At 47.2% G+C, this 55,375-nt stretch overlaps 2 protein-coding genes across 4 annotated transcripts; both read left to right on the top strand.

Annotated features, from left to right (window-relative positions):
• Positions 1 to 28,003: 28,003 nt before the first annotated feature.
• Positions 28,004 to 28,994, top strand: LOC306783826 (exosomal polycystin-1-interacting protein-like; the record flags this gene model as incomplete). Of its 2 annotated transcripts, none has more annotated exons than XM_079277640.1 (2): positions 28,004 to 28,054; positions 28,172 to 28,994. In XM_079277640.1, exon 2 carries the CDS (start codon positions 28,233 to 28,235, stop codon positions 28,992 to 28,994), a length of 762 nt encoding a protein of 253 aa, XP_079133766.1. In that variant the 5' UTR covers positions 28,004 to 28,054; positions 28,172 to 28,232. The 2 variants fall into 2 exon arrangements, with proteins under 2 accessions (XP_079133766.1, XP_079133765.1); XM_079277639.1 differs by lacking the exon at positions 28,004 to 28,054 and adding an exon at positions 28,081 to 28,084.
• Positions 28,995 to 39,549: 10,555 nt separating this feature from the next.
• LOC306783168 (uncharacterized protein) lies at positions 39,550 to 54,665 on the top strand. 2 transcript variants are annotated; one of them, XM_079276707.1, is made up of 8 exons: positions 39,550 to 39,647; positions 40,309 to 40,413; positions 40,559 to 40,679; positions 50,100 to 50,269; positions 50,857 to 51,014; positions 51,942 to 52,095; positions 52,869 to 53,005; positions 53,493 to 54,665. In XM_079276707.1, exons 2-8 carry the CDS (start codon positions 40,365 to 40,367, stop codon positions 54,270 to 54,272), a joined length of 1,569 nt encoding a protein of 522 aa, XP_079132833.1. In that variant the 5' UTR covers positions 39,550 to 39,647; positions 40,309 to 40,364; the 3' UTR covers positions 54,273 to 54,665. The 2 variants fall into 2 exon arrangements, with proteins under 2 accessions (XP_079132833.1, XP_079132832.1); XM_079276706.1 differs by having other exon boundaries at positions 51,939 to 52,095.
• Positions 54,666 to 55,375: the final 710 nt, after the last annotated feature.

Here is a 55,375-nt window from a genome sequence, read left to right as displayed (position 1 = left end):
TTGGTAACAGATCTGAGAACTGCAGTAAGAAGAATACATCGTCTTCACTCTGGTGAAGTTACCGCTTTATGCAGATAGAGTTGAAATGGTTTCCTCTGCATCAACGAGCAGACATGGAGCAGCAGCAGTCTGGCTGCTGAGCCCGACAGCACTTTTGGGTTCAGATGTTTCTCTAAAGGATGTTTTATTGACGGAGCAGGTTGCTGCGCTGCAGCAGAATCGCTTCAGTTGAGTTTCACAGAACAGAACATCGTACATTTCTCTTCTCTTCACACGCAGCACGGTCTGAAGCGATGACAGAACGGGGGATTTGCGTGTCATTCATTTGTTTGACGACTTCAAGTCTTCTCTTTACTCATTCTAGGAATTATCAGTTCTCTCTGGAAATGTTTCTTGTTGTCCTGCTCAAACATGTCAAGTTGATTTGCACCGCTTCCTCTCATTAAAGCTGCCAATCAGTGAACAGCATGGCTGAGAGAGCTGACACACGTCCAGTGCTCACAGTTCCACGTAGAAACAAAGAGCTCCATTTCTCTCCACGTTGGCTCTTTTCTGATGGGACGTCCTGCTCCACGGGGCCATGCATCTCATATCTCACCTGGGCACACAGCCCACACACAAGCTCACAGCTCTGTTTGTACGGCACTGAGACTATAAACACTCACTGAAGAAGACGTGTTTTCATTCTCTCTCGCTTTGTTTGGCTGGGGGTGAAAGTTCATCCACAAAAGAAAGGGGGTCAGATGCATCGATTTGGCCTCATGCCCTGGGACGGGGGAGACGGGGGCTGGAAGGGGGGGAGGTGCAGCCTTTAGTGGAGGATGACCTCTTACTCACTGTTGCAGTTTGGTGCTGGGACTCTGGCGATGTTTACTCGGGCAGTGAGGAGACGCGGGGGTATCAGCTTACTGGGAGCTAACCTTCCTATTCAGCCAGCAGTGTCAGTCAATATCTTCCCCTATTCATGAAGAGGTCACTGGGCAGAGAGGCTGCTGCTGCTGGCTACCGGGGTAGTTTGTGTGGTAACCCCATTGTCCTGGGATATCGTGTAGAAGAGGTAAAGTCCTCTTCCATCATTTAAAAGAGTGGATCAGGTGCCTGCTGCCCGCTGCTAGGAGACGAGCGTCGGGAGGAGAGAGGACGACAGAGGTGCTACGTACATCCGCGACGGTCAATCTCAGAGGAAACACTGAATCCGTCAGATCCAGTTCCCCGTGCAACGACGCTACTGTCCAAACTTCTGAAGCTGTCGTGACTGTCAACACTGCGTCAAGGCGTCCGTCACATGAAAGAGTTCATCTTTGTGTCCCTCAATGGTACGCTGGGTAGTCTGAGTCTCCAGCCTGAAGGATCATTCTGCTTTATTACAACCTGGGTCTTATTTTTGTACTTTTGGCCATAATTCCCCATAATTATATTGACACTATACTCACCATAGTCATTGCTGAGGACTAAGAGGGTGGTGACGAAGCAGAAGTCAGACATGGGAGACGTGTCAGCAGAAACAATGCTCGAACAGGAGAATAGGCCCAATGTGTGATAAACAAGGAACTGTGAGGAAATGCTTCTGGGGTGACGACCAAAGATCCTCCAGAGAGGAACAGTCCGTCCAGGCCTGCATGAAGAAATGGATTTATCTTTTTGTGAAGTATTCAGTGTAAGTAGCGCAGTCATCAGAGTAGCACGGCCAAAAGAGTTCATGATTATATAGAATATAGTAATAATGATAACAGTATAGCTATCAGTAGAATTCATCTTTAACGTTATTGTGTGTTTTGTGGAGAGAGTTTGTCTGTATTATACACAATAATTTAAGATTTATTTACAGATTCATTCAAAGTTATCTGAGACTCGTCATCACGAACACAAACCATATGAACCCTGATACAGTTCAAAACAGTCACAAACCGGTTGTGTACTAACAAACGCTTTTCATCAGAACGTCACATCCTCCTCCACGCGTGATTGCCTGAAACTTGATCTTTGGAACGAATAAAGAAGAAATGTAAGTTTGTGTGCGAGAGGAGGGCAGCAGCACTATAAAGCCTGTCTGGTGTATCAGTGTGTGTTTGCAGCTTGTGTGATTGTTGTTTCACAGACACACAGCTGGCTGTGCTCTGATGTGGAACACATACATTTTGCATTTAATCTGATTGTGTTGTGTGTTAGTGTGCGTATGAATCAAAGGGAGAGGCTTAGACTCTGACCCTGCGTGTCAAACGTAACCTGACAGGACAGCTGGGAGGCTGTATCACCACAGAGTCACGCGTGTGTGTGTGTGTGTGTGTGTGTGTGTGTGTGTGTGTGTGTGTGTGTGTGTGTGTGTGTGTGTGTGTGTGTGTGTGTGTGTGTGTGTGTGTGTGTGCGTGTGTGTGTGTGTGTGTGTGAAAGCTGCTCTCACGGGGCGGTTTCAGTGCAGCAGCCTTATCTGAGCAGTAGCCTCATAAAAACAACGTTCACTGACACATCAGCTCATAACAGCACCTCAGAGCTGCTTCATGCAGAGTGGGAAAGTACGAGCACAGGACTTCTCATCCACACACACACACACACACACACACACACACCAGCAGTCTTATTAAATGGTGAGAATGAGGTGGCGAGTGTGTTCGGGGGTTATCTAGTAGAGGCTGCCCTCCAGTGGACACATGGACACGTGTTTCTCTTTCTCCTTTAACTGCTGACCAGACATACTTCATGTTACCTTATTCACTTTACTGATTCTGGACAATGTGCATCAACTGGCATCTTCATGATGTACAATTCAGAATTTTGGTTAATTTCAACTGCAGTTGCGAGCTTGAAAAGGAAGCGTAACTTTAGACCAAAGGTTCCCAATTTTAAACTTTAAAAGATGCAAACACATGTCAAAGGATATTTTATCTGTTTGTTTTTTTGCATTTAAAGAATATAATCAGAAACAAAGTAAAACATGGCAGCAGCAATTTTTGAATTGATATTTATTTTTGTCATTTATTTTATGCCTGACGAGGTGAAACTACTCGGTCTTGTTGTAGATCACGAACTTCTTAAAGATCCTGTAACCTCACACCATGTGACCCTGTATGGGGATCTTAGACGAGTGGGCAGAAGTACTTCATGCTGACAGTAGTATGCATATATGTGTATATATACATGCTTTCGGACATTTCATGTATTGGTCTTTAGACTGCTTGCTGGTAAACTTAAAGGTTTTCAGTAAATATCACATGACTAGATGTGTACGAGTGGACAATAAACTCTCACCCAATGTGTCGAATACTTTGTCGATGGCGCCCTGCTGCTGATACACTGCGCACCCTTCTAGCATCAGTCTGTGGCGTGTCAGGCGTGTCAGTAGATGTTGTTACGTACGTGGTGTCTTTTCTCAACAGTCTTCTGTCTTCACAGGAAGCGGTGCTGCATCCGCTCTGGGACGCGATCATAGTGGATCGATGTCCCTCGTCACTGGCTTTACTGGAGAACTGTTCCCTGTCGTCTTCTCTTTGATGATCTTTACAGGAGCGCCGCATCAGAATATTAATTCCTGTGGAACGAACATGAAACAGAAATGCTTCATTATTATGCTTTGACTCTGGTCTGATATCCTGATTCTGGTCCCTCAGTCACATGTTACACACTGGAGGATGTTAAGAATATGCCCGGGGAGCAAAATATACAGAAACGCTCGCAGTCTGAAGCAGAATCAGAATCAGAACCATTTATTGCCAAAGTATGTTTCACATGCAAGGAATATGTCATGGTGGGTTGTGCATAACATTAAAGAATAATATTAAACAATCAACAACAATCAACACAATGCAAGAAATGGAAACATATTCAAATTTACAATGGAATATAAAAGAATATTCACTAGCTTAGGCCCCCACCTCGGCCGGAGCGAGCCTTCGTCGGTTGTTTGGAGTGTGAGGAATGGTTGATGGAGATTTGGTCTGGTGCGGTTTGGGGGAGGCTTAGCTGAGGATCCACTGCGGCTCCCGGGCCTTGCAGAACCCCCAAAATAAACCTGTGCGCTGGTCGGTAAGATCAAGTGAGGATTTGTGGGTCTACAGACGGCGTTGGATATGGCCGAACCGATGTTGGACGGGTGTCTGCAGGAGGGCTGAACTCCTGGAATGGGAACGAGAAAGCCATGGCATTGCGGTGGCCCAGACGTGAGCTGCATCGAGGACGCGCCCTTGGTGGACGGTGTCGCAGCGTCATTTGATGATTGGGTACTATTGGCTGTGGCTACTATTGGTCAGATTTCATAGCATGAGGGGAAACGACTTGGCATCTGCTTGCCAGATCCGAGGCTGGTCTACGGCAAAACGTCGTCCGTCGTGAAAAAAACCCCAAAAGACGGCAGAGGGAGCGGCATCGTTGTTGGCCAATTGTGTGGGTCCATCGCTGGAAGTGGGCGGGGTGGTAGCACTGGCATCCCGGTGCCAGGTGTCCCGGTTATGGTCACTTGCTGTGTTTTCTGAAAGTAGGCGGCAGGGGGCACTGGCATCTCGGTGCCGGGTGCCTCGGCTTTAAGGTGGCATGCTGCTTTAAGGTGGCATGCTGTGGTTACTGGAAGTAGGTAGCCGGGGGGCGCTGGCATCCTGTGTTCCGTTGTTGCTTTGCGTTCCATGCTTGCTGCGTCCCGTTGCCTGCTGCGTTGCGTTGCTGCGATACATTGCGTTGCGTGGCTGCGTCATTGCGTCATTCCGTTGCTGCGTTCCGTTGTTGCTTGATGTGATCCGTTGCTGTGATCCGTTGTTGCTTGCTGCATTGCTGCGTCGTTGCTTGCTGCGTCGTTACGTTGCTGCGGTCCGTTGCACTGCGTTACGTGATGGCGGTCTTGGTCCTGATGGAGGTCTTGGTCCTGATGGAGGTCTTGGTCCTGATGGAGGTCTTGGTCCTGATGGCGGTCTTGGTCCTGATGGAGGTCTTGGTCCTGATGGCGGTCTTGGTCCTGATGGAGGTCTTGGTCCTGATGGAGGTCTTGGTCCAGATGGACCGCAGCCTCCTGCCAGATGGAGGGACCAGAACAGTTTGTGTGCAGGGGGAGAGGGGTCGGCTACAATCCTTCTTGCTCGCTTCAGGGTCCTTGAAGCGAACAAGTCCTGGAGGGATGGCAGATTGCAGCCGATCACGCTCTCTGCTTCCTGTAATGGATATAAAGCAAATGTGGATATGTTGACTAGAGCTGATTCAATTGCTGTTCATGAGATTGAATGAGGATGTAGCAATTGATGGCTTCAATACCGCCGTTCCAACCGCCCCAGGAGAGGTGATGGCGATTTATGTTAATTGCAGTCAATGTATTTGGCTTGACACAAGTCATTAAAAGCCCCAAACGTCAACTCCAGAACTCGAGACAAATCATCGCTTATCGATCTCTTAATCACCGATATGCCGCATAAATACTCTGCTACAGGGCTCTTTGCTGATGACCCAAGCAATCACTGTGTGGTTGGTGCCATTAGAGACTTCAATACCAAGCCTTGCATTGTTCAGAAAATATATCAAAAGCACTTTAATCAGCAAGCCTTCCAATCGCATTTTGGTGATTTGGATCTTGCTTGGATATATTCTTCTACTATTCGCCGGTTCAGGATGAAGGAGAGTCCCTGGTTCACTGCTGAGCAGGCAGCCACTCAAACAAAAAGAACCAGCTTTGTGCCAACATGGTCAACTGCATAGTTGCTGCACTGCTTCCATTAAAAGAGACAGAAGCGTTTATGTTGTATCACCACAGACAGTGTAAATGACCATAAAGTCTCTCTCTGCCGACTGTTGCTCTTCAGAGCTGCATCCTAATGTTGTTGTTCACTCCATGTGTAAAAAATCTGAGATTCTCAATTGTTTGAATAAACATTTATGTTTGACACTTTATCTGCTTGCTAATCACTGACCTCCTCCTCTGCTGCCATCATGCCTCCAGCAGCCAAACCTTGTCCTTCACCAACGTCTCTGTTTGGGACATTTGTGAGGTTAGAGCAATGCAATTATGAGTGGCCATGCCTGAGGAGGGAATGGCAGATGTTTGGTTTAATTACAGCTACTTTGAAGGACTGCGGTCCACACGACACATTCTAGTCTGTCTACCAAACAGCATCGTCAGCCTCTGTAGAACAAATGTGCTTTGTTTTCTCCTTGGAGGAAGGTCCTCTACTCATAGCTGTTGGCCCCCTGATCAAAGTCGACTGGGCCTGAGCACGGTCGGTCCCAGTGTTCAGTGGCGCCATTCTGTTTGGGATTATCACACCTGTGGTTCAGGGATTAATCCCAGCAGAGACATAGGAACCAGGGACCAGGGGGCTCTGAAGGTCCAGTGTAGAGAGGGAGGAGGGGCGTTGTGTAGTGCATCCCAGCACTTTGGCCACATGAACACAATAGGTGCCTTTTTTTCCACATTATCTTTATTGATTTTACAACACACACACAAATGCAACAATTTACCAAAAAATGTAATCACATAGATGCCAGATCTATCAGAGCTAACTTTGAGTTTGTCTGTGCTGACTTTTCTCACACATGTACAGCCCAGTGAGATCTTGGTTCTGTGACCACGGTTATTCCTGTGATGTCATTAAGCACATTGAGTACAGAGAACCAATGAGAATTTAGATATGAGCAGGACCAGAACATGTGCATCAGCGTACCGTTACATCCAGCGCAGAACTGGGAATACTGAGCATCTACTCTGCGCGGCCTATCAAGGGTATAATATATTCTATGAATGAGATTATATTGTGCAATGTTATGTTTCGTGTTCAAAGAGAAATACTGACCACCAATACACAGTCCCATTCAAAATGACACTCAAGGTCTTCCTCTCATTTGCGTTTCACACCTTACTCTTCCTCCGCATCATATGAAAGATAACGGAGTAAAGATCAGACAGAAACCATTCTACCCCGTTTTGCCGTGCACCAGTTTATTCTAGAAGCAATTCTTCTAATAATTGTAGATCCATCTTGTTTTAAGATGACGAAGGGCCGATAACCTGGAGGTGATTTAAACAGTGAGTATTGGTTCGCCCACACTGAGAGGAGAGCTCTTCACAGGTTCTAAGGGATCCACACATTCCCAACAATTATGATATCTGTTGTAAACCATATTTGGGACACTGGTTGGACCTCACCACCAGGTCGCAGGAGAGTAATTAGCATCAACACTTCAAACCTGTGGTTTGCAAGCTGTGGATCCACATTAACTGGTAACCAACCGTTTTCTTGATCACAACAAGCAATTAGAGCCACTGGGTGTTGCTGTTTATTAGAAAGTAAAATGAGCAGACAAGAACCCCGTTCTGAAGCTCCTTAATAACCTTCATAGCTACACCACTAACTCCTGCCATGCAAAACTAGAAGAGTGAGTGACCGATAGCAATCCCCTGACCGGGAAGCCACAGCGCACTGTCCCCGATGTGCTCGGTGAAATAATTCTCCTTTACCATCGCAAAACCCATTTACAAGCTGCAGAGAGTCAGGAGCAGTTCAGCTGCAGAAGAGCCATCAAGCTATGCAGCAGAACAGCACCGAGGCAGGTAAGTACGGCGGTGCCCAGTCTGACCTCAAAACACCTAATGTGCAGACCAAATGAATAACTGCTTTCTTCCCACTGGCCGTCCGCTGATGTTTTCCTGCTGATGGTGTGGTTTTCTTCATGGGAAACGATATAGCGGGAGGTAAAGTGTTCCCTGCCCCTGACGTTCTGGATGTCCCCATATCTGATCCTACGCCTGATCTGGCTCAGAGCTGTGTTGGAAGTAGTGTCTGAGGACAGGTCAGTCGGTGAACGGCACCTTAAAGTTATGTATGATATATGATGTCAGCGGGTTGTGGCCAAACGGGTGTTTGGTCTCATGGGAGGGGGTGTTACGTGTCCTGTGCTCTCCCTCTGCCCACCCTCACTGCCCTCTCAGTGAGGGTGGGCAGAGGGAGAGCACAGGACTTCCCCTGGATGCCAGCTGCAGCGGGAGATTGAACGCCGCTGCGCTCCATCACAAATCAGTGCCACGAGGTTGAAACTCCATACGGACCGCCTCGTGGGCCGACAAGCAGCGGTGGAGCCGTGAGTGTGTGTGTGTGTGTGTGTGTGTGTGTGTGTGTGTGTGTGTGTGTGTGTGTGTGTGAGTGTGTGTGTGTGTGTGTGTGTGTGTGTGTGTGTGTGTGTGAGTGTGTGTGAGTGTGTGGGTGTGTGTGTGTGTGTGTGTGTGTGTGTGTTGTCTGCTGTTAACAAGTGTCGCTTTTGTTTTTGTAAGAAAGTAGTTTTCAGTTGTTTCCTTGCGAGCATTTAATCTTTTGTAAAGAAAGATCTTTTGTTAACTCATGCGTTGCTCATGATTCTTTCATATTGTTACTCCCCTCATCCTTAGACACTAGAAAGGGGAACGTAACACTTGCAGTAAAGGATTACATTCTCATAGTCGGGATGAAATGGACCAGGTGTTTTACCCTTCTTCTAGAAATCAATATGTTTAAATGGAGGAATTACATAAAACCTTTGTGAAAGACTACGTTATATTTGTCTAATGCCACAAGATACGTAATTGTAAATTGAAAAATTACGAAAATCCTCCTTAAAAATAAAGCACTTTATTCATCGACTGACATTGAAATATACATTGGTACACAATGCAGACATTGGCGGAGCCATAACTATAAACTGTACAGACCATGAGCTCCATCAGTAGACTGAAGTTGTGTCAGATGCTGACGGAGCTCTCAGGTCAGAGGTCATGCTGACTCGTCTCCTCTGATAGTTTCTCACACTGTGAGGAGAGTCTGCTGCATTCAGGAACATCAGGTCACTCAGACCACCTGTGAAACATGGCGGATTCAGTTAACAGTAAACTGTCATGTTAGAACATCGAGATGTGTGACAGGAGGAAAGTTATACTTTACTACAACATCACCATCCATGTGGAGTTATGGCAACAGCTACAAACAGTGCAAAAATCGTGCAAAAATAGTATCAATGAGGTTATCTTAGCCGGAGTCTCTTTCGAAGGAGCAGAGCGTTCCCGTACCACTGCCCCGAGCAAGTTACTGGTGCTGACCAATCAAACCCAACTTTACACAACCAAGCAAAGGAATAACTGTTGACTATTTATTTTAAGTATCCGATATAGATGTATATTTCATTGGTTGTATGAATATCAATTCATCAAAATCTAGGCTGAACACTGTTGTACACTCTTTGTTTTCTTCAGTGTTCTTGACTAATGTTATACTGTGATGTGTGTTATATCTAAAACGGCCAGCAGATGTCACCATCTCACCACTAGGAGGTTTGTCTGTGCATTGTTTTCACGCTTCCTTATCACGTTTCTCAGAAGAAGAACTACAGATCTCTACCTCTCCTCTTCTCCTCCGACCCACACGGCTGGATAGGCTGGATCTTATCTACACCAGACACTGTTCTACTGCTAACCTCTCCGTCACTCCCCTCCAGCTCTCTGACCACTATGTCATGTCTTACTCCCTCTCCTCTCCCCCCGTACTTCCTCCACCTACCCACATGGTTTCTACCTGTAGTCATCTCCGCTGATCTTTCCTCTTCTGTTACCTCTGCTCTCCCTGACCCTGAATCCTTCTCTCTCCTATCCCCTGATATTGCTACTGATCTCCACCTCTCCACCCTTTCCTCTTCTTTGGACAACCTCTGTCCCGTCACCTCCAGGCCTGCACGGCCAACCCCACCTGCCCCATGGCTGTCGGACTCAGTGCGTACTAACAGACGGAGCCTAAGAGAGGCCGAGTGTAAATGGAGAAAGGGCAAACTCCCAGAGGACCTTCTTAACTTCCTCTCTCTTCTTTCCACTTGTTCCTCCTCTACTGCTAAAGCTGCTTTCTTCCTCTCTAAAATCCTAAACTCTGCTTCCAATCCTAAACAACTCTTCGAAACTTTCTCTTCACTCCTCCAACCACCCCCCCCCCCCCTACTTCTTCCCTTCTCCCTAATGATTTCCCCAACTGCTTTGACAAGAAGGTAAACGATATCAGATCCTCCTTCTCTCAGCCCCCCGGTCCCTGTCCACCCTCTCCAGCTCTTCCCCCACAGCTCTCCCCCCCTCTCCATGCCCCATCTTACCCAATCTCCCTCCCCTCTACATGCCCCATCTTACCCAATCTCCCTCTCCTCTCCATGCAGCCCCATCTTACCCGATCTCCCTCTCCTCTCCATGCAGCCCCATCTTACCCGATCTCCCTCCCCTCTACATGCCCCATCTTACCCGATCTCCCTCCCCTCTCCATGTCCCATCTTACCCGATCTCCCTCCCCTCTCCATGCCCCATCTTACCCGATCTCCCTCCCCTCTCCATGCCCCATCTTACCCGATCTCCCTCCCCTCTCCATGCCCCATCTTACCCGATCTCCCTCCCCTCTCCATGCCCCATCTTACCCATCTCCCTCCCCTCTCCATGTCCCATCTTACCCAATCTCCCTCCCCTCTCCATGCCCCATCTTACCCGATCTCCCCCCCTCTCCATGTCCCATCTTACCCGATCTCCCTCCCCTCTCCATGCCCCATCTTACCCGATCTCCCTCCCCTCTCCATGCCCCATCTTACCCAATCTCCCTCCCCTCTCCATGCCCCATCTTACCCAATCTCCCTCCCCTCTACATGCCCCATTTTACCCAATCTCCCTCTCCTCTCCATGCAGCCCCATCTTACCCGATCTCCCTCCCCTCTCCATGCCCCATCTTACCCATCTCCCTCCCCTCTCCATGTCCCATCTTACCCAATCTCCCTCCCCTCTCCATGCCCCATCTTATCCGATCTCCCTCCCCTCTCCATGCCCCATCTTACCCAATCTCCCTCCCCTCTACATGCCCCATCTTACCCAATCTCCCTCTCCTCTCCATGCAGCCCCATCTTACCCGATCTCCCTCCCCTCTCCATGCCCCATCTTACCCGATCTCCCTCCCCTCTCCATGTCCCATCTTACCCGATCTCCCTCCCCTCTCCATGCCCCATCTTACCCAATCTCCCTCCCCTCTCCATGCCCCATCTTACCCGATCTCCCTCCCCTCTACATGCCCCATCTTACCCAATCTCCCTCCCCTCTCCATGTCCCATCTTACCCGATCTCCCTCCCCTCTCCATGCCCCATCTTACCCGATCTCCCTCCCCTCTCCATGTCCCATCTTACCCAATCTCCCTCCCCTCTCCATGCCCCATCTTACCCAATCTCCCTCTCCTCTCCATGCAGCCCCATCTTACCCGATCTCCCTCCCCTCTCCATGCCCCATCTTACCCGATCTCCCTCCCCTCTCCATGCCCCATCTTACCCGATCTCCCTCCCCTCTCCATGCCCCATCTTACCCATCTCCCTCCCCTCTCCATGTCCCATCTTACCCAATCTCCCTCCCCTCTCCATGCCCCATCTTACCCGATCTCCCCCCCTCTCCATGTCCCATCTTACCCGATCTCCCTCCCCTCTCCATGCCCCATCTTACCCGATCTCCCTCCCCTCTCCATGCCCCATCTTACCCAATCTCCCTCCCCTCTCCATGCCCCATCTTACCCAATCTCCCTCCCCTCTACATGCCCCATCTTACCCGATCTCCCTCTCCTCTCCATGCAGCCCCATCTTACCCGATCTCCCTCCCCTCTCCATGCCCCATCTTACCCAATCTCCCTCCCCTCTCCATGCCCGATCTTACCCGATCTCCCTCCCCTCTCCACGCCCCATCTTACCCGATCTCCCTCCCCTCTCCATGCCTGATCTTACCCGATCTCCCTCCCCTCTCCATGCCCCATCTTACCCGATCTCCCCCCCTCTCCATGCCCCATCTTACCCAATCTCCCTCCCCTCTCCATGCCCCATCTTACCCGATCTCCCTCCCCTCTCCATGCCCCATCTTACCCAATCTCCCTCCCCTCTCCATGCCCCATCTTACCCGATCTCCCTCCCCTCTCCATGCCCCATCTTACCCAATCTCCCTCCCCTCTCCATGTCCCATCTTACCCAATCTCCGCCCCTCTCCATGTCCCATCTTACCCAATCTCCCTCCCCTCTCCATGCCCCATCTTACCCAATCTCCGTCCCCTCTCCATGTCCCATCTTACCCAATCTCCCTCCCCTCTCCATGCCCCATCTTACCCGATCTCCCTCCCCTCTCCATGCCCCATCTTACCCAATCTCCCTCCCCTCTCCATGCCCCATCTTACCCGATCTCCCTCCCCTCTCCACGCCCCATCTTACCCGATCTCCCTCCCCTCTCCATGCCTGATCTTACCCGATCTCCCTCCCCTCTCCATGCCCCATCTTACCCGATCTCCCCCCCTCTCCATGCCCCATCTTACCCAATCTCCCTCCCCTCTCCATGCCCCATCTTACCCGATCTCCCTCCCCTCTCCATGCCCCATCTTACCCAATCTCCCTCCCCTCTCCATGCCCCATCTTACCCGATCTCCCTCCCCTCTCCACGCCCCATCTTACCCGATCTCCCTCCCCTCTCCATGCCTGATCTTACCCGATCTCCCTCCCCTCTCCATGCCCCATCTTACCCGATCTCCCCCCCTCTCCATGCCCCATCTTACCCAATCTCCCTCCCCTCTCCATGCCCCATCTTACCCGATCTCCCTCCCCTCTCCATGCCCCATCTTACCCAATCTCCCTCCCCTCTCCATGCCCCATCTTACCCGATCTCCCTCCCCTCTCCATGCCCCATCTTACCCAATCTCCCTCCCCTCTCCATGCCCCATCTTACCCAATCTCTCCCCCCCCCCCTCTCCCCTAACGAGGTCCTCAACCTTGTTACATCTAACTGCCACCACGTGCTTATCAACTAAATGTAGTTAGATTAATTTAAGGTTTTATCAAGGTGGAGATTATTTCAGCTACTCTGTGTACTGTGGAATATAAAATCTATATGCATCACATTTCAGTTGTTGATCATATATTCCTTGCGTAACCTGTAAGTAACCTGTCACAGGCTGTCTGATAAATATATAGAACAAGAAGAACAATGTTTCCTCTGACATAGAAAGGAGTGGATCTGCATAAAATGACCAGTAAATTGCAATTAAGCATACCTTTCTGATTGCCACCACTAGTTACTGTAGTACAAGTGAGTTACTCGTACTGAAGTTATATGTATACAGTATATTGAATGCTACTTTATATTTCTTTACTACATTTCCAAGATCTTTGGCACATTCACAAAGATGAAAGGAGCCTTTGAGGACATTCAGTTGGTTGTCCCAGGATATTTATGAGGGGGGAAAGTAACAGAATTATATATGTTTGATATTCAAACACTATAACTAAACTATAGCCTACTTTTCCGAATGGTAAAATCCGGCCCCGTGTCTCTACATTTTGTTTTGGGCACATTGGTGTTGTTGGCCGTTTATTAGTCTGTATGTTTGTCTGTCTATATTAAATCTCTCTACTTGTTTTCATAACCCTGTTTTCCCTTCAGGTTATTATACTGCTGCAGTAAGCTGGTCATTGATGAGGTCGTTGGACAACGACGATGTTGGTAATGGTTCGATTAGACAGTCAGACATCAAACTTTATTGGAAGAGAAACAGAAGTAAAGAATACAACTATTACCCAAACTGCCTGTTGTCTGCAGATGACTTCCTGGTTCAACCGCACACACAGTGTTTCTCACTCAACTCTACATTTTCCGTTTCACAGTTTGTGGTCGACAAAATAAATTCTGAGAAGTAGGAGAAGCACAAAACTATTTCCAAGAACTACAGAAGAATACTTACACTTCCAAATAACTTTGTATGACTGGAGCCACTGTGTGTGTGTGTGTGTGTGTGTGTGTGTGTGTGTGTGTGTGTGTGTGTGTGTGTGTGTGTGTGTGTGTGTGTGTGTGTGTGTGTGTGTGTGTGTGTGTGTGTGTGTGTGTGTGTGTGTGTGTGTGTGTGTGTGTGTGTGTGGCAACCTTCAGTGCTAACATATGCTGTCTGTGACGGCAACAGAAACCCCCTCAATCGTCTTAACATGACGACTGATTATGATAGTTAAGAAATTCCCTCCCCTCTCCATGCCCCAAAAAGAAAGTTAAGAAACATCTGCACTACATATCATGTTCTTAAGTTGGGCTGATGACGGTATGTCGTCTGCTGACTTGTTGGGTTTTCCTCACATCTTCTGTGGATCCTGTCATTGGCCGCTGACTCCTGGTTGAGGAGATCAAAGCGAGCATAGAGGATGACCAGGGCCACACACCTGCCTCATATCTTTACTGCAACGTTGGCACATTACCTCATACGTTTGTAGGAACCGGCGTCATATTATTACATCGTTCTTCCCAGAAAAAAACTATCGTCTGACGTATATTATGTTAATATGTCAGTAAGTCACCAGCTGCCCGCCTCCACCCAGCGCCATGGTTCTGGGAGGACTCGGTGTTCTGGTGTCTTGTCTGTCCTCGCCAACACAGGAAGCCAACAGGAAGTGATCTCACTGCCTTAGAGCCAGTTCTCCATCTGCTCTGCTCGGCCTCTCTTTGGGATCTGGTGGTTACATTTCTTTGTTCCGTTTCAGTTCAACAACAGCTGCTGTGGTGCAAATCTGAACAGGCTCAGCAATATGACCGTAGCTCACAACTCCAAACGTCCTAAACGGACAACATGCTGCTCTGTCAAGTATGGAACACACATCAATGCACGCTTTATTGGATGTGTTGTCTTTTCTCCTGCATAGCCGAGCTTTAGTATCAACACTAGCCAGATACATTCACGAACAACCCGTCTTCTCTTTATGTTTCCTGTAATGTAACATGGTCTGCTTTATGTTTCCCTCATAACAATATTTGCTGCTTTAATGATTTGTGTATAATCATAGTTTCTGTGAGGCAGGGCTGTGTAGGTTCACGTGTGCACACAAGTCTTAAACTTGTGAGCATTCTTTGACTCATTGTATGCATTTTCATCGATTGGTCATTCAGAACAAAATTCCACTCAGAGACAGTTTACAGTAAACGTTCCACCAAAGTCCCTCAGCTCTGATCATCTGGCGGTCAAATCTTTAAGTCATAAGGCCTCAACGTCAAAGACACAACCACGTCCACATGTTCATCATTCTCCTTTCTTTCACACAGAGCCAGTGTTCCCGTCATGTCTCCACAGCATCACACAATCACTGACCTTATGTTGATGCTCTGTGACTTTGCAAGCATAAAAAGATGTATTTGCTGAGTCTGCCTGTGAACAGTGAGCAAGAATAACTGTTGACCAACCTCAACCTTTGTCCTTTAAATCCACCAAAAGACCAGAAGATCTGAGAGAAGAACAGACGGCCTTCACAAACCTTGCTCCGCCCATCTTTGAATTACACCTTCATTTTGATTTCCACTACACACCTGTAACATGTCACGGCTGCATCGTACAAATTGCGGTGACAACATCTGTCCACAGACAGAAATGTAAACACCTGGCAAAGTACCCAGAAGCTCTGCTGTGGTGGTTCCCCAGGAGCACAGTGTGCCATGATGACGCACACACATCCTCACAAGGCTGTAGGCTGCTAGTACATCACACCCCAGCCCACTGTCACTGTGAACACGGCTGCTCAGTCTGCTAATACACACACGCAACTCACAACAACGGACAATTGAAATGTGGTTCATGTTGCTGTGTGAACAGCGATCACTGGTGATAATAATGTAGGCCACCAGATGGCAGGAGACACCGCCACACGGGGAACTGCTGCCCTGGAAAATGAGAGGCGGGTCCCAGAATAGGAAGAGAAGTGGGATTGAGGAGTAAGAGAAGGAGAAGAAAGATGACAAGAAAGTAGAGAACATTGAGTGTTTGAGTCGTCACGCTGTCACATCTGAAGATACATGTATCTATCAAGTCATTCAGAAAGTAGAAGTGATCTCTGCTTTTCTCTCCGTCCCCTCTCTCTCTCTCTCCCTCCATCCTGATAATCTCTCCCTCTCTCCTCTGTTCTTAGGCAGATAGGTTTTCCGGTCAACTTGCAGACAGATGTGGAAGCTGCAGCTGCTCTAAACGGAGCTGATAGGTCAGCCTGGAGCCAGAGGCAGCAGCATGCCACCTTAAGCAGCTGTCCACGTAAGTACGCTGCACTCACATGTTGCTCCACAGACCACATGTGCTGCTGAAGGCTTACCGTCGCATGCTGTCAAGATGTTTGCTTTGAAGTTCAATCCATGTTTAAACTGACTTCCAATGGCAGCTATGCATTATTATTATTGCATTATTGGGAACTGAATGTAACCTGACCTCGCTCAAACTGCAACAAGCTATTTTACTGGTTCCGTAACCTTAAAGGTTTCCTCTGACATTCAAAGAGTGAATCATCTGAAGGGAAAACCCTGAGGACCAGGACATTCAACATGGCCACCATCTGCCCAGTGACGATAACTACTCCATATGTGAACGGGTTACGATCACAGATGGGCAGTATTTATGCTGCTTGCATTTGAAGTATAATTTCTAGTTTTTGTAATTGGTACTCGACAGGTTCACACCATGGCCACAGAGGCATTTATGTCGGATTATATGTTGGAGATTTTAAAAAATGTGACAAATGTCATGAACTTTCTTTTTCATTCAGAACAGATTTTGGAAACAAAATCCATTGAATTTGTTTTTTGGTTGCAGTTTGTGTGAGGTTGACTCACATGTTACGGACTAAACTAGAAACATATGCCAACATTTTACCATTTACCCCGCTCCGGTTTCTGCTGTTTTTTGGAAAAATGTAAATGTGTTACTGCATATGAACATATAAAGTAATGGAAGATATTAATATAGACCAATGACTGAAATAGTGTACCTGTTATAACAAAGCGTGCATTCGTAAACAGTGACTCCGAGAGTCGGAGCGCACTCTGGCACAAACTGGGCTGTTGATGAACTCAGAGTGCTGCTGGAATATAGCGCTGGGTTATTCAGCAGCACACCACTCTGCACTCTGTCTGAGGAGAGAGCAGCACACCACTCTGCACTCTGTCTGAGGAGAGAGCAGCACACCACTCTGCACTCTGTCTGAGGAGAGAGCAGCACACCACTCTGCACTCTGTCTGAGGAGAGAGCAGCACACCACTCTGCACTCTGTCTGAGGAGAGAGCAGCACACCACTCTGCACTCTGTCTGAGGAGAGAGCAGCACACCACTCTGCACTCTGTCTGAGGAGAGAGCAGCAGAGCAAGCAAGGACAGTGAATGTGTGACAGCTACTTGTTTGCCATACTGTTGAGGGTGTGTTCATGTATCCAAGCTAAATAAACAAACTGAAAGTGCTGTTGTTCAAAGAAATAGAGCATTTATGTCTCTATGAATGAACAAATGGGTGAGATCAAATGGATGTAAGGAAAACAGGCCCATCGATATGTAGATCACAGAATAACATCTCTTGTTCGAGCTTGCTGCCAGTGAGGATGACGTTGATGATGAGACATGAGACTGTACAATATGCTGCCCAGTTAGCTGAGCTAAAAACCTTCATGAATAGTGTGGCAGACATTTTGAATACGTTTTCAGGCAAGAAAGTAACCATTCAGACATGTGCTCAGTTTTTCCAAATAATGCTCGACTGGAAATCTTTCAGAGCGAACCCACCGGCAGGAGGCCTTCAGACAGCTGGAGCCTACTTCAGTGCACACAGTCTGCTGGTAGAATCTACTTTACTGTAGAAGGCAGGATGCAGTACATACTGAATAAGTATGTAGTGTAAAGGATGTAGTATGAAGTATGCAGCAGTATGGTGGTATGCGATTTCAAACACAGCCAGAGTGCTCAGAGTATTGTCTGCCGCTCTGAGGGTCTGGTGCTCTGAGAGTCTGGTGCTCTGAGGGTCTGGTGCTCTTGCAAGGCAAGTTTATTTGTATAGCACATTTCAACAACAAGGTAATTCAAAGTGCTTCACATAAAACCATTAAAAGCATCAAAACACAAGGCAAAAGGGGTTAAGGATTAAGGGTTGAGGGTTAAGGATTCAGGATTAAGGGTTGAGGGTTAAGGGTTGAGCATTGAGGGTTAAGGGTTGAGGGTTGAGGGTTGAGGATTAAGGGTTGAGGGTTAAGGGTTAAGGGTTAAGGGTTGAGGGTTGAGGATTAAGGGTTGAGGGTTGAGGGTTAAGGGTGAAGGGTTGAGGGTTAAGGGTTGAGGGTTGAGGGTTAAGGGTTGAGGGTTGAGGGTTAAGGGTTAAGGAGTGAGGGTTAAGGATTGAGGGTTAAGGGTTGAGGGTTAAGGATTGAGGGTTGAAAGTTGAGGGTTAAGGTTGGTTGGGATATAGTATTGGACTTTAATACTTTAATAATGGCTGTTCGCTTCCTGCTACAGTCAATGTTGTATTCAAGCCAAACCCTCAATCATTCCTAAACCTTATTATTAAAGTATTGTAACTATGCCAGCCATTAGATCACAACACACGGTGGAAAGCATAATCAATCTAGTGAGTTGCTATGGACCTGAATTATGTTCAACCATGCCATCCTTCTGAGCACCTCTAGGACTTCCTATCCATGTATGTTTTTTAAGTATACCTGTATGACTCAGAATGACTCGTGCAGGCAAGTCCTGCTGTTCATTGGTTCTGCCACTGCACTGTGTCTCATAGCCAAGAGAAATACTCTCATTCTATCCAACCAAACCAACAAGCATGGTCTGGAGATGAGCTGCTTAAGAGACTCTGGAGTTTTGTTTTATAGTCTGCTAACTTAATTCTACTGTACAACAGTCAATAAAAATAAACCGCTCGTAGTCCTAATGCGAGACAAAGGGTTCAGCTGCTGCCGCTGTAGAAAAGGATTATGAAAGTTTAGGGAGTAAAGGTTGTAGACATGTAAACAGATGTTGTAGGTTTGCACATTGGAGTAAACACTGGATGCACTATTATACAACTACAATAACAACAGACAGCTTATGTAGACAATAATCAAACTTACTGTATGATTTAATATTTCCTCAAATCAAATCCTTTATAATGTCCAAAACCAACAATGAATTTGTCCTTGTTGGGATTTCACCATGTGGCCTACACAAAGAAAGCTGGGCTGACTTTTCCTGCATTTGTAAAACTTGTTTTTATGAAGATGGATTTTTGTTTGGTTTAATATGTGATAGGAACCATTGTTACGTCCAATGTTGCTCTGGGGACAAATTTAGTTGCTGCCAGTGTTGCCAACTTGCCGATTGTCTCGTTAAATCTCGTGACGTTACAAACCCTCATGGAGACTTTTTTTGTCAAAAGCTACTAGCGACAAATCTATTGACTTGTTCTGGTGTTATTGGAGACTTTTGTGGTGTTTTGACTCTGATGATGAAGCTCGTATGTTCTGCACCGTGGTGAACAAGCAGCGGGAGCTGCCGTGAGCCACAAAGCCCTCACAGGCGGTCACTCTCAGCAGCCCTCACAGGCGGTCACTCTCAGCAGCCCTCACAGGCGGTCACTCTCAGCAGCCCTCACAGGCGGTCACTCACAGCCCTCACAGGCCGTCACTCACAGCCCTCACAGGCCGTCACTCTCAGCAGCCCTCACAGGCCGTCACTCACAGCCCTCACAGGCGGTCACTCTCAGCAGCCCTCACAGGCGGTCACTCAGCAGCCCTCACAGGCGGTCACTCACAGCCCTCACAGGCGGTCACTCTCAGCAGCCCTCACAGGCGGTCACTCACAGCCCTCACAGGCCGTCACTCACAGCCCTCACAGGCCGTCACTCTCAGCAGCCCTCACAGGCCGTCACTCACAGCCCTCACAGGCGGTCACTCTCAGCAGCCCTCACAGGCCGTCACTCACAGCCCTCACAGGCCGTCACTCTCAGCAGCCCTCACAGGCGGTCACTCACAGCCCTCACAGGCGGTCACTCACAGCCCTCACAGGCGGTCACTCACAGCCCTCACAGGCGGTCACTCACAGCCCTCACAGGCCGTCACTCACAGCCCTCACAGGCGGTCACTCTCAGCAGCCCTCACAGGCCGTCACTCACAGCCCTCACAGGCGGTCACTCACAGCCCTCACAGGCGGTCACTCACAGCCCTCACAGGCGGTCACTCACAGCCCTCACAGGCGGTCACTCTCAGCAGCCCTCACAGGCGGTCACTCACAGCCTCACAGGCGGTCACTCACAGCCCTCACAGGCGGTCACTCTCAGCAGCCCTCACAGGCGGTCACTCACAGCCCTCACAGGCGGTCACTCTCAGCAGCCCTCACAGGCCGTCACTCAGCAGCCCTCACAGGCGGTAACTCACAGCCCTCACAGGCGGTCACTCAGCAGCCCTCACAGGCCGTCACTCACAGCCCTCACAGGCGGTCACTCACAGCCCTCACAGGCGGTCACTCAGCAGCCCTCACAGGCGGTCACTCTCAGCAGCCCTCACAGGCGGTCACTCACAGCCCTCACAGGCGGTCACTCACAGCCCTCACAGGCGGTCACTCTCAGCAGCCCTCACAGGCCGTCACTCACAGCCCTCACAGGCCGTCACTCACAGCCCTCACAGGCCGTCACTCACAGCCCTCACAGGCGGTCACTCTCAGCAGCCCTCACAGGCCGTCACTCACAGCCCTCACAGGCGGTCACTCTCAGCAGCCCTCACAGGCGGTCACTCTCAGCAGCCCTCACAGGCCGTCACTCACAGCCCTCACAGGCGGTCACTCTCAGCAGCCCTCACAGGCGGTCACTCACAGCCCTCACAGGCGGTCACTCACAGCAGCCCTCACAGGCGGTCACTCACAGCCCTCACAGGCGGTCACTCACAGCAGCCCTCACAGGCGGTCACTCACAGCCCTCACAGGCGGTCACTCAGCAGCCCTCACAGGCGGTCACTCACAGCCCTCACAGGCGGTCACTCTCAGCAGCCCTCACAGGCGGTCACTCACAGCCCTCACAGGCGGTCACTCTCAGCAGCCCTCACAGGCGGTCACTCTCAGCAGCCCTCACAGGCGGTCACTCACAGCCCTCACAGGCGGTCACTCTCAGCAGCCCTCACAGGCGGTCACTCTCAGCAGCCCTCACAGGCGGTCACTCACAGCCCTCACAGGCGGTCACTCACAGCCCTCACAGGCGGTCACTCTCAGCAGCCCTCACAGGCGGTCACTCACAGCCCTCACAGGCGGTCACTCACAGCCCTCACAGGCGGTCACTCTCAGCAGCCCTCACAGGCGGTCACTCACAGCCCTCACAGGCGGTCACTCTCACAGCCCTCACAGGCGGTCACTCACAGCCCTCACAGGCCGTCACTCACAGCCCTCACAGGCGGTCACTCTCAGCAGCCCTCACAGGCGGTCACTCACAGCCCTCACAGGCCGTCACTCACAGCCCTCACAGGCCGTCACTCTCAGCAGCCCTCACAGGCCGTCACTCACAGCCCTCACAGGCGGTCACTCTCAGCAGCCCTCACAGGCCGTCACTCACAGCCCTCACAGGCCGTCACTCTCAGCAGCCCTCACAGGCGGTCACTCACAGCCCTCACAGGCGGTCACTCACAGCCCTCACAGGCGGTCACTCACAGCCCTCACAGGCGGTCACTCACAGCCCTCACAGGCCGTCACTCACAGCCCTCACAGGCGGTCACTCTCAGCAGCCCTCACAGGCCGTCACTCACAGCCCTCACAGGCCGTCACTCTCAGCAGCCCTCACAGGCGGTCACTCACAGCCCTCACAGGCGGTCACTCACAGCCCTCACAGGCGGTCACTCACAGCCCTCACAGGCGGTCACTCTCAGCAGCCCTCACAGGCGGTCACTCACAGCCTCACAGGCGGTCACTCACAGCCCTCACAGGCGGTCACTCTCAGCAGCCCTCACAGGCGGTCACTCACAGCCCTCACAGGCGGTCACTCTCAGCAGCCCTCACAGGCCGTCACTCAGCAGCCCTCACAGGCGGTAACTCACAGCCCTCACAGGCGGTCACTCAGCAGCCCTCACAGGCCGTCACTCACAGCCCTCACAGGCGGTCACTCACAGCCCTCACAGGCGGTCACTCAGCAGCCCTCACAGGCGGTCACTCTCAGCAGCCCTCACAGGCGGTCACTCACAGCCCTCACAGGCGGTCACTCACAGCCCTCACAGGCGGTCACTCTCAGCAGCCCTCACAGGCCGTCACTCACAGCCCTCACAGGCCGTCACTCACAGCCCTCACAGGCCGTCACTCACAGCCCTCACAGGCGGTCACTCTCAGCAGCCCTCACAGGCCGTCACTCACAGCCCTCACAGGCGGTCACTCTCAGCAGCCCTCACAGGCGGTCACTCTCAGCAGCCCTCACAGGCCGTCACTCACAGCCCTCACAGGCGGTCACTCTCAGCAGCCCTCACAGGCGGTCACTCACAGCCCTCACAGGCGGTCACTCACAGCAGCCCTCACAGGCGGTCACTCACAGCCCTCACAGGCGGTCACTCACAGCAGCCCTCACAGGCGGTCACTCACAGCCCTCACAGGCGGTCACTCAGCAGCCCTCACAGGCGGTCACTCACAGCCCTCACAGGCGGTCACTCTCAGCAGCCCTCACAGGCGGTCACTCACAGCCCTCACAGGCGGTCACTCTCAGCAGCCCTCACAGGCGGTCACTCTCAGCAGCCCTCACAGGCGGTCACTCACAGCCCTCACAGGCGGTCACTCTCAGCAGCCCTCACAGGCGGTCACTCTCAGCAGCCCTCACAGGCGGTCACTCACAGCCCTCACAGGCGGTCACTCACAGCCCTCACAGGCGGTCACTCTCAGCAGCCCTCACAGGCGGTCACTCACAGCCCTCACAGGCGGTCACTCACAGCCCTCACAGGCGGTCACTCTCAGCAGCCCTCACAGGCGGTCACTCACAGCCCTCACAGGCGGTCACTCTCACAGCCCTCACAGGCGGTCACTCACAGCCCTCACAGGCCGTCACTCACAGCCCTCACAGGCGGTCACTCTCAGCAGCCCTCACAGGCGGTCACTCTCAGCAGCCCTCACAGGCGGTCACTCACAGCCCTCACAGGCGGTCACTCACAGCCCTCACAGGCGGTCACTCTCAGCAGCCCTCACAGGCGGTCACTCACAGCCCTCACAGGCGGTCACTCTCACAGCCCTCACAGGCGGTCTCTCACAGCCCTCACAGGCGGTCACTCACAGCCCTCACAGGCGGTCACTCTCAGCAGCCCTCACAGGCGGTCACTCACAGCCCTCACAGGCGGTCACTCTCACAGCCCTCACAGGCGGTCTCTCACAGCCCTCACAGGCGGTCACTCACAGCCCTCACAGGCGGTCACTCTCAGCAGCCCTCACAGGCGGTCACTCACAGCCCTCACAGGCGGTCACTCACAGCCCTCACAGGCGGTCACTCACAGCCCTCACAGGCGGTCACTCACAGCCCTCACAGGCGGTCACTCTCAGCAGCCTCGCGCAGCAGTCAGAGCAGAGAGGAGACGTATTCTCGGCAGTTAGTGGATCTACAGGTGTTGAGCTTCATTTCTACACAAAACTAATAATAACCGTAGCTGTGTTTCAGCTGCAGGTCAGCAGTGAAGCCTCGGTATAAAATGCACGGCCCGCCACTGCTGTACCCGCTACACATAGAATTACAATTTGTGATTTTGGGGGCAGTTAACATTCTTTACGTAGCCGTGGTGGGGAAAGGTTGTCAGTTGAGGATGAGAGAGTGCTGCGTTCCCCGTCCAAACTGTTGAATATTGTAGAAAGCCCAGGAGTTCTGTGGAGCATCTCTGGCTGTGAGCTGGCCTGGCAATGTCACAGTGATGACAAGACTCCAGGAAGTCACTGCTCAACAAGTAACGCAGTCTAAAACCACATTGTTGTCTTCACATTTCTGTTAAACAAATGAGTTACAACATGACTAACTAACTAACTAACTAACTAGCTGTACATAGTGGGCTTTAGAGATGCTGTATATACAGTATTGTTGGACTTTGAAATGAGACTGGCAAACTCTTTCCCCCCATTTCCGTCTTTATGCTAAGCTAAGCTAATGAACTGAATACAAAAGGTGTATCACTCAAAATGTTTTTTTTAATGATTTCAGTTGGAACCAATAGGCTTGAGCCTGAGTGCCACAGACAGGGTAGGGAAGTATTGAGACTCACAAATTGTTCATTTTGGAGGACCTTGGCTCTACATCATTAGATGTTTTATAGACTGTTAACATGGAATTTATTCCAATTTGGTTTGTATTTCAAATCAATTCAATTCAAAAATGTAAATGTGTCATTCGTAGTGTTCTGCAGTCGTACTGCGTCGTGTGTGGAGCTACAGCTGCTGAGGGAGGTGGATGGCTGACGGAGAGGAAGAGAGGGACTGTAATTGAGGGGTGGAGAGAGAGGAAGGGAGGATTAGGGTGGGTGCCTGCGGTGGAGCATGATGTCAGAGGAATGCGTTGAGCCTCTCCTTTAACAAGCTGGAGCCGTGTGGAACCTCCCGCTCTTTCTCACACAGAGTCACTTTACCCACGTGAACTCTCGCTCTGCCAGCGGCTGCGTACACACTCTTACACAAACACACAGGATCAGAATCACAAAGGCTTTGACAGCATGACTCTGTTTCATTCAACTTCAATGTGGAACATGTCTATGATGTAGACTAACGGATTTAGATTGACATTAAAATGTGAACTCAAAATGTAATATCAGATTCACATTCTCATTTAGGTGGAATGTGTTCTCACTGGTGGATTGTCCTTTGTTCAGCCCTCCCTCCCAGCATCCCTTCCTGCAGCTGGAGCTTGTTGCAGGGATTACAGAGATGGAGACGGAGGAGAGGAAAGCAAAAGAGAAAAAAGGAGGAGAGAGAGGAGAGACTGCATGAGAGAGTGAGGACAGACAAATGGAAAAAGAGAGAAAGTGACTTATATAATGTGCTGGTGAGCCAGACGCTAGGAACAGCTGGAAAGATGATGACACATATTATCCGTGAGGTAAGACAGTGGAGGGTGGAGGGAGCTGCTTCTATAAACCAACCACAGTGAAGTAAAGTGTATTTATAGCAGCACTGTCATGATACCAGAAATGAGACTTCAATGTCTCATTGAAGAGTAACCCCTTAACATCAGCTCACCCCCTCCCTTATGGGTAAAATCTCATTTTAACTGCATCCGCATGCCTAAATAAATACAAATTAAAGGGAGACAGTCATAAATTATGCCTCAATAGCAATTAAATCACCATGTTGTAAGCACATTAAGCACGACTAAGTGAATACATCATGTCTATTCCTCGTCGATACGGTTGACGAGAGGGATTAAACACAGAGACGTGATGTTAGCTGCTGCTTTAATAGGCAAGCTGGTCGTGACCGTTGGGCAGGCCTTCTGCTCTTGGAGGGTCTGGCAGCAGAGAGGTCTGAGATGGGATGAGATGGGATGAGATGGGATGAGAAGGGATGAGATGGGATGAGATGGGATGAGAAGGGATGAGATGGGATGAGATGGGATGAGATGGGATGAGATGGGATGAGATGAGATAGGATGGGATGAGATGAGATGGGATGGGATGAGATGAGATGGGATGGGATGGGATGAGATGAGAAGGGATGAGATGGGATGAGATGGGATGGGATGAGATGGGATGAGATGGGATGAGAAGGGATGAGATGGGATGAGATGGGATGAGATGGGATGAGAAGGGATGAGATGGGATGAGATGGGATGAGATGGGATGAGATGGGATGAGATGAGATAGGATGGGATGAGATGGGATGGGATGAGATGGGATGGGATGAGATGAGATGGGATGAGATGGGATGAGATGGGATGACAAGGGATGAGATGGGATGAGATGGGATGAGATGGGATGAGATGGGATGAGATGAGATAGGATGGGATGAGATGGGATGGGATGAGATGGGATGGGATGAGATGAGATGGGATGAGATGGGATGAGATGGGATGACAAGGGATGAGATGGGATGAGATGGGATGAGATGGGATGAGATGGGATGAGATGGGATGGGATGAGATGGGATGAGATGGGATGAGATGAGATGGGATGGGATGAGATGAGATGGGATGAGATGGGATGAGATGAGATGGGATGGGATGAGATGGGATGATATTAGATGGGATGAGATGGGATGAGATGGGATGACAAGGGATGAGATGGGATGAGATGGGATGAGATGAGATGGGATGGGATGAGATGGGATGATATTAGATGGGATGAGATGGGATGAGATGGGATGAGATGGGATGAGATGGGATGAGATGAGATGAGATGGGATGAGATGGGATGAGATGAGATGGGATGGGATGAGATGGGATGATATTAGATGGGATGAGATGGGATGAGATGGGATGACAAGGGATGAGATGGGATGAGATGGGATGAGATGGGATGAGATGGGATGGGATGGGATGGGATGAGATGGGATGAGATGGGATGAGATGAGATGGGATGGGATGAGATGGGATGATATTAGATGGGATGAGATGGGATGAGATGGGATGGGATGAGATGGGATGAGATGGGATGAGATGAGATGGGATGAGATGAGATGGGATGAGATGGGATGGGATGAGATTAGATGGGATGAGATGGGATGAGATGGGATGACAAGGGATGAGATGGGATGAGATGGGATGAGATGGGATGAGATGGGATGGGATGGGATGGGATGAGATGGGATGAGATGGGATGAGATGAGATGGGATGGGATGAGATGGGATGATATTAGATGGGATGAGATGGGATGAGATGGGATGGGATGAGATGGGATGAGATGGGATGAGATGAGATGGGATGGGATGAGATGGGATGGGATGAGATGAGATGGGATGAGATGAGATGGGATGGGATGAGATGGGATGGGATGAGATGGGATGGGATGGGATGAGATGAGATGGCATGAGATGGGATGTCACAGCAGTTGGCAAACAGCGGTGGGGTGTGGCCTGACAGCGCTGACCGTCATACAGGTGCTGGGGGTCATGGCAGCTGCCCATCCGGTGGGGCTGCTATAGAAGAGATACGGGGAAAGCATGTGAAGATGAAGACCGACAACTGCATCATAGTGGCCTTTAACAACAGGCAAGGTGGACGTCGGTCTGAGGCCCTGTTTAGGAGAGAGTTAGGCAGAAGCAGTTGTATGGCATCCTAGTAGCCGCAGGTTGCTGTTCGGCGCCCTGCAGAAAGGACTCATTGCAGCCCAGCCCTGGACCATGCCCTCTGTCTCAGGAGGCTGGTGTGATGGCCGCGTCCATCACATCACGTCCTCTCCGGGCCTGGCTCTTGATATGGACAGGCTGAGGAGGACTGGACTGTTTGTACAGGTTGTGCAGACCATCCAGGGGCCAGGATCCTTCATGCCTGATAAAGGGCAAAGTGGTCAGGGTTCCAACTCTGGTGCGAGGAAAGGAGGCTAGGTCCCTTGCTCTGTGCAGTTGGATCTCTTCTTTCGCAGTGTTTGATGGATAGAGGGGTGTTTGACGCCACTGCTAAAGTGTATGCAGAAGCCGGCACAGACGACACTACGGCCTGCCCGTTTTCATGGTTTGTACCAGCTGTTTTCCTCACAGGGATTATAGATAAACTTCTCTTATTTTTTTATTTGGGAACACGAGTTGCAGTAATGTTATTTTTAATCGTTACTTCGTTTATTTTTTCTCTTGTTTTTAGCACAAAAAGGTTGTCAACCATTTCTTTGCGATATGCGAAGAAAGAAAGAAAGAAAGAGGAGAGTGGAGAGAAGTGTACTCCGGAAGTTAAGACTGCTAATTCAGTCCACCGTTCCTAACCGGGGACATAAAGAGGCAGTGTTTCACTATTCCTAAACATTTAGTATGACTGGCCGCTGCCTATTTTACCACAGCGCAGCATGACGCAGCGACTTTTATAAGCAGCTGTACGCCATTCAGAGTGGCCCGGGCCTAGAGAGAGAGAGAGAGAGAGAGAGAGAGAGAGACAGAGAGAGAGAGAGAGAGAGAGAGAGAGAGAGAGAGAGAGAGAGAGAGAGACAGAGAGAGAGAGAGAGAGAGAGACAGAGACAGAGACAGAGACAGAGAGAGAGAGAGAGAGAGAAAGAGAGAGAGAGAGAGAGAGAGAGAGAGAGGGCTGAACTGGAAATAAAGGGCTGAGTTCAGTCTCAAGCTGGCCTCCACATGTTGGAGAAGTCCGGAGCAACAGCAGGTTACTATTGAGCACAGACAGAGAAAGAGTTTATTCGTGAGTCATTTGCTTATTGAAGTTACTGGAGTGAGTCACAGAGCGGTGAATGAGAAGTACTGTACTGCTGTCTCTACTTGTATACATGCTGACTTTACTTTTCCTCTCTGTTTACAGCTCTGCCCATCTCTACCACCATCTCTCTCCACCTGGTGAAGATGTAGTCTGTTTGATCTCCATGGAGATGTCTCCAAACACCGCCTCCTCTACCTTGTTGCCGTGGTCACTGTGGTTGCTTTTCTTCCTGACCCACGTCACCCAGACAACAAACTCCGCCCCCCTGTCTGAAACCTCTCTGTCGGTCAACACCACGCTGTTGTTCACCAGTGGCGCCCCGGGCTACAACCTGCGGAACTGCAGCTGCTCCGCACCCGTCCTGGAATGCGACGAGGCTCTGGCGAACTCGCTGTGCCGATGCCACACCGTGCTGCGCTCTGCTCTGCCCCCTGCTGGGCTCAGAGGACCTGGACCACTCGCTGTGTGGGTGAAGGAGCTCTGGGCTCTGGAGGAGTTGCTGAACCGGAGCATGGTTGGCCATTTGCTGTTGTCTTTTTGTGGAATAAAACCAATGGACAGTCAGTACCTGGCTCTGCTAGGTCTACAGACCCTCAGGATCCGTAGTGCAGCCCCAGGAGCTCCCTACCCCGACCAGGAAATCACAATCTCCCCAGCAGAGGGGGTGGCCGTGGAGCCAGAGGCCCTCTCCTTTGACTTCTCCTCTTCCTACCATGTGACCTTTCTGGATGTAGCCGTTCTCAACGGGCTCTCTGTCCTGAAGGCATACAGTGTTGTGGGACCACCTGCTCAAAGACTCTCTCAACAGTTCCCCCACCTGGCCCTGCCCCTTCCTCTGCCATCAACTCCTCCTGATGACCCTACGGACCCCAGTGAGCAGGCTGCACAGCCTCTGCACAACCTGCTCATTACCTTTGTCTACTAACTGCAACCCGTTGCCCTTCACAGGCAGGTTAGCTTTGGAGTACAAGTGACTCGTGATGAATTCTGCGCATCGTTTGTCGCTCGCTGGATGGGTTTTGTTCTCTTTTTGCACAGGAAAAGTTGCATATGTGTAATATAATAACTTTTAGTATGACTGTCAGGCCCAAAGGTGTCTTTGAACAGTGTCTGAAGAGAGCTGACATGTTTCAGCAGCGCTGTCACATGTGTGCCTGTCCACACGTCTTACTACGGCATATTCTGGGTATCATCCCATAACACACGTCGTGTTGATTTGCTAACCAGGAAGCTGTAATGACCCTGATTCTTACATCACATCTGATCTGCTCCAGTAGAGACGATCTTTGCTTTGTGCTAATCTTCTGGATCTGGAACACTTCAACACCACGGCGGGTACACTGTGTATTTACATGCATGCATATTATCTCATAGCCCTGTCATGGCTTTATTCAGCAGCCTGTTACATACTTTACACATCCTGATTATCGGCACCACTGAAGGTTGAACGCTGTACCCAATGGCTGTTTAGATGGTTCACCAATCATTTGCTGATGCTCTGCAGATCACAGGGCTGTCAACTGTGGCACTGTTGTGCTTTTACACTCTGCATTTTTAATTCACTACAAATCTAATATTTATTTCCTAACCGTGTTCCAACAACAGTTTGAATCTCAAATAGAAATTGACAACCCAGTAGAGCAGGTAAGTCTTAAAGAGAGCAACTTGTGTTGCCAGAGTGTGAAGATTTGGGTGCTTATCTGTTGTGTTTGTTAATGATGCAGTTGTAAATGTTGATAATCCATTAATTAATGCTCATTGATATCTTACTTTCTAATAAGCCATATAAAGCATTGGTAAATGCTTTATTAACAATTAATAAGTAACATTTCATAAACTGCTTTATCAAGCAGCAAAGAATAAAAGCCAGCATTCTACTCATTATATATCATTACTTTTCAGTGATCTATAAAGCGTTGGTGAATGATTCATGAACCATTAACAAAGTGATTAATTACGAAGTTCAAACTATTTAAAAAGGTGCCTTATATGAATGTGATACCCAAATATCTTTGTAAGGATGAATGACTCAATGAAGCTTCTACAGGTGAAGTAAAAGCTGTTAGCTCAGTGTTCAAGCTAATGTTGGAACATTCCAGCTACCGCATCAAACGTTCTAATCGTCTGGATGAGAGCGAATACCTACACATAGCTCTTCAACGGAGAACTCAGAGGCTGTGGTTACACCTGGCATTTCAACAATGTAAAATGTTGCTTCTGCATAACATCTGTCGATCTGCCACCTCTCACGTTTGGTCCAGCAGATCTGACGGCCAGCGGCATCCCATCCTGGATTAATGGTGAAATGATGTCTTCTTAGGTTAAAAACAGGACACACAAATCTAAACGATTTCCAGATATGTGGGTTACGCAATCTGCATTTCTATGGGTGGATTGAACACGTGGCAGTTCCCTTCCATGTTGAAATACTGCATGGTGCGGTCACAATGAATGAGGTACTTTGGGGAAGGGGAGAAAGCAAAATGACAAATTCCTGCTTCAGGGATCAATAGAGCATCATCAATAGAGCATCATAAAACATAAAACATAAACCCGACGTGCTGTGACAGTGGAACCAATCCAACAGATCCAGTGTGGAGTCAGAGTCTGCACCATGATGGATGATAATAGTATGCCTGGGCGGGATCTTTGACTGTTATGCTACTTTCTTGAGAATATTTTAAAAAGTTAATTATGGTTAAAGTTGTCTGTTTTCACGATAAGGACAGCTACCGCTGGCAAAAACCTACAAGAATGTCTGGGGGAACAAAAGATGGAAGACAAGCAGCGTGTTAGTGTGCTGACGGAGAGGCTCACTACTATGCAGGCTGCAGTGCTGCTGCTTTCTCCAGCTATCTTATTAGCTGTTATTTCTTATTGAGCACAGATGGCCGAATAAAACAAAGTGCTTTGAAAGAGGTTAAGATGGTCCCAGCGTTAGAATCCTCTCACCAGCTGAGCTCGATGAGTTGTGCAGTCATTAACACTGATAGCCAAGTTGGCAGAGCTCTGTGAAGGAACAGGAAGAGAAAGAGAGAATTGCTCAGAATCATGTTGGACCTGATTCAGTTCCTCTCCGGCTGTTTCCCAGAAGTCCGTGTTAATTATTCTTAATGTGTTAACCAATAGAGAGAGGCGACAGAGGACAGTGACAAAAACTGAAGAACACCAGAGAGGGAGAGTTATTAGATATTCAACATTGACATAAGTCAATGTTGAATATCTAATAACTCTCCCTCTCTGGTGACAGACTGTTTCTCTCTCTTTCATGCTTCATGCTGATCATGGAAGAGACTTTGTTAAAGCTGCGCTCACCAACCAAACCCAGGCCAACGCTTCTGTTCACAGATCATTCCGTGATGGGCGCGTCTCTGTGGCTGTGCATGTGTTCTGATTTATCTCACTTCAGCCAACATCAAAGTGAATTCATCACTCAGTTCATTTATCCATCACAGTTGCAGTTGTATTGAAACAAAGGAATACTCATCTAGAACCCCATCGCTTTCCTCTACTATGCATTTTTGAATTCATCTAAATCTTGTTTTTAAAACTGTTTTATGAATCCCAAAAGGTTGGAACGGTACAGAGAAAGAGAGCAGGACTCCGTAACATGCTCAGTTACTCCCAACCAGAAGAAACAACTTTATGTATTGTTAAGGAAATTCATTATCAAAATGTGGTTTGCGTAATGAGTCAGACAAATGCCACTTTAGATTGTTGAAAAGCATATTTTGCATATTTGAAATCTCCCATGAGTATCTGAAGGATGACTGTGAAGTCCTTCTTGGTCTCCTCCGGGCCGGCCGGGCTCTGCCTGCTCCTGTCACTCGATGGATTCTCTCATTTTCTCGTGTCTTTCATTGCTGTCTACTGCAGCACTTAAGACCTGCGATTCTAGTTTTATATATTCTTTGTCAACATGGCACATGTAAGTCCTATATTCACGCTCCTTTCAGCTCTGGTTAAGAGAAATGTGTCTTTAGCTGCTAAATGCTCCGTATGCTCAGCAGCTAGTCTGTAACTGTCAGCTGTTTGCTGCTGGGCAGGTAACGGTCGGGTGAATCAAGTCTTCTACTGAACAGCTGCGAGCTGCTGACAAAGACATTATGAAAGCGGTGAGAGTCAGAAACACATGAGAGAGTCAAAACAGTCTCCTGGTCTGAAAGTCGTGTGTTTGAGACATCCACCACCTTGTTGTACTCTTTATTATACCACTTAACCTTTAATAACGTCATTATACCAGGAAACTGTCAGTAACGGTTGCTCGGTATACAACGTTACGTGTTTTACATCACTTGCTCTGATCAAATGCAGAAACGCTGACATTCAACGTTTGCAGAAAGGTGCAATGACAGACTGCTGCATGCTGGCGCTGAATGCACTTTCCTGCAGTGTTCCCAACACATGGATGTGGAAACAGGAGGATGACTGTGGTGCCTGGGCGTGGGAGTTCTGAAGAACACCCATACCCCTTTCTGAAGCAATACTTAACGGTGGCTCTTTCTTTGTTGAATTGTGCAACAGGGTGTATTATTATTAACTGTACAGATCATGCTGAGTTAGTTTGCTCCGTATATGTAAAAGAGTTTGTACTGAACCGCCTTCCATACACCTTTTGGTTGCCTTTAAGCCGACATCCACACTCAGAATTCAGCACAGGAATAGACTGGGTTCACCAACCAGAACATCGGTGCTCTCACCGAGCGTTCTGTGCAAACACAAATTCACCTTTCCGTCACTCCCATCTGGTAAACTGGGTGATTACGGTACACACCTCCACCCAAGCGATAGTCCGGATGTCATGAAATGGTGTTGCATGAGGTCGTTATCCAGAGTCAGTGTAGGCTACGACTACTACTGTAGATGGCAGGCAGCGGAGGAGAAGGCCGGCGTAGAGCCACTAGAGCTCAGCAGTATAGTGCTGTGGACAGGGAGGAAGAAATATCCATTTACGCTATCTATAGTATCACTGCTTCATCTTGCAGTCAAACCACCTTTCTGAAGGGGAACTGGACTGACGCCGGAAAATATTTGATATATACTATACACTTATATAGCTGGGTCTTACTTTTAGGTGGCTAAAATACGGTTTACTGCTGCCCCCGTCCACAGCAGACGTTACACTGCTCCCATAGTGGTTGCATGCCTCCCTCGGTCTACTGTCGGTACACAGACTATGTCTGCTGATGCTTTTCAGACACCATGGTAACAGCAGGCTGAGAGACTTTGTGCTAAAGCTCCTGTTGGCGCACATCACGCAGGCTGAAAACGCCTGCAAGATTCTGCCAAAGAATGGGTTGAAATGAGATCACTGGTTCTGTGGGTTGACATCACTCTCTGGGGTGAGAGCTTCAGCTTCCCTTTCTTTCTCTGGTTCTCCCTGGATCTTCATAACAGCACCTTAAGTACTTGCATTAGGGAATGCACTTAATCAAATGTAAATGTGCCTTTAGATGATCTGTCCACATTGCATGTAGCTCATTGCTGAATCATGTAGTGTTTCAGGAAAAGTATTTGGAAATTGCTGCAAAGGTTTGATTTGTATATAATTTGGATTATTATGAAAAGACGATGTGGAGTGTTTCTTTTGTCCACTAACTTTGCCCTTGTGTATAGTCTGAGATAATAATAATAAAAGCTTTTTATAAACTGGTTTTGTCCATTGTGGCCGACGTGAGATTCTCCTTTCTTTTTTCAGCTTGTCTCCATCTTCGTTGCTAAAGCTCCCGTTGCAAAGAATCCCGCAGTGCTGCAAAGTAATTCTTCACACATTCTCATTCCAACCTCTTCCAACAGGCCTGGTCAGTGCCTCATCGGAGGCCAACAGCAGGTACCTCTCTAGTTTGCAAGGTGTGTGAATAACAAATTGGCTTTGGAAGTGACACAGAAGAATTTCAGTCAATGCATTCCAGGGTTGCCTGTTGTGATTTTCATGGACCGGATCCCCAGGCTATGCCCACTCAGTTAGGTTCTGTCAGCTTGATCAGACGGGGGACCTCCAGCACTTATCTTGGACGGTCGCATGTCCATGTGTCCTTAGGCAAGACACTTAACCCCAAATTGCTCCCGTAGCTATGCCTACGGTGTGTGAATGTTAGTCCTGATGGTGGCATGGTGGCCCTGTCATCAGTGTATGAATGGATCCGGGTTGGGAGTGAGTCATAGCCCCAAGCGAGGGAGTTCAAGTATTTTGGGGTCATCTTACACCATGTTGTTACTGTGAAATGGCAGCAATTTGGGTTTAGGCAGTGGTGGGCCGTCAGGGCCTTCAAAGCCTTCTCTGCTGGCCTAAACAGAAGCACAAAGAAATCTATTTTATAATTTAATAATTTTTCTTAAATACACTACATGTATTATAATTTATAAAAATATTTCCCATTATCTTATGTTCTCATTGCACAGCTACTGTCTTCCTCAGTTGCTCTGCTTCCAGTGCAGCTTGTTTTAAGTAGAGCTTTTATCCAATCAGATCTCACTTCTGTGTCTCTAGGTAGAACAGAGCCAGAGGCCTGCAGACTCACAAGTGCATCCATGTGCACTTTAAGTGAATGGAGACGATGTTGTTGATTGTCATAGTCTTCAACCAATCAGATCTTTAGTTTGACATGTTGGGCGTATTCTTTGACGTGTCAGAGCTGCTAGCTGGCCTACAAGTACGTCAGCATTACATGTAGCTCAGTTTTTAGGCGCAGCACTGCAGTGAGGTGCAGCGTGCGCTGTGATTGGTCAGTGGGCGAGCACATGACTATTGTGAAACGAAACTTGCCAGCAGAGGCTTAGTCGGAGTATTAAGAGTTCAAATTGAAAGATATGGAAGAAATTATGACATTTTTAGCATTTTGCTTGGTGTAAATTATTGTTTTTTTTACCTAGCTTTGTTTTTTAACACTCAAAGGCTGAAGGAGGAGAAGCGGATTTGTGAGTTGGGATTTAACAGGATTAAACTCTTAGTCAACAAAGAAAGGAGGATGGAGTTTCAGTCAACTGCGTTTGTTTTTTTACATCTAATATCTGAATGGCCCTTGAGTGTGTAGCAGAATGTGTGTTGCTGCTGCTGTTTTCCCGTTAAGCTAGTTAGCGTAGCCACCCAGAACACTTGCGGAGCCCCAGCTGTTTTTTGTTCCGGTTCAGAGGTCACACAGACCGTTGTCTCCTACATGAGCACAGAAAACATTATATTTCCTACAATTTAAGCTTCTGCATTTTCCAAATGCACTAGTATTATTCAAACATATTGTTCGGTTCGTAAGCCTCGTACCGAACGGTTTAATACGAATACGTATATTCAGTGGCGGCTGGTCAATAGAGGGCCATGGGGCATGGCCCCACCATGAGCCACACAAACAAAAAGAAAAAAAAGAAAATTATAATAATCATAAATTATACAAATTGTCAATATTTGTGTGTTTGAACTATGGAATGTACCCAGTAATGTGTGTAAAATATGATATCTGCGCAAAATATATGCTTTTCCTGCTCGTGCTCTCTGTCTGTGTGCATGACACTCTGAGAACGCACAGCTTGGGGGGCCTGATCGTTTAGGCCCAAAAGAGGCGGGGCTATGAAGCAGTTTAGCCAATTGCTGATTCAAGATATAAATGAGTGACATACAATTTAGCCAATCAGCGCCCTCAAATAGATTCAGCTTGGGGCCAGAACGATCAGACCCCCCTCGCTGCGCGTTCTTGTCAGGAGAAGTCTCTACAGGCGAGCACTCCTCCTCCAAGACCCGTTTGAGAGGAGAACTTTGAGGAGATTCTGCAGCCAAAGAGCTGATATCAGATCAGCCTGACCTCACAATCAGACAGCAGACTCGCGGGAAAGGGAAGCAGTACATGAAGCTTCTGTACTAGCTGAACACCAGACATGTTAGCTAGCTGCATGACGTCATGCTAATCATTTATTTCGCTTTTTAAAACAACGGGGACGCATCCAGCACGGACAGTTACAGGAGTGAGGGATGAGGAGGTAAGGAAACATGAGAACACCAGGGTAGGGAGTGAGGGATGAGGAGGTAAGGAAACATGAGAACACCAGGGTAGGGAGTGAGGGATGAGGAGGTAAGGAAACATGAGAACACCAGGGTAGGGAGTGAGGGATGAGGAGGTAAGGAGACATGAGAACACCAGGGTAGGGAGTGAGGGATGAGGAGGTAAGGAGACATGAGAACACCAAGGTAGGGAGTGAGGGATGAGGAGGTAAGGAAACATGAGAACACCAGGGTAGGGAGTGAGGGATGAGGAGGTAAGGAGACATGAGAACACCAGGGTAGGGAGTGAGGGATGAGGAGGTAAGGAGACATGAGAACACCAGGGTAGGGAGTGAGGGATGAGGAGGTAAGGAGACATGAGAACACCAAGGTAGGGAGTGAGGGATGAGGAGGTAAGGAAACATGAGAACACCAGGGTAGGGAGTGAGGGATGAGGAGGTAAGGAGACATGAGAACACCAGGGTAGGGAGTGAGGGATGAGGAGGTAAGGAGACATGAGAACACCAGGGTAGGGAGTGAGGGATGAGGAGGTAAGGAGACATGAGAACACCAAGGTAGGGAGTGAGGGATGAGGAGGTAAGGAAACATGAGAACACCAGGGTAGGGAGTGAGGGATGAGGAGGTAAGGAGACATGAGAACACCAGGGTAGGGAGTGAGGGATGAGGAGGTAAGGAGACATGAGAACACCAGGGTAGGGAGTGAGGGCTGAGGAGGTAAGGAAACATGAGAACACCAGGGTAGGGAGTGAGGGATGAGGAGGTAAGGAAACATGAGAACACCAGGGTAGGGAGTGAGGGATGAGGAGGTAAGGAAACATGAGAACACCAGGGTAGGGAGGGAGTGAGGGATGAGGAGGTAAGGAAACATGAGAACACCAGGGTAGGGAGTGAGGGATGAGGAGGTAAGGAAACATGAGAACACCAGGGTAGGGAGTGAGGGATGAGGAGGTAAGGAGACATGAGAACACCAGGGTAGGGAGTGAGGGATGAGGAGGTAAGGAAACATGAGAACACCAGGGTAGGGAGTGAGGGATGAGGAGGTAAGGAAACATGAGAACACCAGGACACACATGAGAACTCTGTCAAGCTACATATTAGACAAAGTGAACATCTTTTCTTCTACATAGCTGTCCTCAGTCTCATCTGCTTAACTTGGTCATGGAGGCATCAACATGTAATAGAGATGTTAAATTAACAGTGAAACTCATCATAGCTTAATTTAACATCAGTATTCATAATTACACTTCATGTTTACTTCTCCTGATCTTTACCTCCTATAACAAGGTCCATAGGGGCATCTCAATAAATGAACATGTTATATTATATTATATAAGTGTTATTTACTGATTGTTTTCGTGTTGGAATAAATGTTAAATATTTAACTGCCAAGTAATAATGCGTGTTTGATACTTACATTTTTTTTGCATTAAATCATACTGGGATGTTTGCTGAAATTGACAGGATGGCCCTAGAACATGTTCCACCAGCCGCCACTGCGTATATTGTTACAGCCCTAGAAACAAATAATAACCGTAGCTGTGGCGCCATCATGTGGTTATTACGTGGTGTTTCAGCTGCAGGACAGCAGTGAAGACCCAGGTATAAAATACACGGCCCGCCACTGGGTTTAGGCAACAAAACCACTGAGTTGGGCTCAAAATAAGTACGTAAATTAAGTAAAACTTAAACAACGTAACATTAATACGGAAAACACATGACAAACATCACTAATGTAATTCTAAAATAACTCAACGACACTTTAGATAACAACGTTCTCGAAAACCGGTCTGCTGGTTCATTTAAAGGCCGATGTTGTTTGACCATCCACCTCCTGGCCCATCGGCCATTAGTAGTCTTTCTCTCTTTTTATAGTCCGTCACTTGCTCTGAGCAGAGCATATTCACACATTCACATTACAGAAAGACTACATGGCATAAAATGACACATAAAAAGCAAGACTGGCGTTGTTAATGAATGCTAAATGACTTGCAAATGATTGGGCTGTAAGATGCTGTTAAGTATTCGTGGATTTGTGTTATCCCAGAAGAATGAGGATGTCAATGTATCCAGTGACTTCTCATAGACTTCGTAGATGAATAGCTCATGTGATGGCTTTGCAGAAAGCCACGGAACCTTTACTTTGGACGCCCTCTAGTGGCCTCTGAGCCAGTGAAAGACACTGGCTCAGCCTGGAAGACAGAGTGGCATTTGGTAAGTGCACTCGTGCAGTCGCACCACGTCTGCGAAATGTGTTGCCATCGAATAAAATCATTTTCGATTTTGTAAAATGACAACTACACTGAGCTGCTGCTGAGGGATAATATAAGATAACTAGAAAAGCATTTATAGGAAGAAGAAACACAAGGAGGAACATATCTATGAAATAGGGGAATGGAAAGATTGAAACGTATATTTGTCACACCTCATGCACAACAAATAGAACATTTGGCAGCATTTAATAATAATAGAGATACAGTAGGCAGAAGGTAATGAAGGGGTTCAGTCATGACCATGCAGATACCCACTATAGGGGAACTCCTGTGAGGGTTTCCCCTACATCAACCCAATACACCGAGTCATAAATATATATCGTTGGTATCTCATATTTCATTTCCACCCTCTACCCTCATTATTGCTTTTGACCTTCATAAATTAAAATGTAAGCATTCATTAAAACATGACAGAGTTGGTATCATGGAAAATCAACACTGCATGTGTTTACAGTCATGGTTAAGTTAGCCTTTGTGATTTTAGGGGGAAAAGACCAAGTCCATTTAGGCAAGAACTTAAGAGTTTGAGAAGATAACATAGGTGCGTTTAAAATCTCATTCATAATCATTTGTAATTGTTTGGATCTAGTTACAGTTTGACTCTTGTGTAGCAAAGCCTCTCCTCTTTATTCCCATGTATGCAGCTGTGCCATACGTCATATTTAATTGATGTCGCTTTAAAATGACGGCTCCGGAGCGAGGAGAACGGTAAACTTCCTGTTGCCTCGAGGAGGTACAGAATCGTGAAATCGGACAGACACAGAGACAGTTCACAGCGGAGACGCCCCACTGAGAGTCAGTGTCCTGTGTCTGTGTCACGCGAGGAGACTGTTTATAACTCAGATGGCAGAAGTGAACGTGAACACAGTTTATGACCGTTTCTTGCGTTCCATAGTCATCAAAGTAAACACCAGCCCCACGTACCTTCCAAACATTCTGACAGTCAAATGGCATTTTACAGACCGACTAGTCTGGAGGAAAATAACTTTCGGGACCTTTCGCTGTCTCATCAACAAACTCGAGAGAACTGGCTGCTGAAGCAAATATCAATACACTCTGGAATACAACCCAGTCTTTATTTATTCATCCACATTATGTTCACAACACTCTCACCCGAGATGCGGCCTCTTGGCCACGCCCCCTCCGGGGACAGGCCGCGCCCTTTGGGCGGAGCTGCTCGCGCGCTATCTGCGCTCCGGAGAGTCCCTGGTGCAGAGCGTCAGCAGCCGGAAACAAGCGCGACTGTACGGGCTGCTCTCCGAGTCTATCGCTTTTGCTTCTCGGACATTGAAACGACTCTCACCAGCGGTGTGTGTTGGTAAGTCACTGAACACTCGATATCATGACAGAGGATGTGTGTGTGTGTGTGTGTGTGTGTGTGTGTGTGTGTGTGTGTGTGTGTGTGTGTGTGTGTGTGTGTGTGTGTGTGTGTGTGTGTGTGTGTGTGTGTGTGTGTGTGTGTGTGTGTGTGTGTGTGTGTGTGTGTGTGTGTGTGTTTTATGCTAGTTGTTGACGAACACTTCTGTAACTTTACAAGTTAAACATTCAGAACCAGCCGCGCGAGGCTGTCGTTACTGTAATGGTATGTAGTAAAATCATTATTAGTGCAGAACATCAGCTGTCCAGAGCAACAAGCATGAACTCCGTCAGAAAAGTGCTCATCTGTGTTCTGTATTTCATATCACGTTAATACTCCTTTGTTGTGAAATATTGGTGTATCAGTTATGGCAGGTCTCTAGAGAAGTGACGGTCAATAAGTACATGAGCTCATTGGACAGTTCGCGGACTATTATTCATGAACCTTCTGTAATGACTCCAATGCGCTTTAACAGAACGTCCATAACGTCTGTTGTATAATGAGTAAAAGATGAGACAGTGAAGAGAGAGACATGTGGGTATATCATACAATAAAGAAGGTCCAGCGGTGTGTGTGAGTGCTTCATAGCGGACATAAGGGACATGTTGTCTGGGTTGAACAGCACCGATCATGCGCTCTCCGGAGGACACGCCGCAGTCTGCTGCTGTGTGAGACAGGATGGACGGGTGGCCTCTCGTGCTTTATCTCACTTTACTTCTTGATCCCGGTGAGTAAACCAAGTCCACTCAGATAACTACATTTCACAGCAGCAACACCTGAGATACATTCTCCGTGTGGGGCGTGTGTCTGCACCTTGTTCCGTCATCAGCTGTGTGTGAGTCACACTGCATCACGTGTTCACCTGTTCACAGTGCTCAGCTACATTCCTGCTCCGGTCAATCTCAACATCAGCTCAGTCAACTTCCAGCATGTCCTGCACTGGGATCCGGGCCCTGGCACCCCAGCAGGAGCCCGGTACCAGGTCACCAAGAGGTATGTTCACCATCCTGCTGCCTGCTCTCATGTTCTCCCTCATGCCCTGATGCACTTCCTGTTTGGGTCGGAGGACACATCCTATCAGACTGTATCCTGTACTTCTCTTACACTCACTGGTTTGAGTGGGATGGTTATCGAACCTCAACAGTGTTCTTTGGTGATATTGATGGAAGGTCTGGCCAAATTCAAATGTTACTCACAAACAAGACGCTTGTCCTTTTATTCAGGCAAAGTCTTCGTACAGTTGCTTGTGTGTAAAGTTTGGCTTATTTTTTTATTGAAACATATTTTTATTGTCATTGTCAGAAAGAATGATCAAGGCAAATCATGGACAACAATATAATAAATAAAATATGCTAATTAACCAACACAAAAGAATAATATCAATAATACAATAAATAAACATAACATAAAGATGGGGAATATGAAGGCGCAGCTTAAAATACACAAATGTATCACTCAGGCCCTTCTACGTCCTCAGATAACCTGTACTGAACGTACAGGTTACAAGTACATCATAGTTCTCCACAAAACTGTCAAACGTGTGCCACAATTTTCAAAATGTATGAAACTTATTTTTGTAAACACTCCTCCCTTTCAGCCACTGGGAGATTCCGCTGCATTCTCCTTTAACCCGTTGACATTAAAGGCTACATTGTGTTGATTTTCAGAGCTAAAGTTGATTCATTGGATCATTTACTCCCTCGTGTCATACGGAAGTCTCTTTCATTGTGTTCAGTGAAAAACACGTTTTATGGAATTAAAACAGAAGCAGAAGCCTTGTTGTGGTATCAGTTTAGAAACTATTATTGAATAATTACACAGAAACATAGACCGAGCAGCTATTATTTTCCGAGACTACGATCGGTTCACAGTATACTCTCCATCTACTCATCTGTGTTGTGGTGCGACTGAGAAAGGGAGATACAGTTGTGTTGTGTGCGTCATAACTTCAGTTCTTTACATGTGTTTTGCATATTTTCAGACTAAATCTAAGACATGAAATGATGTTTGGGATTACTTCCACCGAGGAGGTTTTGGTGCGTGCCCTGTGCATTGGCCTGTTAGGTATCAGGGTCTCATAAGCGCTTTACAAAGGGTTGTGGAGGAAAGATTGATGGAAAGTTAAGCTATGGGCCAAGCAAGAACATCTTGTTAGTGTGCTTCATGCCACTATGTGGCCAACTTTAGTGTGTTGGCTCATTGCTTTAGAGCTATTGAGAGAGGTCTGCCTGCAGGGTTCCTTGGGGGAGCTATGAGCTGTTAAAACATAAGGAATGTGATGATATCAATAAACCTGTAAGTGGACAGTAAAATGATTACCTAAACTGTAGTGGCGGCTGGTGGAACATGTTCTAGGGCCATCCTGTCAATTTCAGCAAACATCCCAGTATGATTTCATGCAAAAAAATTAAAGTATCAAACACGCATTATTACTTGGCAGTTAAATATTTAACATGTATTCCAACATGAAAACAATCAGTAAATAACACTTATATAATATAATATAACATGTTCATTGATTGAGATGCCCCTATGGACCTTGTTATAGGAGGTAAAGATCAGGAGAAGTAAACATGAAGTGTAATTATGAATACTGATGTTAAATTAAGCTATGATGAGTTTTCACTGTTAATTTAACATCTCTATTACATGTTGATGCCTCCATGACCAAGTTAAGCAGATGAGACTGAGGACAACTATGTAGAAGAAAAGATGTTCACTTTGTCTAACATGTAGCTTGACAGAGTTCTCCATGTGTGTCCTGGTGTTCTCATGTTTCCTTACCTCCTCAGCCCTCACTACCTACCCTGGTGTTCTCATGTTTCCTTACCTCCTCATCCCTCACTCCCTACCCTGGTGTTCTCATGTTTCCTTACCTCCTCATCCCTCACTCCCTACCCTGGTGTTCTCATGTCTCCTTACCTCTTCATCCCTCACTCCCTACCCTGGTGTTCTCATGTTTCCTTACCTCCTCATCCCTCACTCCCTACCCTGGTGTTCTCATGTCTCCTTACCTCCTCATCCCTCACTCCCTACCCTGGTGTTCTCATGTTTCCTTACCTCCTCATCCCTCACTCCCTACCCTGGTGTTCTCATGTTTCCTTACCTCCTCATCCCTCACTCCCTACCCTGGTGTTCTCATGTTTCCTTACCTCCTCATCCCTCACTCCCTACCCTGGTGTTCTCATGTTTCCTTACCTCCTCATCCCTCACTCCCTACCCTGGTGTTCTCATGTTTCCTTACCTCCTCATCCCTCACTCCCTACCCTGGTGTTCTCATGTTTCCTTACCTCCTCATCCCTCACTCCCTACCCTGGTGTTCTCATGTTTCCTTACCTCCTCATCCCTCACTCCCTACCCTGGTGTTCTCATGTTTCCTTACCTCCTCATCCCTCACTCCCTACCCTGGTGTTCTCATGTCTCCTTACCGCCTCATCCCTCACTCCCTACCCTGGTGTTCTCATGTCTCCTTACCGCCTCATCCCTCACTCCCTACCCTGGTGTTCTCATGTCTCCTTACCTCCTCATCCCTCACTCCCTACCCTGGTGTTCTCATGTCTCCTTACCTCCTCATCCCTCACTCCTTACCCTGGTGTTCTCATGTTTCCTTACCTCCTCATCCCTCATTCCCTACCCTGGTGTTCTCATGTTTCCTTACCTCCTCATCCCTCACTCCCTACCCTGGTGTTCTCATGTTTCCTTACCTCCTCATCCCTCACTCCCTACCCTGGTGTTGTCATGTCTCCTTACCTCCTCATCCCTCACTCCCTACCCTGGTGTTCTCATGTCTCCTTACCTCCTCATCCCTCACTCCCTACCCTGGTGTTCTCATGTTTCCTTACCTCCTCATCCCTCACTCCCTACCCTGGTGTTCTCATGTCTCCTTACCTCCTCATCCTTCACTCCCTACCCTGGTGTTCTCATGTCTCCTTACCTCCTCATCCCTCACTCCCTACCCTGGTGTTCTCATGTCTCCTTACCTCCTCATCCCTCACTCCCTACCCTGGTGTTCTCATGTCTCCTTACCTCCTCATCCCTCACTCCCTACCCTGGTGTTCTCATGTCTCCTTACCTCCTCATCCCTCACTCCCTAACTGTCCGTCCCCGTTGTTTTAAAAAGCTAACTAAGTTATTAGCATGACGTCATGCAGCTAGCTAACCTGTCTGGTGTTCAGCTGGTACAGAAGCTTCATGTTATTGCTAGTTGCTAGTTATTGCTCCAGAGGAGTTTGTCCCCATGATCAGGCAGATTATTAGTCCTCTCTCCTCTGCTGCCCATTGCAACCTGCGCAATCTTGGGATTTTCTTTGATCGCTCCATGTCATTTGACCCTCATGTTAAGCAGCTGTCCAGGTCATGTTTCTTCCATCTAAGAAATATCAGTAAACTGAGATCTGTAGTAGCAACACCTGATTTAGAGATGATCATACACACATTTATCTCTTCACACATTGACTACTGCAACTCACTTTTCACATCACTCAGTGTATCTGCTCTTAACCGACTGCAGGTCATCCAAAATGCTGCCGCCAGATTACTCACCAGGACAAATCGACGGTCTCACATCACCCCCGTACTCCGATCTCTCCACTGGCTTCCTGTAGCATCTCGGATACACTTCAACATTCTCACCATCACTTACAGAGCACTTCACGGTCAGGCTCCGGCTTATGTAGCTGATCTACTTCGCCCCTATTCACCCGCCCGCACTCTCAGGTCAAACGCTCTAGGTCTTCTGTCCCACGCACACGATGTAAGAGCCGTGGTGACCGAGCCTTTGAGGCAGTGGCCCCGTGGTGACCGAGCCTTTGAGGCAGTGGCCCCGTGGTGACCGAGCCTTTGAGGCAGTGGCCCCGAGGCTCTGGAATGCTCTGCCTGCAACTCTGCGCCTCGCAGATACTGTGGATACTTTTAAAAAACAGCTCAAAACCCACCTGTTTAGGCTGGCGTTTGTGTAAAAGTAAACCCATGTCCGATACCTGCTCTTAATAAAGAAGCTAATCTCTGGCTAAACTGCAGGCTTGTTGTCTGACTGTCCTTGTTTCTTGCTCAATTGGATTTCTTTTGGCAGCGTGTTGGCGCTCTCAGACCTCAGTGTTCGTAGCGCTGGACTTCTTTCAATCTGTTCAAAAGGGTCCTTGGGCCAGCTGCTGAACTCCAAATGGCTCCTGTTGGTGGATGAATTAGTTTCGGGTCCCGATGGGCAGGTGGTGTGCTACAGGGTGAATGATGTGACATGTAATGGTCGGAGTGATCAGAGGACGAGAGAGGTGCTATACAAATACAAGTCCATTTACCATCCAGAGTCACACAAGGTATTCCCCAAGGTTACGTACTCAGCCCACTCCTCTTCATCATCGACATCCCCCTCTCGGTCAGATTATCTGATATTTCAATCGAAATGACGCCAGATATACCTCAGCACCCCCCCCCCCCCCCCCATACCTTACAGGCCTATAGACAGTAGAGAGACGACAGGAAGTGAAAGCTACGAGAGATGGAGCCAACATGCATCAAATGTTCTTAGTAAATTGGAGGACGTTGTGGTTAATGGTTAGAAGTCTAAACCACTAGGCCATGGGTCTCAAACTGCCGGCCCCCTCCCCTCCTTTTTCTAGTTGTTTCATATCAATTTAACTACCCCTGAACATACAATTTAAATAAAAAAGGTATTTAGTTTGGCTCAAAGGTGACCGCACATGAGCGGTCAGTTGTGGATAAGAAGAGAGCAGGTTACGGGGCTTCATCAGTTGTTTGGCTGCGAACAACAAAGGTGTCTCTTTCCAAACCAAAGAGGACAGCGGATGATGAACAGACAGTTTCAAGATAGATGGACATTGCAGTATTTGTTTGTGGAGTTTACTGGAAATGCTACTTGCCTGATATGCAAGGAAAAAGTTACTGTTTTAAAAGAATAAAATCTCAAGCGTCATCACTCGACTAAAGACTGAGAACAGTACCAGGGAGACGAGAGGAACAAACAGCGTCTGAGCGGTTGAGTGGGCGGGTTTACCGTGGAACAGACCGTCTGTGACGGCCAACATAGCCGGATGGTACACAGAACGTTAGAGGAGGGAAATGCAGATCCAGCAGTTGTTGTGCATTACACACCAACAGGCAGCGTGCAGCACATGCTGAAATATGAACACTAGGGGTGTAACGGTACGCGTATTCGTATTGAAGTGTTCGGTACGAGGCTCACGGTTCGGTACGCATGACGAACCGAACACGTTTGAATAAAAAAAAATAAAACTTTTATTTATTTATTTTTTTTAAACCTTTATTTAAGCAGGTAGTCCCATTGAGATGAAAATCTCTTTTGCAAGATGTAAGTAACAATACTACATCACATTAAGGAGCAGTTTCTGTTTTTTATGCTTATGTGTTGCTAAGAAGACACCCCAGAAGATGAGTCACTCAGGTATAGTTCCATCATTGTTCAAAGTCAAAGAATAACTTCATGATGATAGTTGTAATGAATACATATATTTTAAAATCAAGTCCATTTCTCTGCATTCATAGTTTTCTACTGTACCGAGACGTACTGAACCGTGGCTCCACTGTATCGTACCCAACCGTGAGTTTACAAGCGTTACACCCCTACTGAACATGTCATGTCTGTTGTCCTGAACTGTATCAATTACATCAGGACCAGGAGTTTACAGCACCGCCAGTTCAGATTGAGTAAAAATGTTTGGACATGTTGTATATATTATTTATATTCATAAGGAAAATAGCCAGTATTAATGAAAATACATAAAGAATTAAATGATCCTGAATTCTTAATATATTTGATTGATATGGCTGTGAATAAGTCATGATATATCATTCTTATCCGCTTCATGTGGTCATGTCTTCATCAGTGTGAGACGCTCTGGTTCCTCTAGCGTCTTCTCTGATGGAAGAACTGACTGCAGGGACCTTTGTCTCTCACGCTTTCTGTGGCGCTAGCTGAGGCGCTGTGTCTCAGTGGGGTTTGTTTCCAAGGCATGTCGTGTGGGTGCAGTGGAGCTGTGACCACAGAGAGGCCGGCTCATGGCTTTTAAGGAACTGATAGCTCAACCACTCTTATAAAAAGATATTGTGACGGGATGTGAGTGTTTCTTTGTGTGTATTTCAGGTGATCTGATCTTTGCTTCTGACGGTCACTGTGAAGGTTGACATTTCCATGGATTGTGTTTGCCTGCAGTCACAGAACTGAATACACAAGTTCGAGGAGCCGTGTGATTGAGTGAGCCTGCAGATTGCATCGCATTAATAGCCCTGTGCTCAGCCCTGTGTGGAGGCATTCTGGGGCTTTATCACATTCTGGAATATCAGCAGTAACATTGATTTTGATGCATTGTTATTTGTTTGGGCGGTGTAAGACTCAACTACTGAAAGAAAAGAAAAAAACAATTGAAGGTTGAGAAAACAAAATAAAAAGATTTGTGAACATGTTCAATAGTTTTGTAAGATCCCACAAAAAACCTCTGTCAGTTTGCACCATAACCACAGCAATGGAGCGCACAGAGCAGTGGGTGAGATTCATTCATTTTGAGATTGATCTCAATTAAAAATACACATAAATACTTTATTTCAATTAAACACTGGAGTTGAAGCGGAAAAGTCCGTGGGCCCAAATCCGTCTGCGTCACTCTATAAATGAGTGATTCTTAGTGTCCGTCTGCACAGCTGCTTCTTAAAGCAGACATGTTTTAATAACTGAGAGGTGCCGCATGTTTCATTTCATTCAAGAGGCTGTTTCAGTATCGGCTCTTATAATCTGCAGTGGTTAGGGTTAGCAGGGTGCACACTCTTTGTTTAGCAACAGTAGCGTCTCGTGTTTTATTCTAATATATACCATATAATATATAGTTGTTTGTAGGAGATGTTTCACACAATATAAAACAGATATACGAGATGACCTGTTTGACTTCCTAACGCAGATTATAATACATAATTAAAACGACAAATGCCCCAAGATAAAGTTTAATTCAAGAAAATATTTAAATAAAAATACAAAAAACTTTTTTATTTGAATTTTGTACAAAAATAACATTTCAAATTTAGAAATTCAAACAGTTATTTATAAATCTCTGTTGATTTAATGAATTGTAGTCTATCAGTCTAAATATATATCAGGTTATAAAGCTGCTTCTAAGGTTCTTGTATCTGAGGATCATCAGTATGTTTGAGGGTCTATGAATACTCAGTCAGCCTGGCTACAGTGCTGAAGAGAAACCTGGGCTTGTTCTTATTTTCTCTGTTAATGATGAGTAATGAGCTGCTCTGGCATTAGCGTTGAGTGTCCTTCGCAGTGAGCCAGCAGCAATATCGACTCACGACATGATCAACTTGGGAGGGACTAAAGTTAGCACAGGAGTCCTCCGTTATATGGACACATGTCTTTGAATTAAATAAATAAAGAAGTTTGCCTCATGACGCGTAGTCTGTTGGTAATAATTCAAAAGTGATAAAATAATGGTCCAATAAAAAGAGGTTGTGCTGAAGGCCTGTTTCCAGGTTTGGAGTGAAAGACAAAGAGGCTTTCAGATGAGTTCGAGTTTAGTTCAGGGTTGTGATCAGCTGCACAGTTAGCGTTAGGCTACAGATAGCATGCTCATAGCTTGGCCTATATCAAATCTAGGGATAACATTTATTCAACTCAAAATCCAAAGAAACATTATTTATCACCAAACTATTTTAGTTTTAAACTATATCATAGGTAAATAAAGACTGAATCACCATCCAGTAGGCAATATTATGCTGAGTAACCAGTCGCCCCATTTATCATATATGGGTAGACTAACTATTAGAAAGTCATCTCAGTAGTTCTTTCAATGCAATACGATTCAACAGCAGCTCAAACTACAGCCTCTCTAAACCAACAGGTGAGCATCACAGCCTCGGGGAAGGTAATTACTGCTGTAATAGACGTCATTGCTTCAGCTACAGTAGGTGTGCCTCCAGTCATCCGCTGTAACTGAGTGTACTCACACCTGAAATCTACATAACTATGTCACCAGGGGACTATAATCCCATCCAGGGCTGGGTAACTGCATTGAACAAACCAACAACTGGATGTGCCAGAATTCTCTTCAATTAAACAAAGATAAAACAGAAGTAATTGTTTTTGGTACCAAGGACGAACAATTGAAAATCACCGCTCAGCTGCAGTCACTGATGTTAAAACCCACAAACCAAGCCAGAAATCTAGGTGTAGTTATGGATTCAGACCTCAACCTGAACAGCCATATCAAGACAATTACAAAATCAGCCTATTATCACCTGAAGAATATATCAAGGATTAGAGGACTTATGTCTCAACAGGATGTGTAAAACTTGTCCACGCATTTATCTTCAGCAGACTGGACTACTGTAACGGTGTGTTTACAGGTCTCTGTAAAAAGTCCGTCAGAAAGCTGCAGCTGATTCAGAACGCTGCAGCTCGAGTCCTCACTAAGACCAGGAGGGTGGATCACATCACTCCAGTTCTGAGGTCTTTGCACTGGCTTCCTGTCCAACAAAGAATTGACTTTAAAATCCTGCTGTTGGTTTACAAAGCACTGAATGGTTTAGGGCCAAAATACATCTCCGATCTGCTGCTACCTTATGAACCATCCCGACCCCTCAGGTCGTCTGGGACCGGTCTACTATCTGTTCCCAGAGTCAGAACTAAACATGGAGAAGCAGCGTTCAGTTTTTCTGCTCCACATATCTGGAACAAAGTCCCAGAAAGCTGCAGGTCTGCTGAGACCCTCAGCTCATTTAAATCAAGATTGAAGACTTTTCTGTTTGCTGCTGCCTTTAATTGAACCACATTCAATTCATATATTAATCAATTTCCTGCATTTCTGCATTTTACTACTGAATTTTATTTCTTGCACTGTTTCTTTAATGTTTTAATGAATGTTCTTAATTGTTTTTAAATCTCCTTTTCTTTTGCCTTGTGTTTTGCTTTTAATGGTTTTATGTGAAGCACTTTGAATTACCTTGTTGTTGAACTTTGAACTTTGAACAAATAAACTTGTCTTGCGTTGATACATTTAAACTGACCATCTCAGACTCACCAGAACAGTTTTAACAGTGTCTGTGATCTTACGTGGATTAACAGTGTTTGTGTTCAGCCTGTACTCGTGCTGAATGTCTGCAGCGTGGCTGCTATTAAAACTACACCCACCTGTGCTGGCTTTCAGTTGAACAATAAACTAGTCGGTGCTCTCTGGTGTACAAACTATTTAAATGTTACTTTCAACATTTCTAAACTGCAGTTTCTTGTTAATCACTGATATATCTGTGTTGAGCCATAATCAAACTCTACTATTGAGTATGTGACAGTGTGACACTCAACTGAACAAAAGAAATGATCCCGCCATAATAAGAGCACCGGAAGCATGAAGTCAAATGTTTGAGCTGTTTTTCTCTGTGCAGGGTGAGCGGGAGGACAAAGAAACATCGACCAAACTTTACGACGACATCATTGAATCGGAGGCTTTCATTCAGACTCCCATTCAGACAGTACTCCCTGACTGTCCGGGCGTCCTACAACCAGACCCTGTCTGAAGAATCCGACCCAGTCACATTCACACCTTTCACAGACAGTACGTCAACATGACTCTTGAGTTGCATGTTTGATGCCTTGGATTCACCAATGACAGATTATATTATTATTTGTCGCTAAGAGACTCAGTCTTATTGATTCTATTCGGGAGGTTGATCATTTTACCTTTCGTAGCAGCTTGAGCTAAGCTGTTAATAACTGAGGCTGCAATGATCACTCAATCAATGTGTTTCCATCCATGTTAAAAAATGAGTAAAAGGGCTTTTAGTCTTGACTGAGGTTGAAAATGTGCAAGGGAAGCAGACATAGCACATGAAGCATGTTGTCCATGATGCGTGTGACCGTCATGTTTCTTCACGGTAGTGTGAGGTTTGATTGTGCGCTCTTTTGATGCCGTCACCTCGCTACACCGTCTTCTGCAAGGGTGGTAGTGTTTGAAACATCTCAACCACTGTGAGATGAATAGAAATGAAATGTGATGTGATCCCCTGTGTTATCACTGAATGCCATCAGCTGAGTGCCGGTGAACATGTCACACACTTGAGATGTACAAGTTCAGATTTCATTTCACCTCACACGCTCTCTGACTTTCATTTAAAAAGAATGTGCTTTCTTTTTTCTAACAAGCCATAATAGGTCCTCCAAAGGTCTCTCTGGCTGGATGCGGCAACTGCATCCATATCAACATGTCGCTCCCTGAAGCTGGTCGAGGATTCAACGATACGAAGATGTTCTCCGCCACTGTTCAGTTCAAAGTCTTCTGGAGGAAACATAAAGGAGCAGAGGTAAGACATGCATATTGCACCTTTGTCAAACTTATTTCTTTCCATGAACTCTACTGTGTATGGGGACAATCTTGTCATGAAGTCTTACATTTACTTTAATTCCTCTAATATAGACACAACCAGTTCACCAAATAGTTTCCTGAGGCAGAGCTGCTACAGAAGGACAGACCGTCTCATTGGTTGAGTCTAACCTTAGTAGACGGTGGCAAGGAATTACAGCAAATTTGATATTATACAATATTGGACTACCTTCTAAATTTGATTCATCTCATGATCACATCATGTTTTATTTATTGTTTTTTACTGTATTTTTTCTCAGTGTGTTTGCTGCCCTGAATACTGCACATACTCTCTGGAAGCACAGGTGTAACTAAAAACCCTATTCCAGTTAGTGTCCCAGTAAACCACGTCAGAGCATGGACAACGCCAGAGTCCTGGTACAGGCTCACCAAAATGGAATGCAGCCATTCCTGCTTTGACAAGTCTGTCTACATTGTATTACCTAAAGTAGATCCAAGTCACGTATTCCTCTGGCCTTGTGGGTTTAACTGTGATCATTTCTGCCTCAGACAAAAACAACTAGAAGTAGAAAACTGCAATCTCTTCTCTGGAAATGGAAATGGTGCCATTAGGGTATCTGTGCGTTACTCAGTGATTCAGTCACGTAGAATTCCCCGTGCTAACGTTAAGGCAAAAGTCAAAACTTTACTTTTGCTGGCGGCTCATGTCATCAAAGGTATTTTCATGATCCCATAGATGTTGTCTGACTGCTAGGAAAGATAAAATAAGTGCCAAGGGTGAAACCGAGCTTTAAACCCAATACTGTCACCGCATCCCTTGATAGGTTAGTGTACAGAGTGCTGGGGTCACGGACGAGGCTCACATGGAAATCATTTAACTTTGTTCTTCATACTTTACCTGCAGCAGTCCGCCATCACAAGAAACAACAGCTACACCGTGAACAACCTACAGATTGACACGGAGTACTGTGTACGGGTGGACATAATGAGCAATACCAACAAGAACACTGTGCCATCCGCTTGGAATTGCACCTTCACTAGCGTTGTGGAACCAAGCCGAGGTGAGCTGAACTTTCATAGCTGTATTTTCAAATAGAAGCACGGCATGTAGCGCGGCATTTAACACGGCATGTGGCGCGGCATGGGGCGCGGCATGTGGCGCGGCATGTGGCGCGGCATGTGGCGCGGCATGTGGCGCGGCATGGGGCGGCATGTGGCGTGGCATGTGGCGCGGCATGTGGCGCGGCATGTGGCGCGGCATGGGGCGGCATGTGGCGCGGCATGTGGCGGCATGGGGCGCGGGCATGTGGTGCGCCATGTGGCGCGGCATGGGGCGCGGCATGGGGCGCGGCATGGGGCTCGCCATGTGGCACGGCATGGGGCGCGCCATGTGGCGCGGCATGGAGCGCGGCATGTGGTCCCAGTGTTTCCATGCCTCATAACGTGTGGTATCATTTGGCAGCACAGTGAATCAGAATCCAGTTTATTGCAAAGTAGTTTTCACATAAAAGGAATTTGCCTTGGAGTTTTGAAACATAGACAACAAACATGAATATGAAATATAGAAAATATCCATTATATATAGTGTCAGCTGGGACCCTGAGATGGATAAGCAGTTTCAGATCATGGATGTAAGTCTGCAAAACCATCTGGAGTTAAATATAACCGTAATGCCATAAGTGAGTCAAAAATTACTTTGGGCACACTTTTTGGTGCGTGGTCCAGCAAAGAGCGAGGCACTAAAACTTCGGTGTGTATGTGTGTGTGCGTGTGTGTGCGTGCGTGTGTGTGTGTGCGTGTGTGTGTGTGCGTGCACATGTGTGTGTGTCTGCAGACCCTGTTTTTTTAGGTGCAGTTGCTGCTCTTCTGGCTGTCCTCGGTGCTCTAATGAGCATCATGTTTTGCCTCTTCTACACTGGATTCCTTTGTAAACTGAAGGCAGCTCTGCCCAGAGTACTCGATGTAATAAACGTGAGTTTGTCTGTCTTGATTTGACATTTTGTTTTTTGTACGGATTTAGAATTCAGAATGTAAAACTATTCCTTTAAACATCTTAAGATCTCAATGGCGATCAACACAACATTTAACTGGACTTTGAAGTCCGTGTGCTTCAAACGACGTGATTGTTGGATTGTCAAACAGCATCAGACAGGCTGTGAGCAACAATTTCTGTAATTTTCTGAAACTAACAATCCTTCATGCATTGACACTAAATACCAAAGAGTAAGTCCAACTTCCTGTTCACTGCTGTTTCGGAGATATTGTAGCTTCAATTTAGCCTTCTAATTTCACACTGAACATGTGCTGCCTCCTGTTCCATCATGTGGTGTTGTAGATTAGATGAGACCCTACTGTAGCAGGGATGGTGCATCTTAGAGTTCAATTGATTACACTGTCATATTCCAACTTCTTCTCCCTCCTCTGTCTCTATTTCTTTGTTCCCTCTTTGCTTCTCTAGGAGGTGCTGAGCCAAGGCCACACCCTCACACCAGAGAGGACGGTGCCTGACAACATCTCCATAGAGAAACAGAGGAAGCACAACAATCCACAAGCTGCCACCAGGGACACTGACTCAGATGCGGAGGATGAAGAGGAGGAAGGGGAAAACGTCTACATGGACAGAGACGCAGAGATTTCCTCAGGTGAAAGTTCCTGCCAGGACTCTGTTGATGTGTTAGGGAACAGCAAGGGGGCTGTGTCAGGGGGCTCCGGGAGTTCGACAGTGAAGGCGGAAGTACAGGACACAGAGGTTGAGGTTGAGATTAGACACGGGGGGCTTGATCAAAACGAGGCCAAAGCTGAAGGAACAGAGGTTTCTTTCATGCCGGAAGGACCAGGCACAGGTCAAGTGAAGGAGGAGGAGGAGGAGGAAGAGGTGTGCAATATCGATCTGTTCTCAGTCACCCTCGCTGCACTGAAAAGGGACGAGGGAGAAGAGCAGAATACGAGAGAATCTCTCACGGACTGCCTGTCCGATCTGGAGCCTCTACTGCCCACAAACTCAAAACGGACTCTGAGCCACACGGACGATCGGACAACATTGGCATTAACCCTACCTACAGAAGAAGACTTTAGTGAGGGTGGGTATGAAGCCAGACGCATGAACACTTCGTCTGGCTGTCTCAGTACCTGTGATGGTGAGACACAGCATGAAGAAACACAGGAGGAGGAGGAGGAGGAGGAAGAGGAGGAGGAGGAGGAAGAAGAGGAATTTTCCGGATATATGGGACACACATGAAATGTTGCTCTGATGCGTTACTGTGTGTATGACTATCATTGTAACAGCCTTGCAAGTATATTCCTTCTTAATTGAGAAAAAAAAGTCCAGACCAAAAGTCTGAAATATGTGACTGTAGTTACGGTGGTTTATTTAACAGCGGTCTATTTTCCTATTCTTAAGGAAATACAAGGACACACATCAATACATGTCTCCCACAACTACACCACAGCAGCCCCCTGTAGTTCTTAAAATGACCCGTTTCTATCTTAACCCTTAGATGCACGAGTGACTGGACCCTACACTCTTCCATAAGTGGGTCAAAAATGACCCATATTAGAAAAAATGTGTTTTTATGCCATTTTTGTCATTTTGGTTCAGAATAATCACTTGTATAATATTTTTTATTTTATTTAGGACCACACAAGAATGATTTCATGTTTGAAATATCTTTATTTTTCACCTTTTAACATTTTGAAAAAGAAAATTACCCAGAACAGCAATAGAAAAATGTGAACATCCATTGTGTGTGTGTGTATGTGTGTAACTGTCCAGTCATTGCCAGTTCCTCTCTCTTTTCCCTGTTTTGCCTTCTTGTCTCATCACTGTATGCAGTTCAGACAAACTACCTGTTTCTGGCTGTGATCATTGCACACAGGTACATTGCATTTCCCACACCTATTGTTGACTTTGCGATCTTTGTTACTTGGGCAGATCTGACACCTCTTTCTCTTTGGTTGGCCCTGTCTGCTTCTTTCCTGTGGCTGGGCTGTGGCTTTTGTCACCCCACACCTTTCCATTGCTTCAATAATCGGGGTTTGCAGTTGCGGGCAGCCTTCCAGTCGACTCCTCATGTGTGGTGTGACAAGCTCCTTTGACAGCTCTTTGAGGAAGAGCCGTCGTGCATTGGTGATGCCGCTCTTGAATTCTGGGTGCTGAGCTGTGAAAAAGGTGTAGGCATTCAAGGTGGCAATTATGTTGTACCACAGCACCATGGGCCACCACAAACCCAGAAGATCTTTAGGCCGTACTTGGCGGGCTTGCTTGGCATGTACTGTAGAAACTTGCACCTACCCCTGAATGGCACAAGCTGTTCGTCCACAGTGACACAATCACTGGGGATG

The sequence above is a fragment of the Melanostigma gelatinosum genome (assembly GCF_949748355.1).
Source record: "Melanostigma gelatinosum genome assembly, chromosome: 10".
Classification (NCBI taxonomy): domain Eukaryota; kingdom Metazoa; phylum Chordata; class Actinopteri; order Perciformes; family Zoarcidae; genus Melanostigma; species Melanostigma gelatinosum.
The sequence above is the reverse complement of the archived record's forward strand: the minus strand, read 5'-3'. Positions and strand labels throughout refer to the sequence as shown.

Bases quoted from the DNA above. Each gene is read 5' to 3' on its own strand.
- LOC306783168 (XM_079276706.1), top strand. From the start codon at position 40,365: ATGGACGGGTGGCCTCTCGTGCTTTATCTCACTTTACTTCTTGATCCC. The intron at 50,270-50,856 runs GTACGTCAACAT...TTTTCTAACAAG, and splicing joins ATTCACACCTTTCACAGACA to CCATAATAGGTCCTCCAAAG. The intron at 52,096-52,868 runs GTGAGCTGAACT...GTGTGTCTGCAG, and splicing joins CGTTGTGGAACCAAGCCGAG to ACCCTGTTTTTTTAGGTGCA.